At 36.5% G+C, this 60948-nt stretch overlaps 1 protein-coding gene and 3 long non-coding RNA genes across 7 annotated transcripts; all 4 read left to right on the top strand.

Annotated features, from left to right (window-relative positions):
- The first annotated feature begins 342 nt into the window (after positions 1–342).
- LOC129923002 (uncharacterized) lies at positions 343–5671 on the top strand. Its single transcript, XR_008774933.1, has 6 exons — positions 343–485; positions 1620–1726; positions 3951–3983; positions 4625–4654; positions 4786–4803; positions 5602–5671. It is a non-coding gene; the product is annotated as an uncharacterized LOC129923002 (long non-coding RNA).
- An 8193-nt stretch (positions 5672–13864) lies between these two features.
- LOC129923003 (uncharacterized) lies at positions 13865–19335 on the top strand. Its single transcript, XR_008774934.1, has 6 exons — positions 13865–13915; positions 15021–15127; positions 17535–17567; positions 18298–18327; positions 18460–18477; positions 19266–19335. It is a non-coding gene; the product is annotated as an uncharacterized LOC129923003 (long non-coding RNA).
- A 9196-nt stretch (positions 19336–28531) lies between these two features.
- LOC106059451 (uncharacterized) lies at positions 28532–34150 on the top strand. Its single transcript, XR_008774814.1, has 6 exons — positions 28532–28664; positions 29770–29876; positions 32267–32299; positions 33104–33133; positions 33266–33283; positions 34081–34150. It is a non-coding gene; the product is annotated as an uncharacterized LOC106059451 (long non-coding RNA).
- Positions 34151–54790: 20640 nt separating this feature from the next.
- On the top strand, positions 54791–60145 carry LOC106065587 (zinc finger protein 493-like). 4 transcript variants are annotated; one of them, XM_056011267.1, is made up of 3 exons: positions 54791–54870; positions 56479–56785; positions 56991–60145. In XM_056011267.1, the coding sequence occupies exon 3, from the start codon at positions 56994–56996 to the stop codon at positions 58548–58550; it is 1557 nt and encodes a 518-aa protein (XP_055867242.1). In that variant the 5' UTR covers positions 54791–54870; positions 56479–56785; positions 56991–56993; the 3' UTR covers positions 58551–60145. The 4 variants fall into 4 exon arrangements, with proteins under 4 accessions (XP_055867242.1, XP_055867241.1, XP_055867243.1 ...); XM_056011266.1 differs by having other exon boundaries at positions 54809–54950; XM_056011268.1 differs by having other exon boundaries at positions 54809–55015; positions 56479–56772.
- The last annotated feature ends 803 nt before the right edge of the window (positions 60146–60948 follow it).

Below are 60948 nucleotides of genomic sequence, written 5' to 3'. Positions count from 1 at the left end.
ACGATAGTGTTTTCTCCCAAATGACATGACATGACTCTAGACCTCTACACGGTAGTATTGTCTCCCAAATGACATGACATGACTCTAGACCTCTACACAGTAGTGCTCCTCCAGCTGCTCAATGTAGGGGGGGGGCGGGCGCGAACGAATTTTCATGTAGCGGAAAAGGAGGAGCGGTTCCACTGATATAAGTATGAGAAACACTGGTGTAATACAATTCTCAACATTAGCGAGTGTACACCATCTCAATTTAACGAAGTGATTTCATGCATATGTTCTGACAGCAGCTCATTAATAATAAATTATAACTTGAATCTATTACAAGACATGCTGGATGCTTCTCAGCAATAAAATTGTCATAGCATCAATATTATTTGAATTATTCAGAAGTCAGAAACCCTATATAAAACACAAAACTAGACAGGGCTACGTCATTCATATATTTCGCAGATAAACTACAGCCTAGATATATTCAAAAGAAAAAGGTATGTTGTTAATACTTGTTATAACTGTGTTTATACCATACAAACATGTTTTCCTTTTTATTTGTTTTTTTTTTTTGTGTTTGTTTTGTATTTTTTATGACCATTAAGTGGCCGTTACGTGTACCTTTAGGAGTGGTCGCTTTACCTACTCGAGTTATTGCAAGAAGAAAAATAAAGAGCGTCTATTGAGACTTCAAATTTTACACATTTTACTATATAAATAAATGAGTCATAACTGTTACAAAGCTTGAATGTACTATTGCGAATGTTGCAATGTAACTTAGTTTCAGACATCTCTTATCTACAAATTCTCTTGAAGATTATTTGTGTGCTATGCCTGCTACTGAGTGATACGTTGCTAATGCATTTTCCTGATGGATTCAGGCAACCCACATTCATGCTAAAATAGAGCAGTGAGATCTTTAACAAACGAGTCTGAGTCATTGATTAACATGCGTGACTAGATTTACCTAGGGATTCGCCTAGGACGTATCATCTTTTTATAGGGAACGTCTGTCTCTTATAAGATAAGATAAAACTGCACGTGCAAGCAGCACTTTAACGACTTTGTCCTAACATATGGTATAAAATGTTTTTCTTGCGTGAAGTGGGAATAGGCCTATATATTTAAGACGTTTATTTTCTGTTTACAATCTGTCCACTGAAATAATTGGGTAAGTTTTTGGGAGTAACCGAGAGTTCTACTCCCTGTGACGACTGGTATTTCGAGCATCTGAATTTTTAAACTCCCCGGAATCCCCCAACTATGATCGGTACCTAACATACGGAGAACTAAAGGCTGTTTGTCGTGGTGCTGACCACATGACACCCTCATTAACTTACAGTGGTAAACATATAGTAGATTTACATCATCTGTTTCAATATCAATAGCAATATATCTTAATAAAAATACTCAGGACTTAAAGATTACGTTACATTTCTTATTCCCTATGCAAGGATATATTTATATGAGGGCTCCTTCTGTTGTAATACCACTTGAGAAGAACTATGAATGGCCAGCTTCAGTTTGTCATTAAAATGTACCGATGGCTTAGCACAGGGATAAGCCTACTTTAATTTATAAGATAAGATGATAATATTTTATGAACTGTATTTTGTATTTTTCTTGTACAGTAACAATGAAACTTGTAGTCGCAGTTTTGTGCTTGACCCTGTTACTGGCAGTCAGTGATGCAAAACCCAAAAGGGAGATTCGTGCACCGGCCATTGAACAACCTTGGGTAATAATTTCTACATAAGAATTCAGACATACAGACATACAAACATACAGACATACAGACATACAGACATACAAACAAACATACATACAGACATACAAACATACAAACATACAAACATACAGACATACAAACAAACAGACATACAAACAAACAGACATACAAACAAACAGACATACAAACAAACAGACATAAGTTTATGAGAAATTAAACAAGCTCAGGTTATATAAGCATTATAAATGCCACTCGACAAAGTGACGTCATTAACATTCACTTTTTGAAAGTCATACCAATAAAACAAACAAAAAAACAAAACAAAACACATTAAGCTTGATGCATAGATCTAAGTTTTAAACACTAGAGTGGCATTCTCCGAAGGACAAAAAAAAAGATTAGTCAAGTTTTTGTGTTTTGGGGAAGACTGGGATTTTGAATTTCGACAGTTTTAAGACGCCTCTGAGTCCACCCAACTCTAATGAGCACCTGACTTGAGTAGGGTTTAAAAAAAGGCGGTTGGTCGTTGTGTTGGCCATATGACGCCTTGGCCAACCGTCGACCATAGAAACAGATTACCTTTACATCATCTGCCGTCGCAAACGTCTAAATGAGGTACTTTACGTTACTAGATCTCAGGGGCTCTCAACCTATGGGTCGCGACCCCCTAAGGGGTCGATTGACGATTTGTCAGGGGTCGCCAAAATCCATCGAAAATATGTATTTTTTGAGTCTATTCTTCTATTGCTGTGGGAGGGGGGGGGGGTCGCGGCAGAGGGGGGGGATTCTAAAAAGGGGTCGCCGAGCTTAAAAGATTGAGAACCGCTGCTATATCTGATGACTAATACTTTTTTAATTCATGCAATCGATTTACTCTTTCGTCATAGTAATAAAAAAAAAGTCATGGATGCAAAAATTCGAATAATTATTATTTTTTTTTTTTACAAATAGTCATTCTGATATTTCGCACATAAACGTGACAAATCATTATATAAACTAATTTTAGAAATATCATTTATCTATGGAAGGGGTTCTTAACCTGTAGGTCGCGACCCCCTTTGGGGGTCGATTCACGATTTGCCTGGGGTGCTTATGTGTAATGTTAGGATAAGGAGAAATATCTATTTGAAGACAATAATTCCAGGCAGCCTTTTGATTAATAAATATCAGAGAGTTTTAGGAGATTTCCATTTTATAACATAAGGACAAATTACTTAGTTTTGCGGTTGGAGGGAGGGGCGGAGTCGCTGCAGAGTGGGGTATTGTAAAAAGGGGTCGCCGAGCTAAAAAGGTTGAGAACAGCTGATCTATGGGATAAATTATGTATACATATATATTTTATGACATTAGGTCACGTGTTCTCCTCCGTTATTTATATTGTCCATTCATGCAGATTTTTATGCGTAGGTCTTCACGTGAAATACTGCAATTCTCTTTCCACTTTGGACTCGAAGAAAAAAAAAAATTTACTATAGAATTTTATAGATGTTAAACCGCTTTTTGTACAACCGGCAAGCTCAGTTGGCCAGTTGTGCTAGTAATGAGGTGGTCGAGGGCTAGGTTCCGTATTCTGGCCAATTGTTTTCTCTGACTCGATGACCCATTGGGCTTTAAGGAGAAAAAAACAACAGAAATCATGGACTACATTCAGCTTTAACAGTTTTTTTTGTTGTTTTTTTTAGCAAATTAACAAAATGTTTTTTAAAAAAGGAGATGAACTCCATATTTACAAAAATGTATATATAGTTACAAAAATATATCTCAATAATGTAATATTTATTTCCCTTGTTCGACATCAAACAAAATTAATTAATTACCACCACTTAATGTTTTGTTATATTTTGTTTGGAAAAATGCATAATTGTACAAAGTTTCAACTTGATCCAAAAATGTGAAATGGGAGAAATAACACTTTAAAAATGTGTACCAGACAGACAGACAGACCGAGTGATTTTATATAACTTTTATAAAAGGATAATTATAACAAAGAGGTACTTTATTATACTCTCATTTCAGGGGGACATCACAGGAACATTGAAAAGTAGTGACAAGAATCGCTCTCTATTTTGCCACTTATGTGTTTAAATATTCAACTTAAATAAATCTAGATCAATTCAAATTGTTACACAAAAAAGAGTATCAGAAATGAAAATAGAAATGTCTGCTTTACTGTATGCTGTTAATATAAAGCTCAAATTGATTTTTTTAAAAATATATCCCTTGTTATTTTCAGAAGAGAGAGACGGAACGTGACCTTGACCGAAGGGTAAGTAGGCTTGTGAAAGCATTTCTTAATGAGGATGTTGTGGCCATGCCCTAACTGGGGATCGCAAAGAGCTGTCTAGTTTGAATATAGATTTCATTTATATTATTTATATATGTATTTACATTAGTAAAAAAAAAAGTCTTTGTCAAGGATAGACGCAGACAGCGAAGTGAAAACTTACATAGACTTCAGGCGGAAAACGTCTGCATTAGATGCGGCAAAATATGTAGGTCATAAATGGGCTTGCTTGGCCATGCGAAATACTACACACGTTGTAGATCCCGATAATTTAATAAGATAATCATATTACATTGCTAAACAATGATAAGCCTCATCTAAACAAAGGGTAATCATCCAGATTTAGTCTTGTAATAATGATAGTGTTCTCCATGACTGGCATTTTGTTTAGTGTAAGACTTACGTAAACCTTTGGAAGGTGCCAAATGATTTAAATATAGTCATAGTTAAGTAGTGAAGTAGTTTAACTCCCCATCATTCTGTTTATTGTTTTTTCTCTTCCTCTTTTTCTGTCTTTCTCTCTCTCTCTTATTTTCAATTTTTTATATTCCCTTTCTCTTACATCTTCACAATACTCCACATCAATCTCAAATAATATTGAATGTTTTTTTTTCTTTCTTTAGGTTATTTTCATAAGGGAAGATGAACGTGATGTAAGTAATTAATGTTAATTTCTACTACATTATAATGCCTTCAGTATGTGTTGAAAATAAGATATTTATTATATTGTATTTTTTTGGTTATTATTTAGCTGTCTGATATTTTGAATATTTATTTTTTTCAGGTTCGTGGAGCACATATAGTAAGTAAACATTTGCACACATGCCGCGTTTGGCAACAGAATAATGAAAAATTCAAATATAAAAGGCACATTTCTTATTAATATGCTAGGACAAATTCGTGCAAGTGCTCCTTCTTCCCTTAATGCTATTAGAGCATGGGAAAGAATCTGCTTAGCAGTAGTTAAGTCTTTGATTGACATGCACGACTAGATGAAAACATGGATACACGAAGACGTAATGATCTTCGCTTTTGAAGGCACGTCCGTACGTTATAAGATACAAGTTAGCAAGTCAAGATTCCCTTTCAGACCTTGAGCTCTATAAGGCAGATGATTTAAAGGCCATCTGCTTCTATGGCCCACGGATAACGAGGGTGTCATGCGGCCAGCACAATGACCACTCTTTTCCCCATCTAATGTCAGGTACCCATTGGACTCACAGGATTACGAAATTCAAAATCCCAGTCTTCACCGAGATTCGAACCAAATACACCCGGTTCGGAAGCCAAGCGCTTTACCACACAGCCAACGCGCCTCCTAAGTTGTAAGATAAGAATAACGCTGATATAGCCCTTTTTTTGTATAAGATAATATAAGATAATATATGCATGACTTTAATGTTAAGTATTTTTAAAAAGATTATAAGACTTTTTTAATCACATGTTCTTTGGGACGACGTTTTGTTTTGTTTGTTTTTTTTGTTTGTTGTTGTTTTTTGTTGTTTTCATGTCAAATTTATGAAAACAAAAGCTTTAACATTAATTTCAATAGATCTGCCTCTCTTTAAATTAACACTACATTTTATTGCTTCTCTATTAGCCTGTGGCATAATTCAAGGCACCTGTATGAAATGGAGAATGAAACAAAATAAAATAGTGTGAATCCACTACACATTTGTGTTGCTTTGTTCATTGAGTCTGTTCATACACAGTCATGGAGCTCTCTGTTATACATTGTCACGAGAAGCGAGCAGCTGGCGCCTGCTTCAACTGGTCGTTGTCTAGGGCGATTCTGGAGGCCCGACTGTTGACGCTGGAACTGTGTATGTGTCTTTTGTGGCTTTAGCCCTATCGCGATTTATCTCTACTTGGTGATATTTGAGTTTGTGTATAGAACTCACGTACACATAGAACACAGAACACCAGAATGATCATTAAAACAGCGTAGACATTTAGTTATGTCGAATCATCCACAATTAAAGAGATACATCAATAAAACTGACAGACAAAACTAAGATATCCAAATGACTCTAAACTTTAGATTTAAATAGTGTATTCTTAAATGTAGAAGTTTAGTAGAAAAAATTAGAACAACAAAAAGCGGGTAGTGCGACCCTCCGCTGCAGGGGCGGACTGGCTATATGGGCAAACGGGCAAATGCCCGATGGGCCGGTACCAAATGGGCCGGTCTGTGTTCGCAGAATAAGAAAAAAAAATTTCAATGCAAAAATAAAAGTGACAGCAGCAAGACACAAAGGCCTGAACACTTTATTCTTATTACAATTAATTTTGTTTGAAATTCAACAATTAAGAATATCAACAAAATAAATACATAATACACTGTACGTATTAGACTTAGGTCCTCCTGCGCCGTATTATCATTTGCAAAACGTTAGACCGTACTTTCTGCTATGCACGAACGGCATAAACTGCTTTGATGTCTTTGAGGCTGTGTTTGGCCTTATCATTTTGCTGGTCGGCATGGGCCTTTGATGGCACTCCCATTTTTTTTGCTCCTTTCCTCCCCCCTCTTTCAATGGTTCCAATGAAATTTAACAAAAAAAAGGGATGAGAGAGATTAAGTTAGAAAACATTAATATAACTAAAAAAAAGCGCGACAATTAGCTCTTTAACAATACTTAATAGAAATTAACTTTTACACATACACACAGCCGCGAAATTGCAAACCACCCAACTTATTCACAGCTCAATATGGGTATAAAGCTCTACTTTCTGCGATTTGAAAAGAAAAAGCTTCTTTTTGTTTATTTTTAATAACATAGATCTAAAAATACTACACTTAAAACTTAAAAATATTATTTAATTAAAAAATATAAATCTAGATCTAAATCAATTTTTATACCATTATAATAAATGGCGAACTTATGCTTAGTATGAAGTCATTAATGATGAAAATAATTACAATAATTTATATAGCGCTGTCAGATTCGATATTTAATGAAAGGAGATTTATATTTTAAATAATGGTTCATGGTATATTCATATTGAGAATGTACTTGGGGGAAGCAAGAGCTTTTCACATTAAGTAAGTGCCTCTCTAACCGTTCTGCTTTCTCTTATCTTTTAATGGAATGGGTTGCCTGAGTCAGCCAGGAAAACCAATGATCTAGCATATTTTAAGTCACAGATCAACATGCATGACTAGATTGACACATGAAATGCGTAAGACGTAACAATCTTATTTTTTGAAAAAACGTCTGTTATCTATAAGTAATACCAAAAAGCTTCAAACTCATTAGGCTGCTATTGTATTATTTATAGTTTCCAGACTACATACATGTAAAATTAGAATAAATTATGTAATCCTACGAATGCTTACATCCAGTTTTCGATTCGTTATCAAACTTTATATATTTTGTAAAGAATTAGGCTTACACCTATAATATAACACATGGGCGTAGCCGGGAGGGAAAGGTCTTCAAACCATCACTTGCCTCAAACCTCATTGTCTGAAAGGGAAACTTTACTTACTGCCCCAGTGCAGCCAACGTTAGCAAAGGACAGTTTTCAAACTTCATGAGCGTAGCCAAAAGAGGTTTTGTGGTTTCCCTTCCCCCTCCAATACAAAAACTAAAGCTGGACTCCATTGAATAGCAGAATTGGTTTTTGAATTTTTTAAGCGGAAGAGTAGCAGGCTAATTGCACTGTAGATACCTCAGAATTTGCATTTTTAAAGCTTAAAATAACGGAAATAATGCTTGGTCCAGGGGCTTGTTTGTTTGTTTTACATGTTTCGGATGTTCCTTCAGAATTAAAGATAGTTTACTTCCTAGTTACAACAGTATGTTATGTACCATGAGCCACGATCTGCTGGAAGCCGGTGTGGACAGTCAAGAAACACTAAATACCATTCGATAGCTGCGCTGGGTCGGGCACACATCCCCATTGGGAGACGACCGCTTGCCAAAGCGATCCTCTGGTGAGCTTTAAGGAAGACAGTACAACCGGTTTGCATAATCTTGTGGAACACTGCACTTAATCTTCGGAACTGAAGACCTTGACATCAAATTTTGGCCGGTTAAAATTATCTGCTAGTTTCTAGGCTGTAGTCCATTTCCTTGTGGATAGACCTACCATTGAAAGAGCTCTTCAAGGCTGAAGACACAGAGGAATGGTGAAACATGGATAGCAGATCTTGTGTGGTGCCCCAGCGGTCCAAAAGACAAAGGATAGATAAAGATGAATGTTGTGACCCTATAAAAGGCCAACTACCATCTCCACCTGGTTCTAGTCTGTTGAACCGTTGAGCCACAACACATGATCTGTTGACGGTCTTTCCAATTTCATCTCGTCTATTGCCCTGAATAAAATTCCTCTCAACGACTTTTCCGTTCCTGCTTGATGTGGCTCTTCCATTTCCCGGTAGTCTTCTCTGTAGAAAGGTCTATTTGAGATCCCTGTGGACTTTAATAATAGGGTTAAGATATACCTAAATTCTACTTACTAGTATCGTATTCACCTACCTTTTTGAGCTTAGACTTTCCAGTACATTCTTAAATGCTGACTTTATCCCTATTACTTTCTCTGTCTGCTTCATGTCATTACTTGTACTCTTCTCTGGGAGGCCTGTTAAACCGTTTGGGCATCGTCGACAGTCTTGAACAGAATCCATGTCAACGATTTCTTGGTACTCTTGTCTGAAGGAAGGTCTTTGCGATGCCTGTTAAACCATTTGGGCACCATGCATGATCCGTCGTCCGTCCAATCCATTCCGTTTCTTTGCCTTGAGGAGAATCCATTTCTTGTAATTCTTGAATGTTGACTTGGTCCTTGCTTGCTCCTTCCGCTTCTTCCATTTCCTGGTACTGGTAGTCTTCTCTGTAGAAAGGTCTTTGAGATCCCTGTGGACTTCAATAAGAGGATTAAGATATACCTAAATTCTACTTACTAGTATCGTATTCACCTACCTTTTTAAGCGTAGACTCCACATCTGGACTGGCTTCTTAAATGTTCATTAACTTCTAGATCTACTTAGTAGACTAACATTTACAATCTATAATCCCTGTTTTAATTACTAATATCTACTTACACTAATATCTAATTAAACTAAAAGTTTCACCTCCCAATCTGGCTATTTAAACCTTCATTAACTTAAAGTTCTAGATCTAGTAGACTAACATTTACAGACTTAAATCTTTGTTCTTATTACTAATATCTATTTACACTAAACGTTTAACCCCCCCCCCCAATGTTTAAAATATAACTAAATTTCACTTACTACTACAGTATTCACCTACCTTTTTGAGCTTAGACTCCACATCTGGTCTGGCTTCTTACATCTTCATTTACTTCTAGATCAACTTAGTAGACTAACATTTACAATCTAAAATACCTGTTCTAATTAATAATACACTAATATCTACTTAAACTAAACATTTCACCTCCCAATGTTCATGTTTATGTTTTGCACCGTCTTGGCTTATTTTACGTTTCCATGTAATGTGGCTAGTTTTGAATGTGCGCAAGAGAGGAGTGGTGTCGTTGTAAGTGTCGGGTCCCTAGTGTGTTTATCATGGGGTGTTGAGACGGAGGCGTAGAACAATGGCGTGCGATGAATGTGAGACGCTGAATTAATTGTAGTGCGTGTTCATATGGGTCTGACAGTGCTTCGTCTAGAATATAGGTATTTTGGGAGAAATCTTTTTTTATTTTTTTTTTAATAAATAGTCAATAAGTTTATTTACTTTTTTTTACAAAATTATTTGAACTGTTTAAATTAAAGTTTTATATTAAGATGAATTTTATATATATATTAAGAATAGTAGAACACTATTTAAAAAAAACATAACATGTATCATATTAATTAATTCATATTAATTGTCACTATTGCAAATTACAAAAATTACATTTTTTTTAAAGAAATAATCAATAAGTTTATTTACTTTTTTTAAAAATTATTTGAACCGTTTAAATTAAAGTTTTATATTAAGATGATTTTTATATATATTAAGAATAGTAGAACACTATTTTAAAAAAACATAACATAATTATTCATATTAATTGTCACTATTGTTAATTATAAAAATTACATCAAAAGAGAGTACATTATTCTCGTTAATATACTTTAATTTCTTACTTCAATATTTAAAAAAATGGAAGGACTTTAAAAAAAAGTTTCGTTTTTAAAGGAAACCTCAGAATTCGCGCTATTTTGGGCCTTCCTGCCTCTTATGTGGGCTTTTTTTTTATTTATTTATTTTTTGATGTAATTTTTATTTGTAAATTCTCACAAATAATAAATTATAAACAATTATTTGGAATCATGTGGTTGCAAATAATGGAGATTAGTTTTCAGAACCTGCCCCCCAACAAAACAATTGTTTACAATCCTTGAAGGAACACGCGCGCGAACGTCTAAGCAGTTGCTTTGGAAGGCGACTTTTTGGCCTCGAGATTAAGCAGCCGACAGTTCTAAAAATAACAAAACAAGATGTCAACAATGTTCACCTATAGTTAAGTGCGCAAAAGTTTTAGCTACCAGACTGACTCATTAGTATATCTATTACCTACAGTGTCCTACCGTAGAGCTAAAACAACTTTGATATTTTCATGAACTATTTGTTGTTTATTTACCCGAGAAGATTTATTTTTGTCCGCAGCTTCGGCCGAATACGTTTTTAATAAATCGACATATCAATGTTGGATAAAATAAGCGCTAGATCTATTTATAACCACTCACAATATTTTGTATATGCGAAACTTTCTTTCGTCTCAGCTTTTACATTTGTTTTTTCTAAAAAAAAAATTTCTCTTCCGGTTAAAATAAACAAAATTATCTTAATAAAATTTAATTGATATTTTATTCCATTTTTTGTATTTTTATATCTGCAAAACAAGGCTTGTCTTTGAGTCCGAAGATTAGCGAGGAGTGCAGTATTTCACGTGGCAGTATTTCACGCAGTCCCAGCCGCAACCTACATATTTAGCCACGCACAACACAGACATAACCATTGTCCTCGATGGTCGATTTAGGTTATCTATTTGCCGTCTACGTCTGTCTTCTGCAGTGAATATTCTTTTGGTAGCGAAATAAGCAAAATACAACTCACTTATCCACTCATTTATTTATCCACTCACTTATCCACTTACTTATCCACTTACTTATCCACTCACTTATCCACTTATTCATATATCAAATAATCTCTGGAACATACAAACGTTGGATAAAACAAGCGCTAGATCTATTTATAACCACTCACACTATTTTGTATATGCGAAACTTTCTTTCGTCTCAGCTTTTAATTTTAATTTGTTTTTTCTAAATTTCCTCTTCCGGTAAAAAAAAATTATCTTAATAAACTTTATCTTAAAATTTATTCTTTTTTTTTTTTTTTATTTGTATATCTGCAAAACAAATCTCGTCTGAGTTACAAGATCAGCAAGGAGTGCAGTATTTCACGTGACAATATTTCACGCAGTCCCAGATGCGACCTACATATTTTCCCACAATCAGCCCGGACATAACCATTGTCCGCCGTTGGTCGTTTTATGTTCTTGTTTCGCCGTCTACGTCTGTCCTCGGCAGTAAATATTCTTGTGGCGTAGGTGCTCACTATAGCAAAGAAAATATTTTTATTAATTAGCGATCTGAGATCAGAAAAATCACAAAAATGCAACAATCACAATGTAGTCTTTCTATTAAAACTTTGCAATACTTCCCCCGTGTTTCCCTCCTAATTGCAGTATAATATTAGGATGGAAAAATAAATCTATGTATATAATAACCTTGCCCTGCAGTGATTCTTATAAATGTAGCGCTCCGCATGGATGGACTATTGAATAGAGACATTTTGAATGGCCGATAGCTATAGAGCCACAGAACAGAAAGTTAAAATCAAGGCTGGCTGGCTTATTTGTATGTTTCATCTGCAATTGAACCTGTATCATTGATGTTTCATTCTACATCGAGTTTTTTTGCCATGGATTTATTTCTATACCAATGTCTTACCTTTTCGTTCACCTGTCCCTTTTGTCTTTTAAATCGTTGAGGCATCACACACGATCCGTCGACGAGTTTTCTCCATTCAGGAATAGAGAGGCATTTTCTATCAACAATGTTGCTCTCCCATCGCTTCCTTTCTATTACAATACCTCTATTCAACTCGTACCTTCGTGGGTAAACCTTCTGGCTGGATGGGAAAAACTTGTACACGGATCTCGAAAACGGCTCTACCAATGTTCCTTGAAATTCGACAGTAATGTATATCGTTGGGAAAAAATATATTATTAGCTGGTTGGCTACTCTGGGAAAACTCTATCGTTATAATTTTTTAAAGTATAAATAGAAATATCTGCCTCGAATGTCCCTGGAGAAGACAGTTGGAGACAGTCACAAAGGCCGCGGGACACACATTTGAGCCCATAGAAAAGCCCTTAAGGAAGACAGGTGCAGGGGACGAAAAGAAAACTTAAATAGACCGCAGATGACAACAGCTTTGTCTGCACGAGTTGCGGGAAAATATGTTGGTCGCAACTGGGCTTGTGAAGTGATTGTGTGCTCTAGTGGCAAGAAAACACTTCAATATAAGCCTTTCTAACCTTCTATTCATATTACTACGAGAAAAAAGTATTATAGAGAGCCTACGTCCCTGCTCCCTTTAGTGAAGCTTAGAGTTGATAAAAGGCAAACCTAGTGCTGCATGTAGAGATGTAGACGTACAATTCTATCTACAGGGAGAACTTTTCCAAGTAAATAAAACATTTGGAAATTATGTACGAAACTCTATTGACATGCCTCTAGACGTTTACACGGTAGTGTCTCCCAAATGACATGACATGACTCTAGACCTCTACATGGTAGTGTTGTCTCCCAAATGACATGACATGCCTCTAGACTTTTACCAATTTGTGTTGTCTCTTAAATGACATGTCATGACTCTAGACCTCTACACGGTAGTGTTGTCTCCCAAATGACATGACATGACTCTAGACCTCTACACGGTAGTGTTGTCTCCCAAATGACATGACATGACTCTAGACCTCTACCCGGTAGTATTGTCTCCCAAATGGCATGACATGACTCTAGACCTCTACCCGGTAGTATTGTCTCCCAAATGACATGACATGGCTCTAGACCTCTACACGGTAGTGTTGTCTCTTAAATGACATGACATGACTCTAGACTTTTACCCATTTGTGTTGTCTTGTAAATGACATGTCATGACTCTAGACCTCTACACGGTAGTGTTGTCTCCCAAATGACATGACATGACTCTAGACCTCTACACGGTAGTGTTGTCTCCCAAATGACATGACATGACTCTAGACCTCTACCCGGTAGTATTGTCTCCCAAATGACATGACATGGCTCTAGACCTCTACACGGTAGTGTTGTCTCTTAAATGACATGACATGACTCTAGACCTCTACACGGTAGTATTGTCTCCCAAATGACATGACTTTTACTTGAACACACTGAAGAAATTTATCCTAATTCATACATTTAAGTTATTTTTCTTTTTTTCATTACATTCTTTAAACCCTCCCGGACCCCACTTTGGGAGCCTAAAGTGCTCCTCCAGCTGCTCAAGGTAAGGGGAGGGGGGCGGGCGCGAACGAATTTTCATGTAGCGGAAGAGGTCGGGCGGTTCCACTGATAAAAGTTTGAGAAACACTGGTGTAATCCAATTCTTAACATTAGCTAGTGTACACCATTTAAATTTAACGAAGTGATTTCATGATTTCTGACAGCAGCTCAGTAATAATTAATTATAACATAAATCTATTACAAGACATGCTGGATGCTTCTCAGCAATAAAATTGTCATAGCATCAATATTATTTGAATTATTCAGAAGTTAGAAACCCTATATAAAACACAAAACTAGACATGGCTTAGTCATTCATATATTTCGCAGATAAACCACAAATAAAATATATATCTACAAGAAAGAGGTATGTTGTTAATACTTGTTATATCCGTGTTTATACCATACAAACATGTTTTCCTTCTTACTTGTTTTGTTTGTGTTTGTTTTGTATTTTTTATGACTAATAAGTGGCCGTTACGTGTACCTTTAGGAGTGGTCGCTTTACCTACTCGAGATATTGCAAGAAGAAAAAAAAGAGCGTCTATTGAGACTTCAAATTTTACACATTTTACTATATAAATAAGAGTCCAACTGTTACAAAGCTTGAATGTACTATTGCGAATGTTGCAATGTAGCTTAGTTTCAGACATCTCTTATCTACAACTTCTCTTGAAGATTATTTGTGTGCTGTGCCTGCTACTGAGTGACACGTTGCTAATGCATTTTCCAGATGGATTCAGGCAACCCACATTCATGCTAAAATAGAGCAGTGAGATCTTTAACAAACGAGTCTGAGTCATTGATTCACATGCGTGACTAGATTTACCTAGGGATTCGCGTAGGACGTATCATCTTTTTATAGGGAACGTCTGTCTCTTATAAGATAAGATAAAACTGCACGTGCAAGCAGCACTTTCACGACTTTGTCCTAACAAATGGTATAAAATGTTTTTCTTGCGTGAAGTGGGAATAGGCCTATATATTTAAGACGTTTATTTTCTGTTTACAATCTGTCCACTGAAATAATTGGGTAAGTTTTTGGGAGTAACCGAGAGTTCTACTCCCTGTGACGACTGGTATTTCGAGCATCTGAATTTTGAAACGCCCCAAATTCCCAACTATGATCGGTACCTAACATACGGAGAACTAAAGGCTGTTAGTCGTGGTGCTGACCACATGACACCCTCATTAACTTACAGTGGTAAACATATAGTAGATTTACATCATCTGTTTCAATATCAATAGCAATATATCTCAATAAAAATACTCAGGACTTAAAGATTACGTTACATTTCTTATTCCCTATGCAAGGATATATTTATATGAGGGCTCCTTCATGGCCAGCTTCAGTTTGTCATTAAAATGTAACGATGGCTTAGCACAGGGATAAGCACAGAACGTAATAGCCTACTTTAATTTATAAGATAAGATGATAATATTTTAAGAACTCTTGTATTTTTCTTGTACAGTAACAATGAAACTTGTAGTCGCAGTTTTGTGCTTGACTCTGTTACTGGCAGTCAGTGATGCAAAACCCAAAAGAGAGATTCGTGCACCGGCCATTGAACAACCTTGGGTAATAATTTCTACATAAGAGTTTAGACATACAGACATACAAACAAACAGACATACAAACATACAGACATACAAACATACAGACATACAAACATACAGATATACAAACATACAGACATACAAACATACAGACATACAAACATACAGACATACAGACATACAAACAAACAGACATACAAACAAACATACATACAAACATATAGACATACAATTATACAGAGATACAAACATACAGACATACAAACATACAGACATACAAATATACAGACATACAGACATACAAACATACAGACATACAAACATACAAACAAACAAACATACAGACAAACAGACATACAAACAAACAAACAGACATACAAACAAACAGACATACGTTTATGAGAAATTAAACAAGCTCAGGTTATATAAGCATTATAAATGCCACTCGACAAAGTGACGTCATTAACATTCACTTTTTGAAAGTCATACCAATAAAACAAACAAAAAAACAAAACACATTAAGCTTGATGCATAGATCTAAGTTTTAAACACTAGAGTGGCATTCTCCGAAGGACAAAATGAAAGATTAGTCAAGTTTTTGTGTTTTGGGGAAGACTGGGATTTTGAATTTCGAGAGTTTTAGGACGCCCCTGAGTCCACCCAACTCTAATGAGCACCTGACTTGAGTAGGGTTAAAAAAAAGGCGGTTGGTCGTTGTGTTGACCATATGACGCCTTGTCAACCGTCGACCATAGAAACAGATTACCTTTACATCATCTGCCGTCGCAAACGTCTAAATGAGGTACTTTACGTTACTAGATCTCAGGGGCTCTCAACCTATGGGTCGCGACCCCCTAAGGGGTCGATTGACGATTTGTCAGGGGTCGCCAAAATCCATCGAAAATATGTATTTTTTGAGTCTATTCTTCTATTGCTGTGGGAGGGGGGGGGGGGTCGCGGCAGAGGGGGGGATTCTAAAAAGGGGTCGCCGAGCTTAAAAGATTGAGAACCGCTGCTATATCTGATGACTAATACTTTTTTAATTCATGCAATCGATTTACTCTTTCGTCATAGTAATAAAAAAAAAGTCATGGATGCAAAAATTCGAATAATTATTATTTTTTTTTTTTTACAAATAGTCATTCTGATATTTCGCACATAAACTCTACGTGACAAATCATTATATAAACTAATTTTAGAAATATCATTTATCTATGGAAGGGGTTCTGAACCTGTAGGTCGCGACCCCCTTTGGGGGTCGATTCACGATTTGCCTGGGGTCGCCTAAAATTTGCTTATGTGTAATGTTAGGATAAGGAGAAATATCTATTTGAAGACTATAATTCCAGGCAGCCTTTTGATTAATAAATATCAGAGAGTTTTAGGAGATTTCCATTTTATAACATAAGGACAAATTACTTAGTTTTGCGGTTGGAGGGGAGGGGCGGGGGTCGCTGCAGAGTGGGGTATTGTAAAAAGGGGTCGCCGAGCTAAAAAGGTTGAGAACAGCTGATCTATGGGATAAATTATGTATAAATATATATTTTATGACATTAGGTCACGTGTTCTCCTCCGTTATTTATATTTGTCCATTCATGCAGATTTTTATGCGTAGGTCTTCACGTGAAATAGTGCAATTCTCTTTCCACTTTGGACTCGAAGGAAAAAACAACTTACTATAGATTTTTATAGATGTTAAACCGCTTTTTGTACAACCGGCAAGCTCAGTTAGCCAGTTGTGCTAGTAATGAGGTGGTCGAGGACTCGGTTCCGTATTCTGGCCAATTGTTCTGACCAATTGTTTTCTATGACTCGATGACCCATTTTGGCTTAAAGGAGAAAAAAACAACAACAGAAATCATTCAGCTTTAACAGGTTTTTTTTAGCAAATTAACAAAATGTTTTTTAAAAAAGGAGATGAACTCCATATTTACAAAAATTTATATATAGTTACAAAAATATATCTCAATAATGTAATATTTATTTCCCTTGTTCGACATCAAACAAAATTAATTAATTACCACCACTTAATGTTTTGCTATATTTTGTTTGGAAAAATGAATAATTGTACAAAGTTTCAACTTGATGCGAAAATGTGAAATGGGAGAAATAACACTTTAAAAATGTGTAACAGACAGACAGACAGACCGAGTGATTTTATATAACTTTTATAAAAGGGTAATTATAACAAAGAGGTACTTTATTACATTGTCATTTCAGGGAGACATCACAGGAACATTGAAATGTAGTGACCAAGAATCGCTCTCTATTTTGCCACTTATTAGTTTAAATATTTAACTTATATAAATCCAGATCCATTCAAACTGTTACAAAAAAAAGTATCAGAAATGAAAATAGAAATGTTTCTGCTTTACTGTATACTGTCAATATAAAGCTCAAATTGATTATATATTCCTTGTTATTTTCAGAAGAGAGAGACGGAACGTGACCTTGACCGAAGGGTAAGTAGGCTTGTGAAAGCATTTCTTAATGAGGATGTTGTGGCCATTATTCAAAGTTATTTAAGCTGCTTTGACTATTGTTACTGTTTTTTTTAGCCTTTTTCAAACTCAGTACCACCCTAACTGGGGGATCGGAAAGAGCTGTCTAGTTTGAATATAGATTTCATTTATATTATTTATATATGTATTTACATTAGTAAAAAAAAAAAGTCTTTGTCAAGGACAGACGCAGACAGCGAAGTGAAAACTTACATAGACTTCAGGCGGAAAACGTCTGCATTAGATGAGGCAAAATATGTAGGTCATAACTGGGCTTGCTTGGCCATGCGAAATACTACACACGTTGTAGATCCCGATAATTTAATAAGATAATCATATTACATTGCTAAACAATGATAAGCCTCATCTAAACAAAGGGTAATCATCCAGATTTAGTCTCGTAATAATGGTACTGTTCTCCATGACTGGCATTTTGTTTAGTGTCAGACTTACGTAAACCTTTGGAAGGTTCCAAATGATTTAAATATAGTCATAGTTAAGTAGTGAAATAGTCTAACTCCCCATCATTCTGTTTATTGTTTTTTCTCTTTTACTTTTACTCTTCCTCTTTTTCTGTCTTTCTCTCTCTCTTATTTTCAATTTTTTTATATTCCCTTTCTCTTATATCTCCACAATACTCCACATCAATCTAATCTCAAATAAGATTGAATGTTTTTTTTTCTTTCTTTAGGTGATTTTCATAAGGGAAGATGAACGTGATGTAAGTAATTATTGTTAATTTCTACTATTTAGTATATTTGACTGATGCGTCTTAAAAATAAGATATTTATTATATTGTTTTTTTTTTGTTATTATTTAGCTGTCTGATATTTTGAATATTTATTTTTTTCAGGTTCGTGGAGCTCATATAGTAAGTAAACATTTGCACACATGCCGCGTTTGGCAACAGAATAATGAAAAATTCAAAGATAAAAGGCACATTTCTTATTAATATGCTAGGAAAAATTTGTGCAAGTGCTCTTTCTTCCCTTAGTGCTGTTAGAGCATGGGAAAGAATCTGCTTAGCGGTAGTTAAGTCTTTGATTAACATGCACAACTAGATGAAAACATGGATACACGTAGCACGTAGTTATCTTCGCTTTTGAAGGCACGTCCGTACGTTATAACATACAAGTTAGCAAGTCAAGTTCTATTTTCATACCTTGAGCTCTATAAGGCAGATGATTTAAAGGCCATCTGCTTCTATGGCCCACGTATAACGAGGGTGTCATGCGGCCAGCACAATGACCACTCTTTTCCCCAACTAATGCCAGGTACCCATTGGACTAACAGGATTACGAAATTCAAAATCCCAGTCTTCACCGAGATTCGAACCAAATACACCCGGTGCGGAAGCCAAGCGCTTTACCACACAGCCAACGCGCCTCCTAAGTTGTAAGATAAGAATAACGCTGATATAGCCCTTTTTTGCATAAGATAATATAAGATAATATATGCATGACTTTAATGTTAAGTATTTTTGAAAAGATTATAAGACGTTTTTAATTACATGTTCTTTGGGACGACGTTTTGTTTTTTTTGTTGTTGTTTTTTTTTGTTGTTTTGATGTCAAATTTATGAAAACAAAAGCTTTAACATTAATTTCAATAGATCTGCCTCTCGTTAAATTAACACTACATTTTATTGCTTCTGTATTAGCCTGTGGCATAATTCAAGGCACCTGTATGAAATGGAGAATGAAACGAAATAAAATAGTGTCAATCAACTACACATTTGTGTTGCTTTGTTCTTTGAGTGCGTTCATACACAGTCATGGAGCTCTCTGTTACACATTGTCACGAGAGGCGAGCAGCTGGCGCCTGCTTCAACTGGTCGTTGTCTAGGGCGATTCTGGAGGCCCGACTGTTGACGCTGGAACTGTGTATTGGTCTTTTGTGGCTTTAGCCCTATCGCGATTTATCTCTACTTGGTGATATTTGAGTTTGTGTATAGAACTCACGTACACATAGAACACAGTACACCAGAATGATCATTAAAACAGCGTAGACATTTAGTTATGTCGAATCATTCACAATTAAAGAGATACATTAATAAAACTGGCAGACAAAACTAAGATATCCAAATGACTTTAAACTTTAGATTTAAATAGTGTATTCTTAAATGTAGAAGTTTAGTAGAAAAAATTAGAACAACAAAAAGCGGGTAGTGCGACCCTCCGCTGCAGGGGCGGACTGGCTATATGGGCAAACGGGCAAATGCCCGATGGGCCGGTACCAAATGGGCCGGTCTGTGTTCGCAGCCTAAGAAAAAAAATTTTCAATGCAAAAATAAAAGTGACAGCAGCAAGACACAAAGGCCTGAACACTTTATTCTTATTACAATTAATTTTGTTTGAAATTCAACAATTAAGAATATCAACAAAATAAATACATAATACACTGTACGTATTAGACTTAGGTCCTCCCGCGCCGTATTATCATTTGCAAAACGTTAGACCGTACTTTCTGCTATGCACGAACGGCATGAACTGCTTTGATGTCTTCGAGGCTGTGTTTGGCCTAATCATTTTGCTGGTCGGCATGGGCCTTTGATGGCACTCCCATTTTTTTTTGCTCCTTCCCTCCCCCCTCTTTCAATGGTTCCAATGAAATTTAACCAAAAAAAGGGATGAGAGAGATTAAGTTAGAAAACATTAATATAACTAAAAAAAAAAGCGCGACAATTAGCTCTTTAACAATACTTAATAGAAATTAACTTTAACACATACACACAGCCGCGAAATTGCAAACCACCCAACTTATTCACAGCTCAATATGGGTATAAAGCTCTACTTTCTGCGATTTGAAAAGAAAAAGCTTCTTTTTGTTTATTTTTAATAACATAGATCTAAAAATACTACACTTAAAACTTAAAAAATATTATTTAATTAAAAAATATAAATCTAGATCTAAATCAATTTTTATACCATTATAATTAATGGCAAACTTATGCTTAGTATGAAGTCATTAATGATGAAAATAATTACAATAATTTATATAGCGCTGTCAGATTCGATATTTAATGAAAGGAGATTTATATTTTAAATAATGGTTCATGGTATATTCATATTGAGAATGTACTTGGGGGAAGCAAGAGCTTTTCACATTAAGTAAGTGCCTCTCTAACCGTTCTGCTTTCTCTTATCTTTTAATGGAATGGGTTGCCTGAGTCAGCCAGGAAAACCAATAATCTAGCATATTTTAAGTCAGAGATCAACATGCATGACTAGATTGACACATGAAATGCGTAAGACGTAACAATCTTATTTTTTGAAGAAACGTCTGTTATCTATAAGTAATACCAAAAAGCTTCAAACTCATTAGGCTGCTATTGTATTATTTATAGTTTCCAGACTACATACATGTATAATTAGAATAAATTATGTAATCCTACGAATGCTTACATCCAGTTTTCGATTCGTTATCAAACTTTATATATTTTGTAAAGAATTAGGCTTACACCTATAATATAACACATGGGCGTAGCCGGGAGGGAAAGGTCTTCAAACCATCACTTGCCTCAAACCTCATTGTCTGAAAGGGAAACTTTACTTACTGCCCCAGTGCAGCCAACGTTAGCAAAGGACAGTTTTCAAACTTCATGAGCGTAGCCAAAAGAGGTTTTGTGGTTTCCCTTCCCCCTCCAATACAAAAACTAAAGCTGGACTCCATTGAATAGCAGATTTGGTTTTTGAATTTTTTAAGCGGAAGAGTAGCAGGCTAATTGCACTGTAGATACCTCAGAATTTACATTTTTAAAGCTTAAAATAACGGAAATAATGCTTGGTCCCGAAGCTTGTTTGTTTGTTTTACATGTTTCGGATGTTCCTTCAGAATTAAAGATAGTTTACTTCCTAGTTACAACATTATGTTATGTACCATGAGCCACGATCTGCTGGAAGCCGGTGTGGACAGTCAAGAAACACTAAATACCATTCGATAGCTGCGCTGGGTCGGGCACACATCCCCATTGGGAGACGACCGCTTGCCAAAGCGATCCTCTGGTGAGCTTTAAGGAAGACAGTACAACCGGTTTGCATAATCTTGTGGAACACTGCACTTAATCTTCGGAACTGAAGACCTTGCCATAAATACCACATTCATAGTTTTTCTATACCGAGTCTGATTTTTAATTAAGCTAAAAGCAATAAAAGAACTACAGGAGACAACTCAATAATTGAAGACTTCAAATATTTTGGCCGGTTAGCGATATAAAACATCTTCACAAATAAAATTATCTGCTAGTTTCTAGGCTGTAGTCCATTTCCTTGTGGATAGACCTACCATTGAAAGAACTCTTCAAGGCTGAAGACATAGAGGAATGGTGAAACACGGACAGCAGATCTTGTGTGGTGCCCCAGCGGTCCAAAAGACAAAGGATAGATGAAGATGAAGGTTGTGACCCTATAAAAGGCCAACTACCATCTCCACCTGGTTCTAGTCTGTTGAACCGTTGAACCACCACACATGATCTGTTGACGTTCTTTCCAATTTCATCTCGTCTATTGCCCTGAATAAAATTCCTCTCAACGACTTTTCCGTTCCTGCTTGATGTGGTTCATCTATTTTCTGATGCTCTTCTCTGAAGAAAGTTCTTTGCGAAGCCTGTTTAGCCATTAATTCTTGAATGTTGACTTTGTCCTTGCTTGCTCCTTCCGATTCTTCCATTTCCTGGTCAAGTCTTCTCTGTAGAAAGGTCTTTGAGATCCCTGTGGACTTAAATAAAAGGGTTAAGATATACCTAAATTCTACTTACTAGTATCGTATTCACCTACCTTTTTGAGCTTAGACTTTCCCGTACATTCTTGAATGGCATCGTCGACAGTCTTGAACAGAATCCATGTCAACGATTTCTTGGTACTCTTGTCTGAAGGAAGGTCTTTGCGATGCCTGTTAAACCATTGGGGCACCATGCATGATCCGTCGTCCGTCCAATCCATTCCGTTTGTTTGCCTTGAGGAGAATCCATTTCTTGTAATTCTTGAATGTTGACTTTGTCCTTGCTTGCTCACCTACCTTTTTAAGTAGGTCTTTGCGAGGCCTGTTGAAACATTGGGGCACCATGCATGATCCGTCGTCCGTCCAATCTATTCCGTTTTTTCGCCTTGAGGAGAATCCATTTCAACGTCTTTCCCGTAATTCTTGAATGTTGACTTTGTCCTTGCTTGCTCCTTCCGCTTCTTCTATTTCCTGGTCAAGTCTTCTCTGTAGAAAGGTCTTTGAGATCCCTGTGGACTTCAATATGAGGATTAAGATATACCTAAATTCTACTTACTAGTATCGTATTCACCTACCTTTTTAAGCGTAGACTCCACATCTGGTCTGGCTTCTTCAATCTTCATTAACTTCTAGATCAACTTAGTAGACTAACATTTACAATCTAAAATCCCTGTTTTAATTACTAATATCTACTTACACTAATATCTACTTAAACTAAAAGTTTCCCCTCCCAATCTGGCTATTTAAACCTTCATTAACTTAAAGTATTAGATCTAGTAGACTAAAATTTACATACTTAAATCTTTATTCTTATTACTAATATCTATTTACACTAAACGTTTAACCCACCACCCTCCCCAATGTTAAGATTTAACTAAATTTCACTTACTAATACAGTATTCACCTACCTTTTTGAGCTTAGACTCCACATCTGGTCTGGCTTCTTACATCTTCATTAGCTTCTAGATCAACTTAGTAGACTAACATTTACAATCTAAAATACCTGTTCTAATTAATAATACACTAATATCTACTTAAACTAAACATTTCACCTCCCAATGTTCATGTCTATGTTTTGCACCGTCTTGGCTTATTTTACGTTTCCATGTATTGCGGCTAGTTTTGAATGTGCGCAAGAGAGGAGTGGTGTCGTTGTAAGTGTCGGGTCCTTAGTGTGTTTATCATGGGGTGTTGAGACGGAGGCGTAGAACAATGGCGTGCGATGAATGTGAGACGCTGAATAACTTGTAGTGCGTGTTCATATGGGTCTGACAGTGCTTCGTCTAGAATATAGGTATTTTGGGAGAAATCTTTTTTTATTTTTTTTTTAAAGAAATAGTCAATAAGTTTATTTACTTTTTTAAACAAAATTTTTTGAACTGTTTAAATTAAAGTTTTATATTAAGATGAATTTTATATATATATTAAGAATAGTAGAACACTATTTAAAAAAACATAACATATTAATTCATATTAATTAATTCATATTAATTGTCAAATTGCAAATTACAAAAATTACATTTTTTTTAAAGAAATAATCAATAAGTTTATTTACTTTTTTTAAAAATTATTTGAACCGTTTAAATTAAAGTTTTATATTAAGATGATTTTTATATATATTAAGAATAGTAGAACACTATTGAAAAAAAAACATAACATAATTATTCATATTAATTGTCACTATTGTTAATTATAAAAATTACATCAAAAAAGAGTACATTATTCTTGTTAATATTCTTTAATTACTACTTAAATATGTAAAAAAAATGGAAGGACTTTAAAAAAAAAGTTTCCTTTTAAAGGAAACCTCAGAATTCGCGATATTTTGGGCCTTCCTGCCTCTTTTGTGGGCTTTTTATTTATTTATTTTTTTTTTGATGTAATTTTTATTTGTAAATTCTTACAAATATTAAATTATAAACAATTATTTGGAATCATGTGACTGCAAATAATGGAGATTAGTTTTCAGAACCTGCCCCCCAACAAAACAATTGTTTACAATCCTTGAAGGAACACGCGCGCGAACGTCTAAGCAGTTGCTTTGGAAGGCGACTTTTTGGCCTCGAGATTAAGCCGCCGACAGTTCTAAAAATAACAAAACAAGATGTCAACAATGTTCACCTATAGTTAAGTGCGCAAAAGTTTTAGCTACCAGACTGACTCATTAGTATATCTATTGCCTACAGTGTCCTACCGTAGAGCTAAAACAACTTTGATATTTTCATGAACTATTTGTTGTTTATTTACCCGAGAAGATTTATTTTTGTCCGCAGCTTCGGCCGAATACGTTTTTAATAAACCGACATATCAATGTTGGATAAAATAAGCGCTAGATCTATTTATAACCACTCACACTATTTTGTGTAGCGAAACTTTCTTTCGTCTCAGCTTTTAATTTGTTTTTTCTAAAAAAAAAAATTGCTCTTCCGGTTAAAATAAACAAAATTATCTTAATAAAATTTAATTGATATTTTATTCCTTTTTTTAATTTTTATATCCGCAAAACAAGGCTTGTCTTTGAGTCCGAAGATTAGCGAGGAGTGCAGTATTTCACGTGGCAGTATTTCACGCAGTCCCAGCCGCAACCTACATATTTAGCCACGCACAACACAGACATAACCATTGTCCTCGATGGTCGATTTAGGTTATCTATTTGCCGTCTACGTCTGTCTTCTGCAGTGAATATTTTTTTGGTAGCGAAATACGTAAAATACAACTCACTTAATCAATCACTTATCCACTCACTTATCCACTCACTTATCCAATCACTAATCCAATCACTTATCCACTCACTTATCCACTCACTTATCCAATCACTTATCCAATCACTTATCCAATCACTTATCCACTTATTTACTCAATCACTTATCCAATCACTTATCCAATCACTTATCCACTTACTTAATCAATCACTTATCCACTCACTTATCCACTTACTTATCCACTTACTTATCTAATCACTTATCCAATCACTTATCCACTTACTTATCCACTCATTTATCCACTCACTTATCCACTTACTTATCCACTCACTTATCCACTCACTTATCCACTCACTTATCCAATCACTTATCCAATCACTTATCCACTTACTTAATCAATCACTTATCCACTTACTTATCCAATCACTTATCCACTTACTTAGCCACTCACTTATCCACTCACTTATTCACTCACTTATCCACTCACTTATCCACTCACTTATCCAATTACTTATCCACTTACTTATCCACTTATTCATATATCAAATAATCTCTGGAACATATCAATGTTGGATAAAACAAGCGCTAGATCTATTTATAACCACTCACACTATTTTGTATATGCGAAACTTTCTTTCGTCTCAGCTTTTAATTTTAATTTGTTTTTTCCATAGACATATATATATAGACTGGACGATAGAGAACAAATTATTATCGGAAATATTTGGGAAAAGATAAGTTTGTAGATCCACATCACAAACCTATATATATTTGCCTATGTCTATGATTATGAAACAAAGACAAAATATTGGGAATATGGCAGTTTTGTAATTTTCAAAACTAAAGATCAAAGGTATATATTGGCTGAAATGTTAGTCCTAGAATTTATAGCTCAATCGCCGCCATTTTTTTTTCACATAGATATACTACATAAAACATATTTGACTTCCCCCAAATAAAAATAACTTCCTACTTCCAGTCTATATTTATTTATGTCTATGTTTTTTTCTAAATTTCCTCTTCCGGTAAAAAAAAAATTATCTTAATAAACTTAATCTTAAAATTTATTTATTTTATTTTTTTATTTGTATATCTGCAAAACAAGTCTCGTCTGAATCACAAGATCAGCAAGGAGTGCAGTATTTCACGTGACAATATTTCACGCAGTCCCAGATGCGACCTACATATTTTCCCACAATTAGCCCGGACATAACCATAGTCCGCCGTTGGTCGTTTTATGTTCTCGTTTCGCCGTCTAGATCTGTCCTCGGCAGTAAATATTCTTGTGGCGAAGGTGCTCATTATAGCAAAGAAAATATTTTTATTAATTAGCGATCTGAGATCAGAAAAATCACAAAAATGCAACAATCACAATGTGGTCTTTCTATTAAAACTTTGCAATACTTCCCCCGTGTTTCGACCCTAATTGCAGTATAACATTAGGATGGAAAAATAAATCTATGTATATAATAACCTTGCCCTGCAGTGATTCTTATAAATGTAGCGCTCCGCATGGATGGACTATTGAATAGAGACACTTTGAATTGCCGATAGTTCTAGCCACAGAACAGAAAGTTATAATCAAGGCTGGCTGGCTTATTTATATGTTTCATCTGCCATTGAACCTGTATCATTGATGTTTCTTTCTACATCCAGTTTTTTGCCATGGATTTATTTCTATACCAATGTCTTACCTTTTCTTTCCCCTGTCCCTTTGTCTTTTAAATCGTTGAGGCATCACACACGATCCGTCGACGAGTTTTCTCCATTCAGGAATAGAGAGGCATTTTCTATCAACAATGTTGTTCTCCCATCGCTTCCTTTCTATTACAATACCTCTATTCAACTCGTACCTTCGTGGGTAAACCTTCTGGCTGGATGGGAAAAACTTGTACACGGATCTCGAAAACGGCTCTACCAATGTTCCTTGAAATTCGACAGTAATGTATATCGTTGGGAAAAAATATATTATTAGCTGGTTGGCTACTCTGGGAAAACTCTATCGTTATAATTTTTTAAAGTATAAATAGAAATATCTGCCTCGAATGTCCCTGGAGAAGACAGTTGGAGACAGTCACAAAGGCCGCGGGACACACATTTGAGCCCATAGAAAAGCCCTTAAGGAAGACAGGTGCAGGGGACGAAAAGAAAACTTAAATAGACCGCAGATGACAACAGCTTTGTCTGCACGAGTTGCGGGAAAATATGTTGGTCGCAACTGGGCTTGTGAAGTGATTGTGTGCTCTAGTGGCAAGAAAACACTTCAATATAAGCCTTTCTAACCTTCTATTCATATTACTACGAGAAAAAAGTATTATAGAGAGCCTACGTCCCTGCTCCCTTTAGTGAAGCTTAGAGTTGATAAAAGGCAAACCTAGTGCTGCATGTAGAGATGTAGACGTACAATTCTATCTACAGGGAGAACTTTTCCAAGTAAATAAAACATTTGGAAATTATGTACGAAACTCTATTGACATGCCTCTAGACGTTTACACGGTAGTGTCTCCCAAATGACATGACATGACTCTAGACCTCTACATGGTAGTGTTGTCTCCCAAATGACATGACATGCCTCTAGACTTTTACCAATTTGTGTTGTCTCTTAAATGACATGTCATGACTCTAGACCTCTACACGGTAGTGTTGTCTCCCAAATGACATGACATGACTCTAGACCTCTACACGGTAGTGTTGTCTCCCAAATGACATGACATGACTCTAGACCTCTACCCGGTAGTATTGTCTCCCAAATGGCATGACATGACTCTAGACCTCTACCCGGTAGTATTGTCTCCCAAATGACATGACATGGCTCTAGACCTCTACACGGTAGTGTTGTCTCTTAAATGACATGACATGACTCTAGACTTTTACCCATTTGTGTTGTCTTGTAAATGACATGTCATGACTCTAGACCTCTACACGGTAGTGTTGTCTCCCAAATGACATGACATGACTCTAGACCTCTACACGGTAGTGTTGTCTCCCAAATGACATGACATGACTCTAGACCTCTACCCAGTAGTATTGTCTCCCAAATGACATGACATGGCTCTAGACCTCTACACGGTAGTGTTGTCTCTTAAATGACATGACATGACTCTAGACCTCTACACGGTAGTATTGTCTCCCAAATGACATGACTTTTACTTGAACACACTGAAGAAATTTATCCTAATTCATACATTTAAGTTATTTTTCTTTTTTTCATTACATTCTTTAAACCCTCCCGGACCCCACTTTGGGAGCCTAAAGTGCTCCTCCAGCTGCTCAAGGTAAGGGGAGGGGGGCGGGCGCGAACGAATTTTCATGTAGCGGAAGAGGTCGGGCGGTTCCACTGATAAAAGTTTGAGAAACACTGGTGTAATCCAATTCTTAACATTAGCTAGTGTACACCATTTAAATTTAACGAAGTGATTTCATGATTTCTGACAGCAGCTCAGTAATAATTAATTATAACATAAATCTATTACAAGACATGCTGGATGCTTCTCAGCAATAAAATTGTCATAGCATCAATATTATTTGAATTATTCAGAAGTCAGAAACCCTATATAAAACACAAAACTAGACATGGCTTAGTCATTCATATATTTCGCAGATAAACTACAACCGAAATATATATCTACAAGAAAGAGGTATGTTGTTAATACTTGTTATATCCATTTTATACCATACAAACATGTTTTCCTTCTTACTTGTTTTGTTTGTGTTTGTTTTGTATTTTTTATGACTAATAAGTGGCCGTTACGTGTACCTTTAGGAGTGGTCGCTTTACCTACTCGAGATATTGCAAGAAGAAAAAAAAGAGCGTCTATTGAGACTTCAAATTTTACACATTTTACTATATAAATAAGAGTCCAACTGTTACAAAGCTTGAATGTACTATTGCGAATGTTGCAATGTAGCTTAGTTTCAGACATCTCTTATCTACAACATCTCTTGAAGATTATTTGTGTGCTGTGCCTGCTACTGAGTGACACGTTGCTAATGCATTTTCCAGATGGATTCAGGCAACCCACATTCATGCTAAAATAGAGCAGTGAGATCTTTAACAAACGAGTCTGAGTCATTGATTAACATGCGTGACTAGATTTACCTAGGGATTCGCGTAGGACGTATCATCTTTTTATAGGGAACGTCTGTCTCTTATAAGATAAGATAAAACTGCACGTGCAAGCAGCACTTTCACGACTTTGTCCTAACAAATGGTATAAAATGTTTTTCTTGCGTGAAGTGGGAATAGGCCTATATATTTAAGACGTTTATTTTCTGTTTACAATCTGTCCACTGAAATAATTGGGTAAGTTTTTGGGAGTAACCGAGAGTTCTACTCCCTGTGACGACTGGTATTTCGAGCATCTGAATTTTGAAACGCCCCAGAATCCCCAACTATGATCGGTACCTAACATACGGAGAACTAAAGGCTGTTAGTCGTGGTGCTGACCACATGACACCCTCATTAACTTATAGTGGTAAACATATAGTAGATTTACATCATCTGTTTCAATATCAATAGCAATATATCTCAATAAAAATACTCAGGACTTAAAGATTACGTTACATTTCTTATTCCCTATGCAAGGATATATTTATATGAGGGCTCCTTCATGGCCAGCTTCAGTTTGTCATTAAAATGTAACGATGGCTTAGCACAGGGATAAGCACAGAACGTAATAGCCTACTTTAATTTATAAGATAAGATGATAATATTTTATGAACTCTTGTATTTTTCTTGTACAGTAACAATGAAACTTGTAGTCGCAGTTTTGTGCTTGACTCTGTTACTGGCAGTCAGTGATGCAAAACCCAAAAGAGAGATTCGTGCACCGGCCATTGAACAACCTTGGGTAATAATTTCTACATAAGAGTTTAGACATACAGACATACAAACAAACAGACATACAAACATACAGACATACAAACATACAGACATACAAACATACAGATATACAAACATACAGACATACAGACATACAAACATACAGACATACAAACATACAGACATACAGACATACAAACAAACAGACATACAAACAAACATACATACAAACATATAGACATACAATTATACAGAGATACAAACATACAGACATACAAACATACAGACATACAAATATACAGACATACAAACATACAAACATACAGACATACAAACATACAAACATACAAACAAACAGACATACAGACAAACAGACATACAAACAAACAAACAGACATACAAACAAACAGACATACGTTTATGAGAAATTAAACAAGCTCAGGTTATATAAGCATTATAAATGCCACTCGACAAAGTGACGTCATTAACATTCACTTTTTGAAAGTCATACCAATAAAACAAACAAAAAAACAAAACACATTAAGCTTGATGCATAGATCTAAGTTTTAAACACTAGAGTGGCATTCTCCGAAGGACAAAATGAAAGATTAGTCAAGTTTTTGTGTTTTGGGGAAGACTGGGATTTTGAATTTTGAGAGTTTTAGGACGCCCCTGAGTCCACCCAACTATAATGAGCACCTGACTTGAGTAGGGTTTAAAAAAAGGCGGTTGGTCGTTGTGTTGGCCATATGACGCCTTGGCCAACCGTCGACCATAGAAACAGATTACCTTTACATCATCTGCCGTCGCAAACGTCTAAATGAGGTACTTTACGTTACTAGATCTCAGGGGCTCTCAACCTATGGGTCGCGACCCCCTAAGGGGTCGATTGACGATTTGTCAGGGGTCGCCAAAATCCATCGAAAATATGTATTTTTTGAGTCTATTCTTCTATTGCTGTGGGAGGGGGGGGGGGGTCGCGGCAGAGGGGGGGATTCTAAAAAGGGGTCGCCGAGCTTAAAAGATTGAGAACCGCTGCTATATCTGATGACTAATACTTTTTTAATTCATGCAATCGATTTACTCTTTCGTCATAGTAATAAAAAAAAAGTCATGGATGCAAAAATTCGAATAATTATTATTTTTTTTTTTTTACAAATAGTCATTCTGATATTTCGCACATAAACTCTACGTGACAAATCATTATATAAACTAATTTTAGAAATATCATTTATCTATGGAAGGGGTTCTGAACCTGTAGGTCGCGACCCCCTTTGGGGGTCGATTCACGATTTGCCTGGGGTCGCCTAAAATTTGCTTATGTGTAATGTTAGGATAAGGAGAAATATCTATTTGAAGACAATAATTCCAGGCAGCCTTTTGATTAATAAATATCAGAGACTTTTAGGAGATTTCCATTTTATAACATAAGGACAAATTACTTAGTTTTGCGGTTGGAGGGGAGGGGCGGGGGTCGCTGCAGAGTGGGGTATTGTAAAAAGGGGTCGCCGAGTTTAAAAGGTTAAGAACCGCTGATCTATGGTATAAATTATGTATAAATATATATTTTTGACATTAGGTCACATGTTCTCCTCCGTTATTTATATTGTCCATTCATGCAGATTTTTATGCGTAGGTCTTCACGTGAAATACTGCAATTCTCTTTCCACTTTGGACTCGAAGGAAAAAAACAACTTACTATAGATATTTTTTAGATGTTAAACCGCTTTTTGTACCACCGGCAAGCTCAGTTGGCCAGTTGTACTAGTAATGAGGTGGTCGAGGGCTCGGTTCCGTATTGTGGCCCATTTTTTTCCATGACTCAATGACCCATTGGGCTTTAAGGAGAAAAAAACATCAACAGAAACCATGGACTACATTCAGCTTTAACAGATGTTTTTTTTTTTTTTTTTTTTGGGGGGGGGGGGTAAGAGAGGGTTTATAGCAAATTAACAAAATGTTTTAGAAAAAAGGAGATGAACTCCATATTTAAAAATATATATATATATTTACAAAAATATATCTCAATAATGTAATATTTATTTCCCTTGTTCGATATCAAACAAAATTAATTACCACCACTTAATGTTTTGTTATATTTTGTTTGGAAAAATGAATAATTGTACAAAGTTTCAACTTGATCCAAAAAATGTGAAATGGAAGAAATAACACTTTAAAAATGTGTGACAGACAGACAGACAAACCGAGTGATTTTATATAACTTTTATAAAAGGGTAATTATAACAAAGAGGTACTTTATTACATTGTCATTTCAGGGAGACATCACAGGAACATTGAATCGCTCTCTATTTTGCCACTTATGTGTTTAAATATTTAACTTAAATAAATCTAGATCAATATAATAATATAAAGCTCAAATTGATTTTTTTTTAAAATATATCCCTTTGTTATTTTCAGAAGAGAGAGACGGAACGTGACCTTGACCGAAGGGTAAGTAGGCTTGTGAAAGCATTTCTTAATGAGGATGTTGTGGCCATTATACAAAGTTATTTAATCTGCTTTGGCTATTGTACTCTTTTTTGTTAGCCTTTTTTAAACCCGGTACGCTCTAACTGGGGATCGCAACGAGCTGTCTAGTTTGAATATAGATTTCATTTCTATTATTTATATATGTATTTACATTAGTAAAAAAAAGTCTTTGTCAAGGACAGACGCAGACAGCGAAGTGAAAACTTACATATACTTCAGGCGGAAAACGTCTGCATTAGATGCGGCAAAATATGTAGGTCATAACTTATCTTATCTTATCTTATATATTACAGACGTTACTTCAAAAAAGAAGATGATTACGTCCTATAATTGTTATCTATAGTTATCTATAACTGGGCTTGCTTGGCCATGCGAAATACTACACACGTTGTAGATCCCGATAATTTAATACTTGTCTTATGTTCATCATTTAACATTGCTAAAAAATGATAATCCTCATCTAAACAAAGGGTAATCATCCAGATTTAGTCTCGTAATAATCGTAGTGTTCTCAATGACTGGCATTTTGTTTAGTGTCAGACTTACGTAAACCTTTGGAAGGTGCCAAATGATTTAAATATAGTCATAGTTAAGTAGTGAAGTAGTTTAGCTCCCCATCATTCTGTTTATTGTTTTTTCTGTTCCTCTTTTTCTGTCTTTCTCTCTCTCTTATTTTTATTTTTTTATATTCCCTCTCTCTTACATCTCCACAATACTCCACACCAATCTCAAATAATATTGAATGTTGTTTTTTTCTTTCTTTAGGTTATTTTCATAAGGGAAGATGAACGTGATGTAAGTAATTATTGTTAATTTCTACCACATTGAGAAGGTACACACTATGTGTTGAAAATAAGATATTTATTAGATTGTATTTTTTTGGTTATTATTTAGCTGTCTGATATTTTGAATATTTATTTTTTTCAGGTTCGTGGAGCTCATATAGTAAGTAAACATTTGCACACATGCCGCGTTTGGCAACAGAATATTGAAAAATTCCAAGATAAAAGGCACATTTCTTATTAATATGCTAGGACAAATTCGTGCAAGTGCTCCTTCTTCCGTTAGTGCTGTTAGAGCATGGGAAAGAATCTGCCAGGAAACCCAGTGGTTTAGCGGTAGTTAAGTCTTTGATTGACATGCACGACTAGATAAAAACATGGATACACGTAGCACGTAGTTATCTTCGCTTTTGAAGAAACGTCCGTACGTTATAAGATACAAGTTAGCAAATCAAGTTCCCCTTTCAGACCTTGAGCTCTATAAGGCAGATGATTTAAAGGCCATCTGCTTCTATGGCCCACGGATAACGAGGGTGTCATGCGGCCAGCACAATGACCACTCTTTTCCCCATCTAATGTCAGGTACCCATTGGACTCACAGGATTACGAAATTCAAAACCCCAGTCTTGACCGAGATTCGAACCAAATACACCCGGTTCGGAAGCCAAGCGCTTTACCACACAGCCAACGCGCCTCCTAAGTTATAAGATAAGAATAACGCTGATATAGCCCTTTTTTTGTATAAGATAATATAATGTAATATATGCCCATGACTTTAATGTTAAGTCTTTTTAAAAAGATTATAAGACGTTTTTAATTACATGTTCTTTGGGACGACGTTTTGTTTTGTTTGTTGTTGTTGTTTTGATGTCAAATTTATTAAAACAAAAGCTTTAACATTAATTTCAATAGATCTGCCTCTCTTTAAATTAACACTACATTTTATTGCTTCTCTATTAGCCTGTGGCATAATTCAAGGCACCTGTATGAAATGGAGAATGAGACGAAATAAAATAGTGTGAATCCACTACACATTTGTGTTGCTTTGTTCATTAAGTGTGTTCATACACAGTCATGGAGCTCTCTGTTATACATTGTCACGAGAGGCGAGCATCTGGCGCCTGCTTCAACTTGTCGTTGTCTAGGGCGATTCTGGAGGCGCAACTGTTGACGCTGGAACTGTGTATTGGTCTTTTGTGGCTTTAGCCCTATCGCGATTTATCTCTACTTGGTGATATTTGAGTTTGTGTATAGAGCTCACGTACACATAGAACACAGAACACCAGAATGATCATTAAAACAGCGTAGACATTTAGTTATGTCGAATCATCCACAATTAAAGAGATACATCAATAAAACTTACAGACAAAACTAAGATATCCAAATGACTTTAAACTTTAGATTTAAATAGTGTATTCTTAAATGTAGAAGTTTAGTAGAAAAAATTAGAACAAGAAGCGATTAGTGCGACCCTCCGCTGTAGGGGCGGACTGGCTATATGGGCAAACGGGCAAATGCCCGGTGGGCCGGTACCAAATGGGCCGGTCTGTGTTCGCAACCTAAGAAAAAAAAAATTCAATGCAAAAATAAAAGTGACAGCAGCAAGACAAAGGCCTGATCACTTTATTCTTATTACAATTAATTTTGTTTGAAATTCATCAATTAAGAATATTGCTATAACTTAGCCAAATAACCTCAACGAAAGGATTATAAAATAACAAAATAGAATGTTTAATAACTAAATAGGGAACTAGATCTAGAATCACAGCACAAGCGTCGTTTTCATCTCTAATCATCGGCCATCTTGACTTCTTCTCTTATTTCATGTCTCTGTCCTGTGTCTCATGGTGCGCAGTCTCACACCTAATGACAACGTGCAATGTAGAGTCATAACACTGCCCCCTCCTTAAAACTGTTCGTCTCGAACAAAGTTTGCCCCGCCATGATAACGATGAAGCCGATCCACGTGAACAACCTTGAAGCTAGACCGTGGAGTCTTCTGAATTCGGTAGACCACATCGTTGATCCTTTTAACGACACGAAAGGGACCTTCCCAGTCTCTTTGGAGTTTTGGGGATCTACCTTTTCTTCTCTGGGGGTTATATAGCCATACCAGATCGTTTTCCTGAAACCCCGAGGTATTTGCACGTCTATCGTATCTAGTCTTCATTAGATCGCAGTTATTCTTCATTGTCCCACGAGCCAGAGAATGGGTTTCCTCCAGACGCCGTCTAAGATCGTTGACATACTCAGTAGCAAGGACTGGTGTGTCTCTCGGAAGTCCAAATAGCAGATCACTTGGTAACCGAAGTTCCCGGCCGAACAACATCTTTGCAGGGGTATATGTAGTAGAGCAATGGATGGAACTCCTGTAGGACATCAGGAACACTGGAATGTATGCATCCCAGTTGTCCTGTCGATCATCGGTGACCTTCGACAAGTATTGTTCTAAGGTACGATTGAACCGCTCTACCATTCCATCTGACTGCGGGTGTAGTGGTGTAGTGCGAGTTTTATTGATGCCAAGCACCCGGCACATTTCCTGAAATACTCTAGATTCAAAGTTCCTGCCTTGATCGGAGTGTAGCTCCATAGGGACACCAAATCGACTGATCCAGTTCTCAACAAGCGTTTCTGCTACCGTTGTTGCTTCTTGGTTCGGTATTGCATACGCCTCCGGCCATTTAGTGAAGTAATCAATAGTTACCAATATGTACTTATTTCCTCGTCTAGTTTCAGGAAATGGCCCTGCCACATCAATTGCAATCCTTTCAAACGGAACTCCAACCATGTATTGTTGCATTTGTCCCCTTGTTTTGCGTGGAGGGCCCTTTGCGGCTGTACAGACGTTGCATCCCCGGCACCATTCCTCTATATCCTCTCTGTATCTGAACCAGTAGAATTTCCGGCGAACCTTATCGAGGGTCTTATTAACACCCAAATGAGACCCACTGGTACCATTGTGAATTTCCTGCAGCACCTCAGACACTCTGCTTTTTGGTAATATAAGCTGAAAACGCCTCGATGTGCCGTCAACGGATTCCCAGACCCTTCTTAGGACACCATTAATGATGGTTATTGAGTCCCATTGCGCCCAGTACGCTTTCGTGGCAGCCCCTTTTTCAGAGATGTGCTGCCACTCGGGCCGTTGTCCATTCTCCTTCCATAGCAGAATGGGAGCCAGATCATTATCTTCCAACTGGTCCTCTCTAATTTTTTCATCTGACCAGGATCCGGTAACATCTACTCCTAGACGACAACACTCAATTTCTTTTTCTTCTGCCTTCACGCAGTACCTGCACTCCATTTTGCATGGTCTTCGAGACAATGCATCAGCATTCTGGTGAATCAGTCCCTTCCTGTGTTCAGTCTCAAATTCATAACTCTGCAACCGTTCAACCCATCTCGCCACCTGTCCCTCTGGATTCTTGAAAGATAGTAGCCATTTCAAGGCTGCGTGGTCAGTTCTCAGTTTAAACCTTTGTCCATAGAGATATTTATGAAAATGTTTAATTGAATCAACTACAGCCAACAATTCACGTCTCGTAACACAATAATTCATTTCAGACTTTGACAACCTTCTACTAAAGTAAGCTACGACCTTTTCGTTTCCATCAATGCACTGCGATAGCACAGCACCGATCCCCGTACCGCTTGCGTCTGTATCTAGAATGAATGGTGTACCCGCCAGTGGGTATGCTAACATCGGCGACGAAAGGAGAGCCTCTTTTAACTTTTCAAACGCCTCCTGGCATTCTATTGACCATGTAAACCGCTTTTTCTGTTCTGTCAGTTGGTGAAGAACTCCTGCAATCCTAGAGAAGCCTGGAACAAAGCGTCGGTAATAAGTACAAAGGCCCAGAAAACTTTTCAGTTCCTGTACACTTTCAGGGACAGGCCATTGCCTAATCGCTTCACTTTTGTCTGGATCCGTGCTTATACCTTCGCTTGATACGACATGGCCCAAATATTTCACTTCCTTCTTGAATAGGTCACACTTCTTGGGGTTGATCTTCATGCCCGCACTTCGAATCCTTTGAAACACTTCTCTCAAATTGTTCAAATGTTCATCAAATGTACTCCCAAGTACGATAATGTCATCAAGATATACCAGACAAGTATTCCAGTTAAGACCTCTCAAGACTTGCTCCATCAATCTCTCAAAAGTGGCTGGTGCATTGCATAGGCCAAATGGCATCACCTTAAATTGCCATAGGCCACTTCCAGCTGAAAAGGCCGTCTTTTCTTTATCCTTTGGGTGCATCGCTACCTGCCAATATCCGCTTTTGAGGTCTAGAGTCGAAAAGATTTTTGATCCGGCAAGTGTGTCCAGTGTGTCATCAATACGGGGAAGAGGATAACTGTCTTTCTGAGTGACATTATTCAATGCCCGGTAATCTACACAAAACCGCAAAGTCCCATCTTTCTTTTTAACCAACACAACTGGTGAACACCACGGGCTGTTGGATGGCTCGATGACCCCTTGTTGTTTCATACTTTCCAGCATATCGATTGCTTCTTGCTGTTTGGCCAGCGGTAGACGACGTGGTGGTTGTCGAATGGGTCTGGCATTTCCTGTATCAATACGGTGCTGCACAAGGTTTGTAATCCCGCAGTCATTCTCGTCATTGGGAATAATGTCCATAAATTCCAAAATTAATTCCTCAGCCTTGTTATATTCTTCCATCGAAAGACTTTCTTTCGTCTTGATAAGAAGTTTGGGTATCTGTGAATTTTCCTTCGGTGCCGTGTTTGTCGATACCTCTGCGTCCAGACATTGTGTGATCAGATCCACGGAGTAACAGTCCGCTATGACACTACCCGCTCGTAGCTTTCTTTCCTGCGAGTAAAGATTCATGACCCTCACGGGGACCTTTCTATCATCAACACTGACCACTAACGTCTTTCCTACAGCCAGCCTATTCTCTATTCCTCTCGCTGTTTCTACGAGTTTCGTGCGGATAGTTTCGCAACTTCCTTCAATCTTTCCCCAAATTATACATTCCGATTGTGCTGGTATGGTCGTATCTTCTACTAACAAAATTCTTCTCACTAGACCTTCTCCGGTATCTTCCTCGAGTAGTGGAATCTCCATGTTAGCATATTGTATAGTACCATTTGCCATGTTTAAAGACAGCCCGAATGCTTGCATAAAATCCAAACCAAGGATACACTCGTCGGTCACATTAGCGACCAGGAAATCATGACTGAATGGTTGGGTTTGAATTTCGAAGTTTAGTCTAACCTGTCCTAACACTGGTATTAGTTCACCGCTGGCTGTTTTCAGTGTATAACCGTTCGTTCGTATCAATTCCTGATCTCCAATATAATCGGGTCGAATTATCGACCGAGATGCTCCAGTATCCAAAAGAAAAGCACGACACCCGCTGCCGATCTTTCCTTGTACCTTTAAACTTCTATTTCTTCCCAACACTGTGACAGAAATAACCATTTTTGGAGCTTCTGTATACCGTGCTGCCTGTCTCCGCTCCTTGAAACCGGCAGACTTTAGTTTTTCCCGGTTGCCGTTCTGCCTTCCTTGTGTTTGGCGTTCACGGCCCCGAAACACTCTGGTGCAATCCCTTTGCATGTGACCAGGGTTGTTGCAATTCCAGCAGCGAAAGGGTGTTCTGTTATGTCTGATATAGGGTCGCCGTTCGTCTCTAGTCTCTTCCACCACCCTTCTGACAAGCCGTGCTACATCCTCCTCCTGGGGTCGTCTTTCGTCTATAGCCTCCCCAACCAGTCTTCGTACCAGCTGTGTAGGATCCTCCTCCCGAGCATCTATCGTCCGGCTGTAATAAGTGGCCTTCGCTGAATCTCTGGCCGCCTCGTAGGACAGAGCATAGATAAGAGCTTCACCTACTTTCCGTTTTCCACTGATTCGGATGGCTTTCTTTAGTTCCGCATCTCGCACTCCATCTATGAAGGCATCTGTAACTATAACATCCACAAATTCTGGTGTTGCCAATGGATAAGCCAGACGGGCAAGACGCTCAATGTCCGCCGCTAATTCCTGTAGTGTCTCTCCACACTTCTGCTGTCGACTTTTCAATTGTATTCTAAACACTTCCTGTAAGTGTTCGTCGCCGTATCGCAGTTCCATTGTTTTGACCATGGCATCGAAGTCCGTCTGGTCCTTCATGGTCTGTAACAATTCGGCTGCCTTGCCTCTGAGTGCCAACACCAGACCAGTTGCTTTCTCTGCCTTTGTATTCCATCTGTTTACTTTGGCCGCCGCTTCAAACTGCAATCGGTACACCGACCAAGAAACAGAACCGTCAAACACCGGCGGTTTAGTCTTCCCAGCCATTTCATTCACAGTGGCCCCAGCATCTTGTTTCTTTTCCAGCTCCGCCTTCATTTCACTACGTAGTAGTTGCATTTTAGAATTGAAATCCTCTACCATTTGGGACCTTAGCTCAGTTACATCATTTCTTAATTGTTGTTTGGAGTCGTCTATATCCTTCTTCAACTCAGTCACAAATGATTTTATAGAGATCAGTTCATTACCCATTTCTTTTTTAAGTTCATCCTTTAATGATTTCATGTCTTCTTTCATTGAGTTTCCTATGTCAGTATTTGTTTTGCCTTGTTCTTGTATCATGTTCCAAAGCTCCATCATAGTCGGTTCTATTTCAAACTCATAGGTCTCCGGGTCCTGTTCTTCCTCTATCATGCTTTGCCTAAGACGCTCCATAAGTGCCTCCTTGTTGCCGCTCACCTTCAGCTCTCTACCTCTGAGTTCCTGCCTAAGTTCCTGTAGTGACAGTTGACTAAGTGTTTTCTTAGACGCCATCTAGTATTAAAACGTTGATCAACTAAAAACAAAACTTATGTTGATTTACCCGAAAATGGACTCGTTCGATGTCCCATACATAGATCTAGACCATCCTCTCCCCTTTCGTTGAGGATCCCACTATCTGACACCAATTGCTATAACTTAGCCAAATAACCTCAACGAAAGGATTATAAAATAACAAAATAGAATGTTTAATAACTAAATAGGGAACTAGATCTAGAATCACAGCACAAGCGTCGTTTTCATCTCTAATCATCGGCCATCTTGACTTCTTCTCTTATTTCATGTCTCTGTCCTGTGTCTCATGGTGCGCAGTCTCACACCTAATGACAACGTGCAATGTAGAGTCATAACAATATCAACAAAATAAATGCATAATACACTGTACGTATTAGACTTAGACTTAGGTCCTCCCGCGCCGTTCGGCGCATGGGGCGGCAAGCTGTCTCCATAAAGATCTGTCACTGGCAATGTCTGAAGCCTCCTCCCACCTGGTGTCCACTGCTCTGAGGTCCTCCATAAAGGTGTGTCGCCAAGTAATACGAGGACGTCCCTGTTTGCGCTTTCCTCGTTTTGGCTTCCATGTTATCGCAACTCTTGGTGTTGTTCTACGTCAAAATGAATTACGCACACCACACGCACGCACTGTACGTATTATTATTTGCAAAACGTTAGACCGTACTTTCTGCTATGCACGAGTGGCATGGACTGATTTGATGTCTTCGAGGCTGTGTTTGGCCTAGTCATTTTGCCTGTCGGCATGGGCCTTTGATGGCACTCCCATTTTTTTGCTCCTTCCCTCCCCCCTCTTTCAATGTTTCCAATGAAATTTAACCAAAAAAAAAGGGTTGAGAGAGGTTAAGTTAGAAAACATTGATATAACGAAAAAAAAAGCGCGACAATTAGCTCTTTAACAATACTTAATAGAAATTAACTTTAACACATACACACAGCCGCGAAATTGCAAACCACCCAACTTATTCACAGTTCAAGAGCTTTTCACATGAAGTAAGTGCCTCTCTAACCGTTCTGCTTTCTCTTATCTTTTAATGGAATGGGTTGCCTGAGTCAGCCAGGAAAACCAATGATTTAGCATATTTTAAGTCACAGATCAACATGCATGACTAGATTGACACATGAAATGCGTAAGACGTAACAATCTTTTTTTTTTTTGAAGAAACGTCTGTTATCTATAAGTAATACCAAAAAGCTTCAAACTCATTAGGCTGCTATTGCATTGTTTATAGTTTCCAGACTACATACATATATAAATAGAATAAATTATGTAATCCTAAGAATGCTTACATCCAGTTTTCGATGCGTTATCAAACTTTATATATTTTGTAAAGAATTAGGCTTACACCTATAATATAACACATGGGCGTAGCCGGGAGAGAAAGGTCTTCAAACCATCACTTGCCTCAAACCTCATTGTCTGAAAGGGAAACTTTACTTACTGCCCCAGTGCAGCCATCGTTAGCAAAGGACAGTTTTCAAATTTCATAAGCGTAGCCAAAAGAGGTTTTGTGGTTTCCCTTCCCCATCCAATACAAAAAACTAAAGCTGGACTCCATTGAATAGCAGATTTGGTTTTTGAATATTTTAAGCGGAAGAGTAGCAGGCTAATTGCACTGTAGATACCTCAGAATTTGCAATTTTAAAGCTTAAAGTAACGGAAATAATGGTTGGTCCCGAAGCTTGTTTGTTTGTTTTACATGTTTAGGATTTTCCTTGAGAATTAAAGATAGTTTACTTCCTAGTTACAACATTATGTTATGTACTATGAGCCACGGTCTGCTTGAAGCCGGTGTGGACAGTCAAGAAACACTAAATACCATTCGATAGCTGCGCTGGGTCGGGCACACATCCCCATTTGGAGACGACCGCTTGCCAAAGCGATCCTCTGGTGAGCTCTAAGGAAGACAGTACAGCCGGTTTGCATAATCTTGTGGAACACTGCACTTAATCTTCGGAACTGAAGACCTTGACATAAATACCACATTCATAGTTTTTCTATACCGAGTCTGATTTTTAATTAAGCTAAAAGCAATAAAAGAACTACAGGAGACAACTCAATAATTGAAGACTTCAAATTTTGGCCGGTTAAAATTATCTGCTAGTTTCTAGGCTGTAGTCCATTTCCTTGTGGATAGACCTACCATTGAAAGAGCTCTTCAAGGCTAAAGACAGAGGAATGGTGAAATACGGACAGCAGATCTTGTGTGGTGCCCCAGCGGTCCAAAAGACAAAGGATAGATAAAGATGAATGTTGTGACCCTATAAAAGTCCAATTACCATCTCCACCTGGTTCTAGTCTGTTGAACCGTTGAGCCACCACACATGATCTGTTGACGGTCTTTCCAATTTCATCTCGTCTATTGCCCTGAATAAAATTCCTCTCAACGACTTTTCCGTTCCTGCTTGATGTGGTTCATCTATTTTCTGATGCTCTTCTCTGAAGAAAGTTCTTTGCGAAGCCTGTTAAGCCATTAATTCTTGAATGTTGACTTTGTCTTTGCTTGCTCCTTCCGATTCTTCCATTTCCTGGTCAAGTCTTCTCTGTAGAAAGGTCTTTGAGATCCCTGTGGACTTAAATAAGAGGGTTAAGATATACCTAAATTTTACTTACTAGTATCGTATTCACCTACCTTTTTGAGCTTAGACTTTCCAGTGCATTCTTGAATGCTGACTTTATCACTATCACTTTCTCTGTCTGCTTCATGTCATTACTTGTACTCTTCTCTGGGAGGCCTGTTAAACCGTTTGGGCATCGTCGACAGTCTTGAACAGAATCCATGTCAACGATTTCTTGGTACTCTTGTCTGAAGGAAGGTCTTTGCGATGCCTGTTAAACCATTGGGGCACCATGCATGATCCGTCGTCCGTCCAATCCATTCCGTTTGTTTGCCTTGAGGAGAATCCATTTTCTGTAATTCTTGAATGTTGACTTGGTCCTTGCTTGCTCCTTCCGCTTCTTCCATTTCCCGGTAGTCTTCTCTGTAGAAAGGTCTTTGAGATCCCTGTGGACTTAAATAAGAGGGTTAAGATATACCTAAATTCTACTTACTAGTATCGTATTCACCTACCTTTTTGAGCTTAGACTTTCCAGTACATTCTTGAATGCTGACTTTATCCCTATTACTTTCTCTGTCTGCTTCATGTCATTACTTGTACTCTTCTTTGGGAGGCCGATTGGGCATCGTCGACAGTCTTGAACAGAATCCATGTCAACGATTTCTTGGTACTCTTGTCTGAAGGAAGGTCTTTGCGATGCCTGTTAAACCATTGGGGCACCATGCATGATCCGTCGTCCGTCCAATCCATTCCGTTTCTTTGCCTTGAGGAGAATCCATTTCTTGTAATTCTTGAATGTTGACTTGGTCCTTGCTTGCTCCTTCCGCTTCTTCCATTTCCTGGTACTGGTAGTCTTCTCTGTAGAAAGGTCTTTGAGATCCCTGTGGACTTCAATAAGAGGATTAAGATATACCTAAATTCTACTTACTAGTATCGTATTCACCTACCTTTTTAAGCGTAGACTCCACATCTGGACTGGCTTCTTAAATGTTCATTAACTTCTAGATCTACTTAGTAGACTAACATTTACAATCTAAAATCCCTGTTTTAATTACTAATATCTACTTACACTAATATCTAATTAAACTAAAAGTTTTACCTCCCAATCTGGCTATTTAAACCTTCATTAACTTAAAGTTCTAGATCTAGTAGACTAACATTTACAGACTTAAATCTTTGTTCTTATTACTAATATCTATTTACACTAAACGTTTAAACCCCCCTTCCCCCCCCCCCCCCCAATGTTTAAAATATAACTAAATTTCACTTACTACTACAGTATTCACCTACCTTTTTGAGCTTAGACTCCACATCTGGTCTGGCTTCTTCAGTCTTCATTAACTTCTAGATCAACTTAGTAGACTAACATTTACAATCTAAAATTTCTATTTTAATTAATAATATCTACTTTTAATAATTTCTACTTACAGTAATTTCTACTTACAGTAATTTCTACTTACACTAATATTTACTTAAACTAAACATTTCACCTCCCAATGTTCATGTCTATGTTTTGCACCGTCTTGGCTTATTTTACGTTTCCATGTAATGTGGCTAGTTTTGAATGTGCGCAAGAGAGGAGTGGTGTCGTTGTAAGTGTCGGGTCCTTAGTGTGTTTATCATGGGGTGTTGAGACGGAGGCGTAGAACAATGGCGTGCGATGAATGTGAGACGCTGAATAACTTGTAGTGCGTGTTCATATGGGTCTGACAGTGCTTCGTCTAGAATATAGGTATTTTGGGAGAAATCTTTTTTTATTTTTTTTTTAAAGAAATAGTCAATAAGTTTATTTACTTTTTTAAACAAAATTATTTGAACTGTTTAAATTAAAGTTTTATATTAAGATGATTTTTTATATATATATTAAGAATAGTAGAACACTATTTAAAAAAACATAACATATTAATTCATATTAATTAAGTCATATTAATTGTCACTATTGCAAATTACAAAAATTAAATTTTTTTTAAAGAAATAATCAATAAGTTTATTTACTTTTTTAAAAAAATTATTTGAACTGTTTAAATTAAAGTTTTATATTAAGATGATTTATATATATATTAAGAATAGTAGAACACTATTTAAAAAAAACATAACATAATTATTCATATTAATTGTCACTATTGTTAATTATAAAAATTACATCAAAAGAGAGTACATTATTCTCGTTAATATACTTTAATTACTACTTCAATATTTAAAAAAATGGAAGGACTTTAAAAAAAAAGTTTCGTTTTTAAAGGAAACCTCAAAATTCGCGATATTTTGGGCCTTCCTGCCTCTTTTGTGGGCTTTTTATTTATTTATTTTTTTTTTGATGTAATTTTTATTTGCAAGTTCTCAAAAATATTAAATTATAAATAATTATTTGGAGTCATGTGACTGCGAATAATGGAGATTAGTTTTCAGAACCTGCCCCCCAACAAAACAATTATTTACAATCCTTGAAGGAACACGCGCGCGAACGTCTAAGCAGTTGCTTTGGAAGCCGACTTTTTGGCCTCGAGATTAAGCAGCCGACAGTTCTAAAAATAACAAAACAAGATGTAAACAATGTTCACCTATAGTTAAGTGCGCAAAAGTTTTAGCTACTAGACTGACTCAGTAGTAATCCTATTATGTACTGTATTCTTCCTTAGAGCTAAAACAACTTTGATATTTTCATGAACTATTTGTTGTTTATTTACCCGAGAAGATTTATTTTTGTCCGCAGCTTCGGCCGAATACGTTTTTAATAAATCGACATATCAATGTTGGATAAAATAAGCGCTAGATCTATTTATAACCACTCACAATATTTTGTATATGCGAAACTTTCTTTTGTCTCAGCTTTTAAATTTTTTTTTTTTTTTTCTAAATTTCCTCTTCCGGTTAAAAAAAATTATCTTAATAAACTTTATCTTAAAATTTATTCTTTTTTTTTTTAATTTGTATATCTGCAAAACAAGTCTCGTCTGAATCACAAGATCAGCAAGTGCAGTATTTCACGTGACAAGATTTCATGCAGTCCCAGATGCGACCTACATATTTTGCCACAAACAGCGCGGACCTAACCATTGTCCGCCGTTGGTCGAGTTATGTTCTCGTTTCGCCGTCTACGTCTGTCCCCGGCAGTAAATATTCTTGTGGCGTATTATTTCTATACCAATGTCTTACCTTTTCGTTCACCTGTCCCTTTGTCTTTTAAATCGTTGAGGCATCACACACGATCCGTCGACGAGTTTTCTCCATTCAGGAATAGAGAGGCATTTTCTATCAACAATGTTGTTCTCCCATCGCTTCCTTTCTATTACAATACCTCTATTCAACTCGTACCTTCGTGGGTAAACCTTCTGGCTGGGTGGGAAAAAACATCTACACGGATCTCGAAATTGGCTCTACCGTTGTTCCTTGAAATTCCCTACTAATGTATATCGTTGGGAAAAAATATATTATTAGCTAGTTGGCTACTCTGGGAAAACTCTAGTTTGATCATTATAATTTTTCAAAGTATAAAAAGAAATGTCTGTCTCGAATGTCCCTAACATAATAGCACTGACCAGTGCTGATTCCTTATTTAATTTTGTATGTTATTTAAGGCTCCTCAAACGCTATCGTCAAAGGTGCCTTCTATCCGTAATGGGCAAATGCTTGCTAGACTACATACAAATAAATATTTTCTTCTGGAGGCCGGGGTGGACACTCTAGAAGCACTAATTATGATTCGACAGCTGACTGGGTCGGATACATCCCGCGTGGGTGAAAATCGCATGCCAGTATAGTATTGCCATAGTATTGTCTCCCAAATGACATGTCATGACTCTAGACCTCTACACGGTAGTATTGTCTCCCAAATGACATGACATGACTCTAGACTTTTACCAGGTAGTGTTGTCTCCCAAATAACATGACATGACTCTAGACCTCTACACGGTAGTGTTGTCTCCCAAGTGACATGATATGACTCTAGACCTCTACACGGTAGTGTTGTCTCCCAAATGACATGACATGACTCTAGACCTCTACACGGTAGTATTTTCTCCCAAATGACATGACATGACTCTAGACCTCTACACGGTAGTATTTTCTCCCAAATGAATTGACATGACTCTAGACCTCTACACGGTAGTATTGTCTCTCAAATGACATGTCATGACTCTAGACCTCTACACGGTAGTATTGTCTCCCAAAGACATGACATGACTCTAGACCTCTACACGGTAGTCTTGTCTCCCAAATGACATGACATGACTCTAGACCTCTACACGGTAGTCTTGTCTCCCAAATGACACGACATGACTCTAGACCTCTACACGGTAGTGTTGTCTCTCAAAAGACATGACTTGACTCTAGACCTCTACACGGTAGTGTTGTCTCCCAAATGACATGACATGACTCTAGACCTCTACACGGTAGTGTTGTCTCCCAAATGACATGACATGACTCTAGACCTCTACACGGTAGTGTTGTCTCCCAAATGACATGACATGACTCTAGACCTCTATACGGCAGTGTTGTCTCCCAAATGACATGACATGACTCTAGACCTCTACACGGTAGTGTTGTCTCCCAAATGACATGACATGATTCTAGACCTCTACACGGTAGTGTTGTCTCCCAAATGACATGACATGACTCTAGACCTTTACACGGTAGTGTTGTCTCCCAAATGACATGACATGACTCTAGACCTCTACACGGTAGTGTTGTCTCCCAAATGACATGACTTCTAATTAAACACACTGAATAAATTTATCCGACATCATACATTTAAGTTATTTTTTTTTCATTACATTCTTTAAACCCTTCCGGTACCCACTTTGGGAGCCTAAACTGCTCCTCCAGCTGCTCAAGGAGGGGGGGGGGCGTGAACGAATTTTTATGTAGCGGAAGAGGTGGGGCGGTTCCACTGATAAAAGTTTGAGAAACACTGGTGTAATCCAATTCTCAACATTAGCGGGTGTACACCATTTAAATTTAACGAAATGATTTCATGCATATGTTCTGACAGCAGCTCAGTAATAATTAATTATAACTTTAATCTATTTCACCAAATGCTAGATGCTTCTCAGCAATAAAATTGTCATAGTATCAATATTATTTGAATTATTTATAACTCAGAAACCCTATATAAAACACAAAACTAGACATGGCTAAGTCGTCTACATATTTCGCAGATAAACAAAACACACATTATATATCTACAAAAAAAGAGTTATGTTGCTATAGCTGTGTGTGTACATACCATACATATTGATAGAATGATACTATTTAACAGTTTCTTTTAATAGCTTTTAAATAGAGTATCTCACATTCTTATATGATGTTCTGATCGTCATGTTCCAATCTCTTTTGTGGATCATTGGGGTATCTGGGATAACGTTTTCGTGCTGCCGTTAGGCGCTCAGCAAACACAGCTCTACTCGAGTCGGCATTCAAACTCTAGCCTCTATGTTAGGTGGCCAAGCAGTAGCCAAGCAATTTTTACCTCACACATCCCACACATTTATAAATTATGTCTTTTTGTTTGTGTTTGTTTTGTATTTGTATGCCCAAAATGTGACCGTACGTGTGTCTGTAGGATTGGTCTCTTTACTCTAATTAGATATTGCAATGAAAAAAAAGATTGTCTCACACATTTACTGTATAAAGAAAAGAGTGAAACTGTTACAAAGCTCAAATGTAACATTACGAATGTTGCAATGTAACTTAGTTTCAGACCTTTTTATCTACAACTTCCCTTAAAGATTTTTTTGGGCTGTGCCTGCTAGTGAGTGACGCTTTGCTTTTTTTTTTTTTCAATTTCCCTGGTGAATTCAGGCAACCCGTTTTCTGCTAAAATAGAGCAGTGAGATCTATAACAAACGAGTTTAAAAGTCATTGATTAACATGCGTGACTAGATTTAGCTAGGGATACGAGTAGGACGTAATCATCTTCTTATTTTAGGGAACGTCTTGTCTCTTATAAGATAAGATAAAACTTCTCAGGGAAGCAGGACCACTTTTACGTCTTTGTCCTAACATGTTGAATAAAATGTGTTTCACTTGTGTGAAGTTTTGACACGCCTATGGAATAATAGTAATAATAATAATAATAATAATAATCTTTTATTGTCCGTACGGAAATTTGTCTTACAATTTGTGCATTACACCAAACAAAACATTATAATTTAGAACTATAAGAAACCAAAGTGTACATTCACACCAGACTCACTCATAATTTACATGTGACAAAGTTTAGATCAGATTGTTTCTATTTAATGATTTGATTGCCAGGGGAACAAGAGTGTTTGTGTCTGTTTGTCTTTGCTATCGGTGTCTGGTATCTCTTTTGTGATGGTGAAATCACAAAATCCTGACCCAAAGGGGGATTTTTTATTCCTAGAATCTTTTTAGATTTATTATAGATGTTTGTCTCAAACAGCTGCCCAAATGGGGCTTTTTTTTTGCCAATGATTTTACCAGCAGCATTTAGGATTGTATGCTATATTTAAGACGTTTATTTTCTGTTTACAGTATGTCCACTTTATCTAATACATCACACTTTTGATAAATAATTGGGTAGTTTTTGGGTAGTAACCGAGAAGTCTTGAGTTCAAATCACTGTGACAACTGGTATTTCGAGCTTTTTGAATTTTGGAACGCCCCAGAATCCCCCAACAATGATAGGTACCTAACATACGGAGAACTAAAGGCTGTTGGTCGTCGTACTGGCCACATGGCACCCTCATTAACTTACGGTGGTAAAATCAAATTAGCTTTACAGGCTCTGCTTCAATATAAATTTAAAAATTCAACAATATATCTCATTTAAATACTCAGAAGGGCTGAAAAATTACGTTACATTTTTTGATATATACTGGTATGCGAGGATAAATTTATATGAGAACTTTTTATCTTGTAATACCACTTGAGCAGAACTAGGAACGGCCAGTTTCAATCTGTCATTAAAATGTACCACTTACTTAGCACATGGATAAGCACAGAACGTAATAGCCTACTTCATCTTATAAGGGTTCCCGGTCATTTCATCCCCGGTCACTTCATCCCCGGTCACTTCATTCCCGGTCATTTCATCCCCTGGTCACTTCATCCCCTGGTCACTTCATCCACCGGTCACTTCATCCCCGGTCATTTCATCCCCTGGTCACTTCATCCCCGGTCATTTCATCCCCTGATATTTTCATCATCTGATCATTTTTAATTGTAATTGTAATTTAAAAAATCATGAAATGAGCAATATTTTATATATTCATTTTTTATTTAAATGACAAAATTGTAACATGTTAATGTTTAGAAGGAATTAAAGCAAAACTTATACAGACGACATGATATCTCGAGGATGGGTAAACTCCGCCTTTATTAGAAAAAAAATAAAACCTTATTTCAAGGCTAAAAATGACGCACCCATTTTCAAGAAAGAGCGATTGAAAAATAAAATAAAGTGAAACATGGTCGTACTTTCACCACACCTTGGCCTTTGATGATAAGTTATCAGCGGCACGGTCATAATTATTCTAATCGCACTTCTATCTCACAAATGATTTTTTACTACTTCCACCAAACCTTGGCCTTCGATCCGGATAAAATTATGATATTACAACCCCCACGTCCTATAGAAGCGCTATAGCTAAGTACACACTTAGATTTACAATATAAAATAAGATTTCTCATTAAGAATACAAAGTGGAAGAGGAAACACTATAAACGCATTAGTAACAAGTCATAAAATGTCAAAAAGCATTCTATATAAAATATTTAATTGGGGATGAAATGACCGGGGATGAAGTGACCAGGGGATGAAGTGACCAGGGGATGAAATGACCGGGGATGAAGTGACCGGGGATGAAATGACCGGGGGATGAAGTGACCGGGGATGAAATGACCGATCACACTTATAAGATAAGATGATAATATTTTATGAACTATTGCATTTTTCTTGTACAGTAACGATGAAGCTTGTAGTCGCAGTTCTGTGTTTGACTCTGTTACTGGCAGTCAGTGATGCAGCACCCCAAAAGATACCCGCCTTTCGGAGAGCTTGGGTAATACCATCACCATAAGAATTTAAATATACAGACATACAGACATACAAACATACAGACCCACGTTTATGAGAAATTAAACATGCTCAGTTTTTGTAAGCATTATAAATCCATTGCCTTTTGAGACAGAAGGAGAAGCCATATGTATATAAAGCGACTTGTCGTTAACTTTTTAAAAGTCAAACTGCAAAACAACACTAGAAAGCACGTTAAGCTTGGATCTAATTTTTAAACACTGACAGAGTGAGTTGATATAATATAATGTTGTAAAAAAAAGAGTAATTGTAACTAAGACGTACTTCAGCAGTCTTATTACAAAAGAGACTTCACAGGAACATTGCAGATGCAATGTGTCACTTATGTGTTTAGATATGTATCATATATCCAGATCAATTCAAACTGTTACAAAAAATAGTATCAGAAATGAAAATAAAAATGTTTGGTTTATTGTATTTAACATCAGTATAAAGTTGAAATTTTTTTTAAATTTAAAATTTTTTATCCCTTGTTATTTTCAGAAGAGAGAAGTGGAACGTGATTTTGACAGAAGGGTAAGTAGACCTGTGAAACCATTTCATAATGAGGATGTTGTGGTCATTATACAATGTTATTTAAGCTGCTACGGCTATTGTTACTCTTTTTGTTAACATTTTTCAACCCCAGTGCCCTGATTGGGGACCGCAAAATGCTAGCTAGTTGGGAACGAAGTAGTTTTGTTTTTTTTTAAAGAAAAAAAAATATTTTGAATTTGCATTTCATTTGTATTATTTATGTATGCATTTACTTTTGTAAAAAAAAAAAAAGCCGTTGTCAAGGGCAGACGCAGACGACGAAGTGGAAACTTACATAGACTTCAGGCGGAAAACGTCTGCATTAGATGCGGCAAAATATGTAGGTCACAACTGGGCTTGCTTTGTCTTGCGAATTACTACACTCATCGTAAATCTTAAGAATTAAATACAATGCATCATTATATTGCCTTGCTCAAGAATGATGAACCTCATCAAAACAAAGGGAAATCATCCAGATTTCACGTCTGCAGGATGGTATCATCTTCCATAACCGGCATTTTGTTTACTGTCCGACTTACGTTAGCCTTTTTATGGTTCAAATGATTTCAAATATAACCATAGTCAAGTAGATAACGTTACTGTTTAACTTGCCACCATTCTGTTTCATTTGTTTTTCTCTCCATTACTTTTTTCTCTCCCCTCTTTTTCTCTCTTTCTCTCTCTCTTATTTTCTCTTTTTTTTATTCTCTTTCCCTTTTATCTCAACATCAATCACAAATAATATTGACTGATTTAACATCTCTTTCTTTCTTTTTTTGAAGGCTATTTTCATAAGAGGAGATGAACGTGGTGTAAGTAATTAAAAATATGTCGTTGGTTACAGTTCTGCCTGGTTGAGATTAAAGATATTTAAAATAGTGTTATTTATTTTTTTAGGTATAATTTAGCTGTCTGATATTTTGAATATTTATTTTTTTCAGGTTCGTGGAGCTCATATAGTAAGTAAACATTTGCACACATGCCGCGTTTGGCAACAGAATAATGAAACATTCAAAGATAAAAGGCACATTTCTTATTAATACGCTAGGACAAATTCGTGCAAGTGCTCCTTCTTCCCTTAGTGCTGTTAGAGCATGGGAAAGAATCTGCCAGGAAACCCAGTGGTTTAGCGGTAGTTAAGTCTTTGATTGACATGCACGACTAGATGAAAACATGGGTACACGTAGACGTAATGATCTTCGCTTTTGAAGAAACGTCCGTACGTTATAAGATACAAGTTAGCAAGTTCCCCTTTCAGACCTTGAGCTCTATAAGGCAAATGATTTAAAGGCCATCTGTTTTTATGCCCCACGGTTAACGAGGGTGTCTCGTGGCCAGCACAACGACCAATCTTTTCCCCTACTAATGTCAGGTACCCATTGGAACCGGGTGAACTCACAGGCGCCCTAATGATTTCGAAAATTCAAAATCCCAGTCTTCACCGATATTCAAACCAAATACCCCCGTTCGGAATCCAAGCGCTTAACCACACAGCCAACGCGCCTTCTAAATTTTTAAAATAAGAATAACGCTAATATCATTTTTAAACTATAATATAAGATAATATCGGCATGACTTTAATGTTAAATATATTTTAAAAGATTATAAAACTTTTTAAATAACTTGTTCTTTCGGGCTGATGACATTTTCTTTGTTTGTTTGTTTGTTGTTTTGATGTCCAATTTATGGGGGAAAAAAGCTTTGAGATTCATCTTAGTAGATATGTTTATCTCTTAAAAATTAACAATACATTTTCTCTCTTTTCTTTTAGCCTGTGCTATTATTCAATGCACCGATATAAAATGGAGAATGAAACAAAATAAAATATTTTGAATGAACTACACATTTGCGTTTCTTTGTTCATTGAGTGTGTTCATGAACAGTCGGGGAGCTCTTTGGTTAATGTTATACAACACCTAGTCTATATGACCCTATCTGTTTCTAAAGACAATAAATGAGACAAGATGACTCCTATATAAAATTTATCTCTTGGATTTTAGGTAAAAGGGTCAAGAATTACCAAAGAAAGATGGCTTATGGTAGGACAGTAATAAGTGTCGACAGTCTTATGAAAAAAAAAAGTGGTTAGACCACATTCAAAGCCAGACTTGTTTTCGGATTGCTAACCAGTTTGTCTCTATTGATATCTTCCTTTCTCATTCTGTCAATCTATCATACTCACTCTTTCCACCTCCCCCATCTCTCAATCATCTCATTTTAATAAGACTTTATATCTTGCTTTTCTCTTATACAACTTAAAATGTATGGAGGACATCTTACGTTCTTCTAATCCAGTAATGCCCAAAATACGGCCCGATGGCCAGATCCGACCCGCGACGTGGTTCCATCCGGCCCGCCGAAATGTTGGCACAAAGTGTAGAAAATCCCCCATTCAAAAAGAAAATGTTGGCAAATGTATCTTTACCTACGTTAGGACCCTCAATTTTTCTTTAATTAATTGGTACAATGACCTTTAATATTTGGACGGTTAGTGAATGGAACTCTGAATGTAGAATCTACCAGGAAAAATGAACGTATCTATACATTTTGTGGAATATGATAATAAGCAAACACATTTTATTTGCAAAGAAAATGAGTCTGTTTTAAGAAGAAAAACATGTAAACGGCATTATAAAACAAATATGGCGACATTCTTGATTGAAGCCGCGAAAAAAAAATAGCTTCACTACGCCTACAGATTGGAGGATCGGTGGGAATATTTAGTCAAAAGAGAAAATGAGTCTTTGTAAAGCTAGCTACAACGTTGCTCATAATCACGTAATCATCTTCTTTTTTTAAGTAACGTCTGTATTGTAGGGCCTATAAGATAAGATATCAAGCCATTTTCTGGCGCGTGAAAAAAAAAAAATTCAAATATTCAATTCATTAATGTAAGGGTTCCAAATCAAATAGTTTCAAATTCAAGTCAATTTCAATTCGCTTTTGTAGCCTACCTTTTCGTTCATGTGGCCCGCGACACGAATGTCGGAAATTAAAATGGCCCGCAGGTCGCATTAGGTTGAGCAGCACTGTTCTAATCCCATCATCCTTTTCTACAATTCCTCCTATTAGCTTGCGACATCTCCAAGGCTTCAACGTGGAAATTGGACGCTAGTTGGACAAGGATCTCGAAAACGCAGTTCGAAACCCATACGGGTGGTGATTCCTCATCCTGGCCACGGGATAAAATCCTTTTCCAGGTCACATGGTTCATAAAAGGGGTGCGGATCATCTCGAACCATACGTGGACATCTATACGGTGGGGAAACAACCCATCAGACACCAAGACTGGGGCTGGATTGAACAGACAATGCGAAGAACAAGGGAAAACTGCAAATCAGTTTCTGAACTGGAACCCACAGGGGAAGAGAAAGGTTGGAAGACCGAAGCTAACACAGAGTACCTATATCCCTAGAGCAAGAAGCACAACGGCAAAATATTTTGGGCAATGGTTGGTCCAAAATTAAGTGGTCCACAATATGAAAAGCTGCTCTGTAAATGTAGTTGTAGATTTAGTTGTTTTTGTATAGAGACCCTAAGTTTATTAATGGCCTACTTAATTTTTTATGATATGGAAAAATGACTAAAAAATAGATCTAGATGTCTAAAGTAAGTTTAGTCTAAAGATTAAATAATAAAAATAATTTGGTAAGTTTCAAATAACATAAATAGATCTATTAGTTTTTTATATCATAAAATTTCGGTCACAATTTTTTATTTACAATGAATTAGAAAAATTATCAAAACATCCGGTTTTCTTTTGCTTTCTTTTAAATTTAATAAGAAATTGAGATAAAAAGTAACTTTGTCTTTACTTGACTTAGACTAGCTATATATATATAGTCATAGAGAGTAGACTAGACTTAGACCTATTAATTTGTAAGTTGACTGATTAAATTAATGCTAAGAAAAAAAAACTAAGAGGTTGGACTACGCCGACTACGGTACGGCCATACCATAATAATATAATAATAAATAATCGTTTTTTAATAGGCATGATAATTAATGATAATTATACTACAGGAAAAACTATTATTATATTAAATTAATAATTAATTTAATTATAGATCTTTGTTAGTATTTTCCGAGATAACTCAGATATAATTTAACTAAACATAGACATAGGTCTAGATTAGTCTAGATCTAGTAACACTACTACTACTAACTACTACACTAGTACTAGATCTAGAATCTAGATCATCTATTCTAGGTCTATGACTATGTGGTAATAAAAATAAACAATAAAACATACTAAATAAATTGAAATGTCTTTCCTGGTTTTATTGTAAATTGTTTTAAACATGTTTCGTATGTTCCTTCAAAGTTGGAGATAATTTGTAAACCTCCTAGTCCAAACCTCCAACAGGATGCGGCAAATGACTGCAGACAGAATATGAAACCGGGACTATAGAAAAGTCTGAAGGGTAGTCTGGCATGCTCACCGCATGAACAGGCAGCCATGTATTCCCTTGGAAGTTTAAGATAGATCTGAGGTCAAAGAATGGTAGGGTCGAGAGGGTAAAGTTTACACTTGCTGCCTTGATTTTTTCCACTGACTACATTACCATAAGTTTCGAAACAGTTACAACGGGACACAATAATTAAAAAGATAAGGTATCATATGAACTTCCAAAATGCAAATGTTATACATATATATGTACATATATATATATATAATATCTATTTTTGTTCTATGCTTCAAATCTCCTTTCTCTGCTTGTAACTTATGTCATACTAACGCCATCCACATGGGTGATCTATACCTGGCAGACTTATGATTAGTGTTCTTATCAATTGTTTATCTTATAATCAATATTATTCACAATACTATGTGGATGTGGTAATTTTTTCTTTTCATGCATGCTTAGTATGATCACTCTGTAGTCCAACCTCATAACAATAATGTCTTGAAACTCAATCAATATTTAGGGGTCATATCTTGCTGTCCATCCTATAGTTTTCAGATGCTTTGTACCTCATTTCTTTGCTTGTGGCTGATGTCACACTAATGCCATTGGTCATCTATACCTATAGCTGTCCATCTTTTAATCTGTTTATCACATAATTTTTTTTTTGCAGAATGTTCAATGCCACTCATGCTGTAGCCCAAACTCATAACATCAGTCAGCACTACTTGATAATCTCATCTGTCTATTTTTAATTAGTGAGTTCCAAAGAGGTCACTATAGACCTCCGGGGGTCTACAATGATTTCCAAAGGGTCAATGTATTTGGAAAAATAAATTGGGGACTATGAGTTATAAAAATATGTGTCTAGGATAGTTGACTTTACAACAAACTTGTGGTTTTAAGTTTGGTCTTTCTTTTTTTTTTTTTTTCTGTTGATTTTGTACATAAAGTTTAAAAAAAGAAAAGTTTCATTATCATAATGCTTCTGTTTGTTACAGGAACACCTCTAGGACAGTGCTTCCCCTTTTTATGAACTAGTTATAATGGATAACATACAGTGAGACAGAGCTCTTCAATCAAAGAAAGAAGTAACATGTGAAATGCAAAATATCAGTGAAATAGTTTGAACTTATCCAACTCAGAAACCAAGTGACAAACTCTCAAAGATGGCTAAGTTCAATACTAAACAGACTATTAAGCATGAAGTAGAAAATAGATATGCTGCCGATACGTCTTCAAGCTCATCAGACAATATTAACATTATATTCAAAGTCATGATGTTATGAATAGAAGTGAGTCTCAGATGTAAGTCATATCTTATAGTTGTTTAATGTCACTTGTATTAGGTACATTGAAATACTAATTCATGGTAGTCTGCTATGACCAAAACATGTCTTTCATTTTATAAGCAGGAAAAAATATCTCAGATTCTACATGTTCCCATAAAATATTTACATACAAGTATTGGTTTTCACATGTACATTCAACTAATTTTTTTTTTCTAATACAGATAATGTCCCTAACCCAAGAGGAAGACACATTCTCCAACCAACATTCCAGTTCTCATACTTCCAAAGATAATCAGAAGCAAGATCATAAAAACACAAAATCAAAAAAAATATTCCAGTGTCCTGTATGTCAAAAAGAATTTTCTCAGTCTTCAACTCGTAATAGACACCAGTCAATTCATACTGGAGAAAAACCATTCAAGTGTCAGATCTGCCAGAAAAAATTCTCTCGGTCTTCACATTTGAAAACCCATGAAAAGATTCATAAAAATAAAAAAGCATTCAACTGTCAAATATGCCTGGAAGAGTTTCAGAAGATTTCCAGTCTTGAAAGACACCAACTAATTCATTCTACTCAAAAGCCATTCAAATGTCCAATATGCCAAAAAGAGTTTATATCATCTTCCAATTTTAAAACTCACCAGATGATTCATAGCGGTGAAAAAACTTTCAGGTGTCAAATATGTCAGAAAGTATTTTCGCAATCTTCAACCTTAAATAGACACCAGTCAGTTCATAGTGGTGAAAAACCATTTGAGTGTCTAATCTGTCAAAGAAAGTTTTCTCGGTCATCTCATTTGAAAACCCATCTATTTGTTCATTCTGTTGAAAAACCATTTCAATGTGAAATATGTGAAAAAAAATTCCCACAGTTAAAGAGTCTTAAAAAACATCAAGTGATTCATTCTAATGAAAAGCCATTGAAATGTCAAATATGCCAGAAAGGATTCTCATCCTCTTCCCATTTTAAAACCCACCTTTTGATACACACCGGAGAAAAAATCTTCCAATGTCAGATTTGCCAAAAAGAATTTTCTTCATCTTCCCACTTGAAAACTCATCAATTGGTTCATACTGGTGAAAAGCCATATCAGTGTCAGCTATGCCACAAAGAGTTTTCTCAGTCTTCAATTCTAGAAAGACATCAGCTAATTCATACTCATGACAAATCTTTCAAATGCCACATGTGCTGGAAGACATTTGCACAGTTTTCGCACTTGAAAATCCACCACTTGAGTCATTCTGGTGAAAAACCATTCAAATGTCCAGTGTGCTCGAAAGGATTTTCTTCCTCCTCCAATTTGAAGATACATCAATTTGTGCACACTGGAGAAAAACCATATAAATGTCAAATTTGTGAAAAAGCATTTTCCCAGTCTTCAATTCTAAATAGGCATCTGTCTGTTCACACAGGGAAAAGACCATACATGTGTCAGATCTGCCAAAAGAATTTTTCTTGTTTATCAAGTCTAAGAAAGCATCATTTGGTCCATACTGGTGAAAAGCCATACAATTGTGAAATATGCCAGAAAGAATTCTCTTCTTCTTCAACTTTAAAGACGCACTTGTTGGTTCATTCTGGTGAAAAACCATTCCTTTGTCACATATGCCAAAAAGGATTTACTTGTTCATCAAATTTGAAAAGGCATCTTACGGTCCATACAGCTGATGATGAAAAACCTTTTAAATGCCGAACATGCCATAAAGAATTTTCTAGGTCTTCATCATTGAATGCCCATCAAATGGTTCATTCTCGTGACAAAATGAAATGTATGATCTGACTAAAAATTTTTATGAATCTCTTAATGCAATCATAAAACATTATATATAAATCTAAAAATATTATTGGGAAGCGTGATCGGGAGACTAAGTGTGCTTGAACTTGGCTTGGCCTGGCTACCTATGATGGCGGCTTGAGGTTCAACACCCGACTCGAGCTAGTTGTGTTTACTGAGCACCTAAAGGCAGCAAGGAAAAAACTTCTGCATGATACCCCCCCCCCCCCTTCACCCATAGTGCTCTGAGCATGCTATAAGCATGTAAGTAGCGCTATATAAAAGCTATAATTATTATTATTAAGCTTACTCACTTTAAAAATCTGACTTATTTATTATGGTCTATTGAGAGTAAAAAAAAAAAAACAAAGAGAAATGGTAAAGTTCTTCTTCAGCTCACAGTAAAGTCAGTTATGTTGGCTTGTAATGCCAATAATGAGAAGAATATTATCTTATGCCCTACCCATTATAGTGTTCATGAGCACTTTTGAATTCTTTTGAATCCAAACTTGAAGGGAAAAAATGCCCATGACAGTTCATTATATTTTTACAACTTTATTTATTTAATGGTTTATTTAAAATCAGAGGAACAAGAAAGTTCTGCTTGTAAAGTTTAGCTGCCAAAATATTTTTCATGTTTTGTTTTTTTTATTAAATAAAATAATTTTTCTGTTGGAAGATAGAATACAAATTGTATTTAAAAAAACCTCAATATTATTACAATAAACAATTAGTCAGCTTTTAATATTGATGTTTGGGTTTGTACTACTAGACCAATCTAGATCTTCGTAGATAGACAATTGTGAAATGTTCTTTGCAAAGTTCAGTAAATATTATATATAAAACATGTAGAAAAGCATCTAGAGTTTAACAGAACTTCTTTGAAATAAATTTTTCAGGGTTAAATTTTGTAATATGTCATTTATTGTAGATACATTTCAAAAGATAACTTTGAATCCAAGCCTATGTCATACTCTTACATGGCAAATGCTTTGTAACTCAACCCTGGTGAAAAATAAGGTGAAGGGTGACCCTTAGGCAGCTAACAGCAGACAATGCTATTTACTGGTAGAACCTGTGATTCTGCTGGTCCCAAACTGTAATGGGCACCTGTTGTTCTTTGGACACATCAGCTGGGTGGAAAGTGACATCACTCGGAACATAGCTAATACCCTGGATTCGATCTCATGTTTATTGAAGGAGGCCAAACATTTATTTCTCTTATATATCACTTGCTTTCAATTATTTATGCTGTGAGTAGGCTTAATGATTTTATATTGACTTTATTTTTGGTCTGAACACAGAAGGATGCATCTGATAAGTGTATCATGCTTGTATTAAGAAACTTTTGTTTGCCATTTATCATTTGACTTAAGATTGTTGCAATAACGTTGGTTGTGCTTATGTATAAATTATGATTTTTTTAAACTGTGATATCTAGCATATTTATTGCATGTATGCTTAAGGATAATGTTATGTAGATCTACTGTTTGATGTGCATATTTTTTGTACATATCCTTTCTTTATTTCATTTTCTTATTCATTTCATGTTTTGTACAAAATGTATAAGTTTTAATAATAATGTTAGATTTTTGTCTTCATGGAATGTAAAGCCTCCACAGTATCTTGCTAGTCTTTTAATGGCCTCCCAGCTCTTCCTGTCCTCTCAACGTTCTCTAGTACTCTGTGTCACTGTGTTCTTTTTGGTCTTCTTCTACATCTTGTGCCCTGGCAGTTCCAGTCTAAGGCCTGTCTAGCTACTAGCTGAAATTAATGGGTCCATAACTAGATTGATCTTAAAGCAAAACTTCCATCAAGCAGCTTTACCTTAAGCGTCATAGAGTTTTGAACTAAAAAGAAACATCTCCAAGTGTTAAGTTTACAAAAGGCGGTGGCTGAGCAGTAAAGCGCTTGGCTTCCAAACCGGTGGTCCCGGGTTTGAAACTTGTTGAAGACTGGGATTTTTAATTTCGGGATGTTTGGGTGCCTCTGAGTCCACCCAGCTATAATGGGTACCTGACATTATTTGGGAAAAAGTTGTACTGGCCATGTGAAACCCTCGTTAACTGTAGGCCACAGAAACAGATTATATTTATCTACCAAAACTAACATACTCTCTAACTAAACTAGTACCCTACAAGTATCAGGGAGCTGTTCAATGTGTATCTAACTATATGATATGTTTCCTTTGTACATAAAAGGTGACAAGGAATAAAAATTTCAAGTATTTTTTTTAATTTATGACACAGGCGTCTCAAAGACATAGATTAGATATGAAATAGAATTTATATATTAAATAAATTATACACTCAAGCGCGGTGAAGGGTCCTGGGTTCGAATCCTGGTGAAGAACTGTGATTTTTAATTTCGTGGTTTTTAGGACGCTTCTTGAGTCCACCCAGCT

The sequence above is a fragment of the Biomphalaria glabrata genome, chromosome 14, assembly GCF_947242115.1.
Source record: "Biomphalaria glabrata chromosome 14, xgBioGlab47.1, whole genome shotgun sequence".
Lineage (NCBI taxonomy): Eukaryota > Metazoa > Mollusca > Gastropoda > Planorbidae > Biomphalaria > Biomphalaria glabrata.
Note: the sequence above shows the minus strand (reverse complement) of the source record. Positions and strands in the feature narration are given on the sequence as shown.

Bases quoted from the DNA above. Each gene is read 5' to 3' on its own strand.
- LOC106065587 (XM_056011267.1), top strand. From the start codon at position 56,994: ATGTCCCTAACCCAAGAGGAAGACACATTCTCCAACCAACATTCCAGT.